This window comes from Ammospiza nelsoni, chromosome 8 (assembly GCF_027579445.1).
Source record: "Ammospiza nelsoni isolate bAmmNel1 chromosome 8, bAmmNel1.pri, whole genome shotgun sequence".
Lineage (NCBI taxonomy): Eukaryota > Metazoa > Chordata > Aves > Passeriformes > Passerellidae > Ammospiza > Ammospiza nelsoni.
Window position 1 is genome coordinate 39,488,063 of NC_080640.1, and position 70,521 is coordinate 39,558,583.

Here is a 70,521-nt window from a genome sequence, read left to right on the forward strand (position 1 = left end):
AATTCATGAGACATCCCATTAAAATGAGTATCCCAGCTAGCAGAGGGAATGGGGACTGAGGACGGTTAAGCAGTTTATCCAAAGCCACTTGTAAACTGCAGCAAAACTCAGATTTGTCACAGAATCACAGAATCTCTGGGTTGGGTTGGCGGAGACCTCCAAGATCAGCCCCAACACCTCAGCCAAACCCAGGCACCCAGTGCCACGTCCAGGCTTTGTTAAACACATCCCTGGGCAGGCCATTCCAGAACTCCATCACCCTTTCTGTAAAAATCTTTTCCTAACACCCAATCAAGACCTCCCTTCAGCGAAACACTGCTCACTCCTGTATGCCCTGATATTCCTGAAAGCAGGAATTTCAGAAAGCACCTCCCCTCCCACTTTGGGATTTGTGTTCAACATATTAGAAGTGGTGATGCCATTTTACTGCTGTTTTTTTCACCTTATTTTCCATGCAGGGTACTTTGCCTGAGACAAAAGACCTTAGCGTGACACACAGTGTGAGCAGAGCAAAGCCCCAGTTTCTGCCAGCCTCCAATTTATTTTGGTCATTGCTCTGAGAGCCCCACTGGTTTTGATAAAACACTGCTACAAGAGGGAATCTCGCACACAATTAATTAATGATTCATTTCTGTTTATTGGGCCCTTTTGTCAATTTAAACCTGTCACACCGGCCATAAATCCCCTCCAGTGCTAAGCAAGCTCTTTAATTAAATCTATTTTGCCATGAGAGCAATGTTTCAGATTGCAGATGATGAAAGAGTTTGGCCCACCCTGGTTTAAAACACCCTTTGGGTCTCAGATTCTCTGGGCACCCTGTGCCAGGGCCTCCCCATGCCCACAGGGAAGAATTTATTCCCAATATCCCATCTAAAAGCAAATTTTGAGATGGGAGACAGAACATTGCTCCCAGGCAAAGCAGCTTTCAGGTCAGGCATGTTTTGTTAAAAAGTTATTGACAAAATAAGAATTTCAGTAGTGATATGAGACCTCCCTCCAAATATGCAGAGTCCTGTACACGTGTGGGGTTAGCTGCCACCAAAAGCAGCACAGCTGTACAAGAGACAAAAAGGAGAGGGGCAAAAGAGCAAAAATCTGTTCCCAGTACACAGGTTTGCCCCTTGCACAGGGTGCAAACTGCTCTGAGCAAACACCTTGCCCAACACCCCTCAGTTAATCATTAAACACAAACCTAAAGGGTCCCATTTCAGATGGGGCAATTAAAGCTGTGCAGAAGGGGAACGCAAACAAATCTACAGAGGGAAAATTTTTTAAAAATTTAAAAAAAAAGAGAAGTATTTGCTTCCCTCTAATGTGCCTGCTGGAAAAACAAATCATCTCTGCAGAACCCACAGTTCCTTACAGTAGAAAACAAAATGTGCACAAGAGTATATACAAGGGCTGTATATCATGTTGCACAAAAAAAAAAAAAATTAAATAAATAAATGTGGAATTAGTTGCTTCAGAGGTGAAGAAAGCCATGAGGGAATAGCAGGGGGCTGAATTGCTGTCTGCCACGTACAGCAGCACAATAAAAACTGGTCAGCACTGGAAAACTGCCCATCATGTGCGTGGGCTGAACAGATGACGAGCTGCAGGACATGGGCACAAATCCATCTGGCCTGGAGAGGGAAAATGCCAGGGAGCAGCACTCAGCATCCATGAACACACAATTCCCTTGGCAAGGGCAGAAAATGCCTTAAAAGCGCTGGGAAATGTTGTGTGGGGCATTGCTCCTTCTTCTGCTCCATTTGCAGGGCTCTCAGCCAATATAACCTGGCCTAACCTGGACAGGCAGCCAGGGAGTAGAATTAGAGTAATAAAATTTGGACAATTGAGATTAGGACAATACCAGACAATAAAAACAAAGAGTTACAGACAGTCCAGGTACCTTTTCTGGGCAAAATAAGCCCAAAAAAGGCCCCACGTTAACAGAGGATTAACCCTTAAAAGCAGCAGCCTGTTGCATATTCATACACCTCATCCATGATGCATAAATTCCATTCAAGCACAGGATTCTGTCTGGGCACTGTCAGCTTCTTCCTCTGAATCCTGAGTCTCCACGGCTGAGTGAGGTGGGAAGAAGTTTGTTTCTTCTTATAATGGAGCAATAAATTTTCTTTCTCTGAAAGATTCGGGTGTCCTGTGGCTGCTGTCTGGTGCAAGTACCTCATTCCTTTCTTGAAAAAAAATCCCCCATACATAGCTGCTATTTTAACATTGTGTAATATCGTAAAACTATATTTAACACACTACTTAAGAGAATGAATACAGCGTAACTTTCAAACAAAACACACATAATATGCGTATACACATACATATATATGCATATACATATATATACACATATAATATATGTATACACATAGATATACCTATAATATATGTGTATATATATAATATATGTATATGCATATATATAATGTGTATATATATGTATTTATATATATGTGTGTATATATATAATATGTATATATATGTATTTTAATATATATGTATTTTATATATATGTATATATAGATGTATATATATAGATGTGTGTATATATATATATGTATATATATATATATATATATATATATATATATATATATATATAAAATATGTATAATTCATTTGAATGTGTGCGAAAAGCCCATCACAAAATACCCATTTTTCACATTAAGGGAGCGGCCCGCACAGAGGGGTGCGCGTCTCGGGGCCCAAACCCATGGCGGCTTTGGCGTGCGGGGCTCCCGGAGCCCCTGTCCGGCCATGCCCGGTGAGCGGGGCTGGGAAGGCTCGGCCGGCCGGGGGCGGACCCGGTGGCCTCGCCACGCCTCCGCCGCCCGCAGGAGCCGCACGGGATCCGGCACGGCGGGAGCGTCCATCACCGGGCGGGCACGGAGCAGCATCACCGTCATCATCACCACCATCACATCACCCAGGACCATGGTGAGTGGCTGCGGGGCCGCTCCGGAGGCAGCCGCAGGGTGCGAGGAGCGGCAGGAGGAAGGGGAAGGAGCGAGCGCTGCGGTTAATCAGTAACGCGCAGCTCCGCCGGCTCCTGCCGCTGCTTTTCCAAAGGCAGCGCTCGCTCTCCAGGCTCCCCGAGGGGGAGGGAAAGGATCCGCCAGGAATGACCCCCTCCCCGCATTCTGTAGGGCAAGGGCGACCCCCGCGTGTGCTCCATCTGCGCGGCCCCGTTGGAAATCGGATTTTCCACCGCAGCCAAAGACCCTCGTGGAACAGAGTATTCCAGGGCTGCCCCCCGTGCCTTTGCCTAGGTGGAAATTCTGCTTTTCATTAGGGAAAAATGGTTCTCTGGGAGGGTGGGCAGGCCCTGGCACAGGGTGCCCAGAGCAGCTGTGGCTGCTCCTGGAATCCTGGAAGTGCCCAAGGCCAGGTTGGACAGGGCTTGGTGCCACCTGGGATAGGGGAAGGTGTCCCTGCCCATGAACCGGATGATCTTTAAGGTCCCTTCCCACCCAAACCATTCCATGGTCCTTTAAAAGGGAAGATTTTAGAGCAAAGAGGGTTCAGATTCTCCCAATTGCCCTTGCTGGTTCCTTTCCCTCTGTTGCACAATGCATCTACTTGGTTTCCTGCTGGCAAAAAAAAACCCAAAAATTAAAATCCCAACTTTTTGGCGGTTGAGAGCCAGCAGAAGAAAACAAAGCTATTTCATTCCCCTAATGAGAAGAGTGTGTTTTTAGGGAGTGAGGGCACATGAAAGCATTAACACGCCATCCTAACAGAACCAGCAGGCTGGCCCATGTCCTGGAGTGGAGAAGGATGGATTGGAGCAGGAGGGCACGGGGTGCTCCAGGGTTTGCCCTCGGACACAGCCAGAAGAGTTGGCTCCGTGTGCCAAACCTCAGCCTGGCCATGCCTCCCGCTGGTGCTGGGAGGAGCTGGGCTGGAAAAAGCCCCGGGGCCACCCTCCCACAGAGCCACGACAGAGAAAAAGAACAATTACACCACGTCCTTTTGCTGCTGTGCCCGGGGAAGGCTGGTTTGGAACCCTGCATCCCTCTGCTCCAAGCTACAACTCCAGCTTTACCTTTCCTCCTTTTAGCACCGATACGGAGCAGGTTTCAGCCCCTGGTCCTAAATGCTGGTGCAGGAATCTCCTGCCCTGCTCCCTTCAGAGCCCCCGCGGGTGGCTTCCTGCCAGCAGAGCCATCCTCTGTCTTTCCCCACCTCACCCAGTTGCTAAGCTACCTGTGCCCGGCTTATCTCCCCATCAGCAGGGAAGGGCAACGGCTCCGCGTTTATTGAGCTCGGTCCTGTTTGCTCACTGCCTGCCCTGCCAGCACAGCGTTGACATTTGGGGGTGGGGACGGGGGTGACAGAGCCAGGGCCGCCAGGGGGTCATCCAAAATATGCAGAGGCAAGGAACACCCTTCCCCAAAAATCCTGCAGAGGCAAGGTACACCCTCCCCAAAAATCCTGCAGAGCCGCAATGCCCGGGGATGGGAAGCATCCCACCGCCAGTGACACTGGCACTCTCCATTCCATGCAGGGATACACAGACAGGCACCATAGGAATGGGGTGTCGTCATTCCAGTCTTCCCCAAAACATGCAAGAGCCACCCACAAAAACATCAGTTTCACAGCTGGTCCTTTGGGTTTGTGCAGCGTGTGAACAGGGAAAGCACAGGAGAGGATGATTTGCCTCAGTTGCCATTTCTGAGCATTGATGCCCAGGCAAAGCATCTCAAGGGGCTGCTGATCAAATACCCACCAAAAAACTGAGCCAGATTCGTCAAAACTCATATCCAACTTGCCACACTTGGCTCTACAGCACACAAAGGAAAATAAATTACAAGGATCTCTTTATCATCACTAGCTGGAAAGATCAACTCACCCAAACCAGGGCTCAAGGAGTGTTTGGACAATGCTTTCAGGCACGTGGTGAGATTCTTGGGGCTGTGCTGTGCAGGGCCAGGAGCTGGAGTTTGATGATCCTTGTGGGTCCCTTCCAACTCAGAACAATCTTTGATTCTGTGAAAGAATTTCAATTGCCAGAACGTGACATTTCAGAGAGCAGTGCCCCTTTGCACTCACTCCTGCCTTCCCCACTGAGCCAGAGCAGAGCTGGCTCAGGCAGCCCCCATCCCCAAGAGCTTCATTTCAGCTTCATCTCTGCCCATAAACACTCCTCAAAGCCAACAACTGCTGCCTCCCCACTACCACCCCTTAAAAAACAAGTACCAGCAGCTCTGCCCGAGGCACAGCTCAACCACAATCCCTCCCTCTGCCCTTTGTTCCTCACAGGCTGAAACAGCCTCTTAAAATCCATTGTAACATAAAGGAGAGGGGGGGAAAGGAGCTGAACTGCAGCTTAGTGTGACTCATCTCTGATCCACAGCACTTCTTTCTCCTCAAAAGCAGGCTCCCAATGAAAGAGAGAGAGAGGGAGAGAGAGAGAAAGGGAGAGAGAAAGGGAGACCCTCCTACTTCAGGAACCCTAAAGCAACTCTCAGATCTAGAAATGATCACAAGATCTTCTGCTTTTTAAGTTGTTGGTTGTTTTTCTTTTTTCCCTAGGGGATTATATGTATTTTGGGGTTTAACTTCACACAGGTATCATTTTTTAGCACCTCAGGCACCGTGGGAGGTGTTGCAGGTGAGAAGACAGAGGGGACCAGCGGGACTCTGTTGGTACATGCAGGATGTACTCCAGGCAGGGAGCAGAGGACATGGACGTTCCAACCCTCCCACCCACTCCACAGCTGCAACCCCACAACCCATGGGATGCCTCACTGCTCTCAACATCTGCTTCATCCCACTGCTGCCACGCTGACCTGCTCCTCTTCCCTCTCCAGGCAGGCAAAGCCCACAGGCTGAGCACGGAGGAGAGGGAGCAGCTGCTGCCCAACCTGAGAGCTGTGGGGTGGAACGAGGTGGAAGGCAGAGATGCCATCTTCAAAGAGTTCCACTTCAAGGACTTCAACCGGGTACGAGCACCAGGGACACGGAGCTCTGCACACTGAGAGGCCCCTCTGCAAAACTCAGCCAAAGAAAGCTCTCTGGGTCTCTCCTGAAATTGAATGGCTTGAGCAAAATACCCTTCCTAGGACACCAAAGGGACCAACCCCGCACAGAGTTTGTCTGGGAAACACTCCTCAGGAAGAGGAAAACAGATAGAAAACCCCCAGAGTAGCCCAGGCCTTGCATTTGGTTGGGTTATGTAGACACAGGCAGTGTAAAATTATTAGTAATGGGGTGAAAACTTTTGCAGGGTATATATTGCAGGGTAACATATTGGTTAACTTTTGAGAGTTAACTTTCCTTCTTACCTTGCAGGCCTTTGGCTTCATGACCAGAGTGGCTCTACAGGCAGAAAAACTGGATCACCATCCCGAGTGGTTCAATGTGTACAACAAGGTGAGGAACACGATGGTGGGGACAGAGCAGAGCCCTTCAGGGAGCAGCTCCCTTTTCTGAGGGACAAAACAGGAGCAGCAAGTGCTGTTCTCATCTCTCTTCCTTCGGATGCTATTCCCATATCACAGCCAGCCTTCAGCTACCACAGATCCTTTCCTGCTCCTTTTATCCCATCCAGCTGAGCAGTAGCTGCCAAAGGCTGGCACCAGCACTGCTTATTAAAATCTGTATCAAGTAGCAGCCACAGGAAAAGCTTCTGGGGAAAAGAGTGAGTTGGAAATGGGCACAGGTGGCTGCTGTGACCAAGGCAGGGGTGGCAGTGACAGTTTGTGGCCAGCATGAGCTGTAGGAAGGAGGAAAACCAGGCAAAGTGCCAGAGCGCCTCTGCCAGCCCAGGGACTTTGCTAACAAGTGTGGAGCTCCTGCCTCATCATATGCAGCACTGGGGAGAGCAGCTCTGCTGTTTCTGCCAACAACTCTGAGCCTGTCTGTCTGTCTGCCCTAGGTTCACATCACCCTGAGCACCCACGACTGCGGGGGTTTGTCGGAGCGGGACATCAACCTGGCCAGCTTCATCGAGCAGGTGGCAGCTTCCCTCTCCTGACCAGGGATCCCACTGACCAGCCAAAACCCCACTGTGCCACTGTGCCCTGCACCCAGAGCCTTTTCCCACTTCCAAGCCAGATCCTGGATCCAGAGAGCTCGGATGGATGGAGGCACTGCTCAGGGTGCATGTATCCATCTCTGATCTTGCAGGTTCCATCCTCAAACCCTTCCTTAGCCATGTGATCCCACGGCCCCAGCTGCTGAGCCTCTTACGAGCAGTCAGTCACATCACAGAGTCACAGGATGGCTTGGGTTGGAAGGGACCTTAAAGATCACCCAGTCCCACTCCCTGCCATGGGCAGGGACACCTTCCACCATCCCAGGCTGCCCCAAGCTCCATCCAGCCTGGCCTTGGACACTGCCAGGGATCCAGGGGCAGCCACAGCTTCTCTGGGCACCTGCCCACTCTCACAGGGAATAATTTCTTCCAAATATCCCATCTAAACCTATTCTGTGTGAATCCATTTCCCCTTGTCCTGTTACTGCCTGCTCTTGTAGAAAATCCTTCTCTGTGTTTCTTGTCAGTTCCTTCAGGCACTGGAAGGCTGCAGTGAGGTCACCCCAAAGCTTCTCTTGTCTGGGCTGAACAATCCCAGTTCTCTCAGCCTTTCCTCACAGCAGAGGTGCTCCATCCCCTCTGATCATCCCGGACTCGCTCCAACAGGTCCACGTCCTTCCAGAGTCAAGTTACACCAGTAAATCTGTCCAGAGCCTGCCCCCATCCTGCCCCTGTTGTTGCTCCTTACCTCCTAGAATGTGCTTAAACCCATTTTGTGACCCCTTTGGCTTCTCCGTAGCGAAGCAGCAAGGTGCTGTGCAGTTTGTCATTGCTGTAACCCCTCTCCAGCAGTATTACACCAGGCACGTGGTCTCACCCCCACTGGAGCCAGCCTTTCCTGGGATACCAACTGAAAGTGTTTACAATAAACATCTCATTTAACCTGGTGGCTCTTTGCAAAGAGGCCTCACTGACCAAATGACACCAACAGGTTTCCCTGGCTGCTCTCAAGGTGGTGATGCTGCCACAAAAAACCTTCACACAGAAGTGGCAGGTGCCTTCACCTCAGAGTGACTGGGCTCTGAAAGACCGAGAGAGGATCAAAGCCAGGGCAGGTAAAAACGGCTTGTGTAAAATCACAGCCAAGGCACAAATACAGGGAAAGGACAGCCAAAAGGCACAAGAGCAGCATGGCACCAGGGCAAGGGCTGCTTATGGTGGAATACTACCCAAAAATGGGGTTGCGGTGCAGGATCTTCACTGATACAATGATCTCACGTGAAACCAACAGCATTTGATTTCAGCACCACAGTCTGGGGAAAAGCACTACAAACACCCAGTTCAAGTCTCTTTTTGATTCTCTTTTTTAAACCCTTTTAAATTCTACAAAGTATTAATAGAAAATCCATAGCTCTTAACTTCCAGCATCCTTAAACATCACACACAAGATGCAGACATGGACAGCACTTTCATTTTGACAGAAGGACAGAGCAGCCCTCAGGCAGTTAGTGAGATTCATAAACCATCCTCCCTGCCACAGACCAGGCTGTGCATTAGCAAATTCCAGGAACAACAGGTCCACATTCATTCAAACAAGCACTGAAGCAGAAAAATAAGAGCTCAGTGAGCCTAGATAGCTAAATGCACCATTTTAATACAAACGAGGCCCATTTTCACCATCTCTCCAGCCATTTCAGCCTCCAGTTCAACCAGGGGCAAATCAGAGCAAAGCAGAAAACCGCCATCAGATCAACTCATCCCATTTGTCCATTAAAAAGTCCTCGTGGATTTATTGGGCAAGGTGTTATTGTGTTGTACGCAACCCTTCCGCTCCCCTCTCCCCCAAGTCATCAGAAAAGTGCAGATGAAATCCATGGCATGAAGACACACATCTCTTCTTGGTCCATCCCATTGGATATTCTTCATTCTAGTACCTAAGAACAGGTGAATCCCTTGGGAGTGCTTTGTACAAGCCACAAATTGAGTGTCCTGCTTGGAAAACCAGGAAATCCCGCAGGAATTAACACTGGCAAGGATCCCTCCAGGTCTAAAAGTACCGTCCAGTTTCAGATCATAATCCAGTTCATCAAATTCTTCTCCTTTTTTGTCTTTAAAACAATCACACAGCCTGTAAATCTGTTTTTCCAGGACCATTTGGCATGATAAAATAGATGCAGATTACATGTTAGGTGACAAGGATGAATAAAAACTACACACCAGGGAATTACAGTGGCCTACTCCTGACCACAGGATTACACTTACAGTACAGGACAAATACACATGGAACAATTAAACCCACAAATATTAATAAGCAAAGCCCAGAATAGAGTACATTGACTTACAAATAACATCTTCAAATACATCCAAAAGTGTGAAATGGAGCACTGATCTGTTAGATCCACCTACTTCCTGGGAGGAAAATGCAACCAGGGAAGGAAGAGAAGGGAGTTTTGCTCTCCTTCAGCCCACCCCAATCCACCCCTTCTTTCTTTTAAAGCAGAAACAAAAAAAGTACCTCCCTTTTTTTTTTTTTTTGTTTTGTTTCATTAAATCTCGGTTCCAAAGAGAACCATCACAGCAGCCAGACACTGAAGACTGTCTCCAAACTCAGAGATACAGTAATGGTCACATTGGCAAGACCTTGAGAGAATAAATAGGTCCAGTACAAACTACCAGAGCTGATATCACCATCAAGAGACTCTCAGGCAATTCAATGATTTCAAAAGGGCTCAGAGACTTGCATGAAGTCATCAAGCTCAGGGCAGATGGCCAACATGCTTGTGTCTCCTAGCACAGGGAATAAAGCTGTTGGAAAGCCAGGATCCTTCCCAGAGTGGCTGGGCTGGTTTGTGCAGGAGCTGGTCAGTGACCTTCTCATTCCTTACAATTCCTGTGCTTCAGGCTAACAGGCTGGAGCAGAGAGATGCCTTCAGGTGCTCTGCACAGGACTGTGCAGACACGGCATGAAGTCTTCACCCACGTGTGGGATTCTGCCTGGGAAACTCTGCTCCATGCAAAAAGCTGAGAGGAAACATGGGAAAGCCCTGCAGGAGTAACTCCAAGGCTACTTGAGAGATTCTGGCTTGTCCTTGAGGCCACAAGGCTGTGCTAGGAAAACTCTCTCACGCTAAAAACAGCGGGGAAAAATAGGAAGGCTGAGCCATGCCCAAGGCTGGAACAGCTCTGACTTGCTGCATCCTTTCCCCTGCTTCTCCCAGCATCTCTGTAATACTGTGAAGGGACTGGCTCATTACAACTACTACCTAACAGGCAAGGGTGCTTCTTCCTCTGAGGCCAGCCTGCCTTTGAGGTTTGTTTTCAGAATTAGTACCATAAAGAAACGACCAGAACGAAGGTCATGGTCAAACAGCTGAACCCTCCAACCCTCCCTGGCCTGCCACAAAAAAAAAGCCAGAGAAGCATCAAGGCACAATGGTGAATGCCCTTTTGAGAATGTGCCTTAAAAGAATCAGTGCAAAGAGCTGAGATTACTGCTATTACAAAAGTCACCTTTTTGATACTAAAAGACCATGGTTAAAAAACTATCTGCACACGACGTCCCTGGCTGTGACAGGGGCCAGGGCCCTGCCACAGCATCCTGAGGGGACAGTGTAAAACCTTCAGGTTCTGAACAGTGAAATGAGCTTCGCACCTCCCTCCAGATTTGTGCAAGGGAAAACAGCACTCCTGGGTGGTCAATGCATGTCTTCTACGAGAGGCAGGGGAGCAGAACAGCCACGATGTACCCAGGGGTTTCAGTACCTTCCAGTTCCTCTCCCTGCACCACCTGCTTGGTTTCTACTTCTGCTGTTGTTCAAGAGATTCCAGGAAAGGAGTTTGTGTTGTTTTTTTCTCCCCCTCGGCAGATATTGATTGCAGTCTCACTCAGATTTCAAAGGGAGGCCATGACTACCTTCCCTCTGCCAATTTATCAGCTCTGCATTACACAGGTATAAGGCTCCCAGCACGGTCTGTTAAATGCAGAAGCTTACAGCAATACTCAAGAGAAAACAATTTCCAATTTACTGTCTGCCATTAGCTTCCAGGAAGACTGGAGCCATGGAACACGATGTGAGAACTCAAATTTAACACTTGGCTGGACACTGGCTGAATACCAGGTCTGAGGAGGAGAAATAACACGGAATGAAGTGACACACAGAATACCTAAGGAATTCGGAGCTGTGGAATGGACATTCAATTCACCATCAACAGCCATGATGAAAACAGACAGGGGGGAGGGAGGAAAAGCCCTAAAACTGAAATTGGGCATGAAAACAATGCAGATTTCAGAAGAGACTAAGACAGGGAAGGAATTCTTCCAGATCAAGCCACTCTCAGACCTGCAATTGTAGGAACAAAGGAACTGCAATCTCTTTCCCTAGGAAACCTTTGGAGCTACCCCAGTGCTGGCTGGCAAGGCACAGATTGTTGCACTACAGTCAGTGGTGGCTAGGAGAGCCGTTCATGTGCTTTTCAGTGCTCAGAACATCCGTGCTGTAGAGGCCATCCAGGTAGGCCTGGGAAATCTCTGCCACCAGGCTCCTGTCTGGGACGGACTGCGCCATTCCATAGATGGCTCCCTGAGCAGAGAAGAGAGGCTGTTACACAGGAGAAACACCAAACACCCCCTCCTCACGGTGTGCTGGCTCCTCACCATGCCCGTGGTCTTGGCGTTGAGGTCCTTCATGATGTCCTGGATGCTGTCCCTGACATCCTTCAGGAACTGCTCGGCCACGCCGGGCTTGGTGTGCAGCTGCGTGATGCAGAGATGGATGCTGGCAGGCAGGCAGAGGGCAGACATTAACCACCTCCAGCACACACAGCTCCGTGCTTCCTGAGCCCTTCTGTGGCCACTGAGAACTGTGCATCTCCTTGAAACAGCACTCCCACTAAGGGCAATCCCTGCAAAATGCTTGCTAGAACCAGCTCCTTCTGCCTTCCTTCCTTCCTGACTTCACAATTAGGTTAAAGTTTCTCACTTCAATCCAGGTATCTCTGGTGAGAAAAACGCAGCTGCCTGCAAGCATGGGGACCCCGCCATCATCTCCCTCTCCCTCCTCTGCAGCTTCTAAGCCATCACCAGAAGGAAGCACCCACCTCTGAGCTACCACCTCAGGCTCCCTGGACTTCACTTCCCATGGCCACTCACAATTCTTTTCAGTGCAGTGCAGTTGCATCTGGGAGCACTGGCCCCTTCTGCCCACAAAAGTCCAATTTCCTACTTAAGGAAAGTCTCTGACAAAGATTAATTTTACATTGAAAATGATCAGCCATTCACTGTTGTTTTGATTTCCTTCATCTTCAGCAGGCAGAAGGAAGACAGTAAAAATCAATAAATCAATCTACAAGCCCTCAGTTAACTAAACATGAGATAGAGTCTTGGTTATTTACATTTTTCTGCTTGTATTAGATAGAGCTAAGAGAAAGTCCTCTGCCAGGCTCATTAAATTTACTATTATTTTATCTTCAATGCTGTATAATGGCAATTATGAAAGTGATTCCTGCTCTGTGGAGGAAAATTCTACATACAATTTATCAGCTATGGACAACAGTATTCAGCAAATCACGAGAGCTACGTGGCCTGAAGCTGAGCATCTTGCTAAATACATCACTCCCTGGTCTCCACACTCACCTTGGTGGGAACTGTAGGACATTCAAGTTCCATCCTTTTGCAGCTAAAAAATTAGATAATCGATAGATGTCGAAAGTGTCCGAGCCAATGGACAGGACAGACACCTCTGGCTTCCCAAAAATGAAGATGCTGTCAATTTTTCTCAACCTTGAAAAGAAGGAGGAGAAATGACTGACCAATGTTACAGGGTTCAGACATTCCGGAGCCTTAAAGGAAAAGCTACAAGAGGGAGCAGATGGCAGCACATTCCCACCCAAAAATCATGCACCCAGCCTGGGCCATTGGGGCTTGCCAGAGCACCTGGGTTACTACATACCCCCTAAGGTCAAGTAAACCCAGGAAGAAATGGAAAAGAGGGAAGACAGAAAAGCAAGGGAAGAGAGAAAATCATCTTCTCTTACACAGCCACCCAAGCACCCCAACAAGGAAGAGTATAACCCTTCTTTTGTCCTCCCTCCAGATTCCCCCTCAGCCATGGCTCAGGCAGAAGGGATTCTCAAAGCCAAGCTGAATGAAGGTGCCTGCACCCCTCAGCTATCTGGGCGCAAACAAATGTTCTAGAACTGCCCAGCAGGTACCAGGGAAAAACAAACCAAAAGCAGTTTGTGAGGAGGGGTCCAGCAGCACCCAAACCCTTACTCTGACTCCAGGAAACGAGCTGTTTTAATGATCCTCTTGGTAGCCTCAACGTAGCCCGACTCTCCGATGTGCAGCAGGGTTGCCCAGCATGCAGCTATGATCCCACCAGGCCTGGAGCCTGCCACCGAGGGGGAGGCATAAATTCCTCCCTGCCAGTCAGGGGCTATGAAGAACTGGTACTTCCTGTACTCCTTGTCACTGTAGAGCACCACCGAGGAGCCCTTGGGAGCGTAGCCATACTGCAAGGGGCACAGAAAGGGTTAGAACGCAGCAAGAGGGCACAGGAGTGCACCCAGGTCCGCACCAAGATCCCTTTTGTTGATGTGCTGGTGAGCAGAAGGCTCTGCAGAGGGCTTGGGACAGGCTGGATCCAAGGGCTGAGGTTCAGCAAGGCAAAGTGCAAGGTCCTGCCCTTGGGTCACAGCAAGCCCCTGCAGCTCCAGGCTGGAAAGCTGGAAAGGGCCTTGGGGTGCTGGTGACAGTGGCTGGACATGAGCCACCACGTGCCCATGTGGCAATGGCACCTGGCCTGGATCAGGAATAGTCTAACCAGCAGGATCAGGGCAGTGACTGTCCCTCTGCTGGGGACCCTTGAGGGCTGTGTCCCGTTCTGATCCTCCAGCCAGAGAGCCCTGGAGGGGCTGGAGTATGTCCAGGTAAGGGAATGGAGCTGGAGCCCCAGGAGGGGCTGAGGGAGCTGGGAAGGGGCTCAGCCTGCAGAAAAGGAGGCTCAGGGGGGCCCTTGGGGCTCTGCACAGCTCCTGACAGGAGGGGACAGCCAGGGGGGTCCGGCTCTGCTGAGAGAAAACAAGGGGCAGGACAAGAGGAAATAGCTTCAAGTTGCGCTAGGGGAGGTTAAGGTTGGAAATCAGGAGAAGTTTCTTTGTGGAAGGGGAAAAATGGGCTGTCAGGGTTGAAGGGGCTGCCCAGGAAGGTGGTGGAGTCTCCATGCCTGGAGGTGTTCATGGAATGGCTGGATGTGGCACTCAGTGCTCTGCTCTGGTTGATGAGGTGGGGACTTTGGCACACTGCACAAAGCACATGAACAGAGCAGCCCCCACCCCTGCACCTCAGTGCTCCTCCACACAGCAGGGAAGAAATGCCTGAAGGCCAGGATGGAAACATGATTCACAGCCCAAACATGAAGCCCCTTCTCCTCACCTTGTGGGTGTCAGCAGAAATGCTGGTCACACCTTCCACACGGAAGTCAAAGGGACGCTTGAGGGGGAACCCTGCCTTGTCCATGAAAGCAATAAGGAATCCACCCAGGCAGGCATCCACATGGAAGGGGATTTTATACTTCACTGCAAGCTGTGGGTGAACAAGAGATCAAATGATGTGGCTGGAGCACCCAAACTCCAGTCACCAAAACATATTTGGCATTGCACAGTCAAATGGTCACTGAACCCTTTGAGAACATCACACCCCTCTCAAGCAGTGGAGGACAGGAGATGTGGAAGGGCTGGCTGGCTGTGGGAAGCCTTTTCCTGCCTTCCACACACAGGAAAAACAATGTGGCATTTTGGTAGTTTGCTGTGTTTGCCAAAGGAATGTGACAACATTGTCTGAAAGGAGTATCTACAGTAAAATAAAAGGGTGTGAGCCAAATGAACAGAAGGTCAGAGGCCCCGGCTGGTCACATACAAAATAAATAACTGGAGTACAGAGAGGAAAGAAATAAATCAAGAGGTGTGTTCAGAAAATAAGATCCCAGGCCTTTGACTCTTTCTCCCTCCACACCAATTTTGCTACAACCAGCAAAGCCTTTTCACCAAGTGAGCCATTTAGGTGTTCTTTCCTTTCAGGTAGCAAAGCATGAGCACTTCTGGTTGGTCTCACAGTCACACATTGCCCCTCAGTCCCAAACTGCATCCCACGTACCCTGCTGCTGCTCAACAGCTCAATTTGAGGACAGTAATGCAATGCCCTTCCAGGCAGTGGGATCCCCCCAAATTCACTGCTCAGCATCCTGGAACCCCTCCACTCCTCCTGTGCTGGTTTTACTGCTGCAACACACAGGTTCCTGGAGGCAGGGGTATCCTACCTCTGCCACCTCTTCAATGGGGTCCATAATTCCATGTGGGAACTGGGGAGCAGAACAGACCAGCATGGCTGTGTTCCTCGAGATGGCTCTCCTCATTGCCTGAAGATTTAAAGAGAGAAGATGCTCACATTCCATTTACCAAGTGCCATCCTGCCAAAAAAGATAAAGAGTGAGAACATGCAGAGTTCAAGGCATACAAGAGTACAGAGAGGAAAGCAACAAGCTACAACCACTCATCCTCTGGGAAACACCATAATATTTTTGTTCACCCTCCTCTGAAATCTGGGGCTATTTAAGAAATACATAAATTATGTGAGTCTAAATGAATCCCACAGGAAAAAGGGTTATCCAGTTATTTCAAATACAACTTCATCTGCAATGACACTTCCTCATGCTGTTTTTCATTGTTTCCACAAACATTCCTCCTTCTTTATCCACTGACTCACTACCTGGACAGGCAGATTTCTTGCCTAGTTGCTGTGCAATGTTAATTTCCTCACAGAGAGAGACTGAAGTGATACCTGAACATCCACTTCCATAGCCTTGGTCAGTGGTATTTGGATCAGCTTCATCCCAAAGTAGTGTGCTGCCTTATCAAAGGCGGCGTGGGCACTCACAGGCACCAGCCTGGAAAAGGAACAGATCAAATGAATGCAACATTTGCTGTCTCACATCTCCAGTGGCAGTGGCTGAACAGCCTCAGTTAACCCTGTTTTCTGAGGCCTCACATCATTATCAGAGCCTTAAGTGCTAGAGAGGGAAGAAAAGAACCAGCAGTGTTTTATTTGCTTTAGCATTTTCCCCTTAAAGCAATTAACCAGAGAAATATTTCCCATGCACCATCTAGAAAAGCGACAGCACATTAGAGACAGCAAATCCTCTATTAGCAGTGTAATGATTAGCACAATTCCTCATTTGAGCTCCAACTCCAGCCTCAGAGTTTTCAGGCTAAGCCTTCTTTGATGTGAATAAATCAAACCCCTTGAATACTTCAAAGGGCCTGACAATCTGTGCTCAAGAGCAGAGCTGATCTAAGCAGCTGTCTGGAGCAGCAGACAGGTATTGCCAAAATACAAAATACAGCTGCCCCTGCAACATCTGTGCCCCCCAGGCTGCTTGATTTAGAACTTCCTATGCTTTTGAACTCTTCCTTCCTTCCACACAGAGATGGACAAGGAAGAGGTGGCAATGAGCTATGAAATGAAGGATTACTGAGGTCCAGCAGCATCTCAGCTCAAGGGGACAGTAAATCCCACCAGCCCCCCCAAAGGAAAAAGCTGTGGTGGCACAACTCACATTTCTGGCTGCTTGATGCCTCTCTCATAAGCCAGGTCTCTGTACGCCTTGCAGGCCATCAGGATGCTCTCAGTGCCCCCAGATGTCATCTGTAACCAGAAAAGAAGCAAACAGGAAAAATAACAATGGGTGTTACATGAGGGAAAAGCAAAACGGGGATGCAGGAACAGCATTTCTTGACTCTGCTTCAAAGTGCACAGGACAACTCAGGGTTTAAAGGGCAGCAGAAGGCACTGAACAGCACGAGGCAGCTTTCTGACACTTAGCTTGAAAATGCACATTTAAATGCTGAATCCTCTATTTAAAAGGGATGGGGGAACGGGAAAACAAACAAAAAGTATAGAATTCCAGAGCCCAGCAGGAGGGGACACACTGTACAGTCACCTCACCAAACTGCTGGTACTTAAGCTCTTGATTACCTGGGGATGTTTATCTGCATTACAGATTAATTGTGCCACGTACACAGAAACAAGGTTGACTCTGTGTTAAGTCAGCTGCAGTCCAGCAGGGTTTATTAGGTCTGGAGCAGTGCCACGCTGAGGCACAGCCAGCTCAGGGCTGGCACGACTCCTCAGCTACAAAACCTTCCCAGAACCTGGAACGCTGCAGCACTTGGACCTCTCCCACCTCTCCCGTCTGCTGAGGCCAGTCCAGGTCTGCTCAACACCAGAGCTCCTAAGGCCTCGGGGACACGAGGAACTTTACACCAGGAGGAATTTGTGCATTCCTCTCCCCAGCCAGCCCAGTCAGTACCCGTACCACCCACTGAGGCTGCTGTCCCAGCCCTCTCCACCCTGACCACAGCGTTTGCATCAGGAGGTGGAGGAGAGGAAGGCACACACAGGTTTACTGTTGCATACTTGAACTCAAGAGCTGCTGCAAATACACAAATTGAACCCTTCACAGGAAGGAATTCCTCAAGTGGAAGGTCTCCTGTAGGTCAGCTTCTGTGAGTTCTGGCATGCAGGGGACACTGGGTACAACCTTCCCCAGTAAAATTTTAACCTGGGAAAATGTGAGGTTGGCTTTTTAGGCAGCCTGAAGGCTGACTTACTGGGTGAGCCAAAAACTGAGGATATTGAGTACCTGGGACAGTTATACAGAGCTTCACATAAATGAGGAATCAAAACCTACTTATACTGCTTATGGGGGACTAATTTTGCTCCTCAGACCTGCTGAGCCAACTCCAACTTCCCCTTTTAAACCTCTTCCCCCTCAAAAATAAACACAAAAAGGAGCCAATCACATTTGTGTGCCTTATGACATTTGGGTTTTCCCTGCTGACATGGCTGCAAACCCTGAAAACACCAAGTGACTGTGTGACAATGACTAAACACAAAGTATAGAGATAAGGAACAAAGTTCACAGCCTGCCAAGATTTGTTCCTAACACAGTCCAAGCCAGCAGCAGCTGCTGCCACAGGCAGTGTAGAAGCAACTATCACACCACAGACAATTCCTGCTTTTTGGGGGAAGTTTAAAAGCAACAGCTGTCAGAGATAAAACCTTACAGAGCTTCTCACTGGGTAAAGACATCTCTGCATTAATTGTGGAGCAAATGGATGGCAGCAGGAACAATGTTTTAAAGGTTTTATGGGCTGTGACACTCACTTCTCAATGCCCTTTATGAATAAAGATCTGTCAGGTTGTGATTACCTTTGGGGAAAAAAAACCCAGCTGGTGATAGACTGCCTTCCTACTGGGTGGGAGAAGAGGAATGGGATTATTGCATACTTGCACCTATCCTTGCAACACTGCTTAGAATAATGATTGTGAAAACTTTGCTAGGAAGGACATGGGGATCTTGGGATTCATGTTACTGAACACCAGCTCCTTGTTGGGCAGCATTCCCTGTGCTCACCTAGATAATCTGCTCTTTAAAAAGCAGCCTCTGTACAGTCTTATTCCCATTTCAATCCTAACACCAGAACACCAACATCTTGCCTTCGTATGTAACAAGCCTTTCCCCAAAGTCTGGCTCTATCGTGGGAATGCTGACCCACACACAGTTTTTGGCAGGCCAGAGCCAGCACTTGTCAGCAGCCAGTCACATGCAGGGTAAGGAAAAGCATCCAGGATGGATCTTCTCCCAGGCACCCAGACTGGCAGATGACCACACAGAAAGCGTGTTCAGACAGCTGAAAATCCACCCAAAAAAGCTGAATTTCAGCCAGCTCAGCTTCCTAAATTGGCCCAAGTCAGCACACTGCGAGTCTGCAGCACAGAGAAGTGCCCAAGTCTGGAACAGCACCTTCAGCCCAGCACAGCTCCAACACCAAAATCCACATGGATGACACCTGTGCATGGAGGCTGCTCCTTTACAGGAGGCTTTGTCAGCTGAGCCACTGACAGCAAACTCGTTGTGCTGCAGCCAGAGCCTGAATCAGTGTCACAGGATCAGTTCCCCAGTGCCCGTGGTGATTCAGCACCCGCCCAGGGCTCACACACACACATTCTTCTCTCCCTTCAATGGAACACACAGGCTTTTCCCTGCCATGGGAAAAGGGGCTGGAAACAAGCATTGTTTAGGCAGCTCTGCAGCCCTGCACTATCTTCAAAGGCCAGGCAAAGTGTGGGGGAAAAAGGAAGGTAAACAGACATCTTGTGTTCTTGATTTATTTGTTGTTTTGCGAATGGGAGGGGAGAGGAGAGAGCGCAAGGAATAAATATCCCTCTTGCTGTCCAAACTCAGTGTATCATTTCCATTGCTCCCTCCCTCCAAATCCCAGTGCTCTGGAACCTCAACATTACAACAGCAATAGGAGATATGGCCTCGAGTGCAATATTCCTTTGGCCATGTGACTGTCAAACTGTCAGACATTAAAGAACCATTTTGGTTCATGGTCTCTGAAGTTTTGCTGCCATTTTCACCTAACAACATGACAATCAGACCCTGGAGACAAAGCTAACCAGAAGTTTCACCAAGCTGAACCACCCCATGAATTAAAAAAAAAAAAAAAAAAAAAAAAAAAAAGCAAACAACAATTTATTTCTGGGGTAACAGAGTAAAAAAAAAAAAAAAAAATCACACCACAATCCACTGCGTGGTCATAATGTTGTGGCAGCCTCCCATAAAACCCCTGGAAACCTGCAGGTTGTAAATTCCACAACTTGTGTCTCTCAAGGTGACCTGCTCATCACTACAGATAAAATCTGACAGATCTGCACAGTTTAAGCCCCCCTCAAGACATGTTACTCACATCTCCCTACTTCAAATGTGCAGCCAAAGTTTGTAAGCCACAGAATTTGGGGAGAAGAGACAAAATGGGTTTCTACAGGAAACTTATGCTTGCATCTGGTGATTTTGCCTTCTCTCTCCTGTCCTCAGCTGTAGAATAAGTGGAAGAAGAATTCCTAAAGAAATCCACATCAAACACTCAAATGTCTCACATGCACACAGAATTTTTCCCTACACTTCAAAGCTGCCCTTCCTTTTTAAAGTTCAAAAAGCCACTTTAAAACAAAAATACTGCAGCTAGCATAAAAGTGCTAATTTCTCCTCAAATTACAGGGGAAATCCACACAGCTAACACTGCAAAACAAAGCACCTTGTGAACATGAACACATCAGACAAGAACAAACTCCCCTGTTCCTCTTCTATGTGCTGAGCCTAATTAGTCCTTCCAAATCACTGCAGGAATGTGATTAGAATCTTCCAGGCACCCCAACTCACTGATCCCTGTCTCTTTGCTCTTGCATAACACAATTAAAGTAAGAACAATAGTAGTAATTAGTGAGAAATAGGAAGCATCAATCCACTGCTGAAAATGATTACTTTTAAAACTGCTTAAACACTTGAAGCATCTCCCAGAGCAATTTAAGGCAAAGGCATGTCTGAACCTTTAGCATTAAAACCTTTCTGCTTTACAGTCTCACCAGTTCTAGAAGTATAACTGCAGCACTGAGCCACCAGCTGCAGCAGGGCCTTTCCAAGACAGAAAGCAAGTCATCAGTTTGAAAAAAAATCCTCTTTTTAAATGAGTTTGCAACTGTCCAAGCCTCCAGAAATTTTTCTGAAATGTTAATTCAGTTTTGGGGAGAAGAAAAGAAGGTAAGAGAAGTCTTTGAGCCCAACTACTTAAAGAGCATGTGACCCACAGGTGATTGTTTCACTGGTTTCTGCTGTGAGTTGTTTTCACTCTTTGGCCAATCAGGGCCAAGCTGTGCTGGGACCCTGGAGAGAGTCACAAGTTTTCATTATTACCTTTTAGCATTCTGTCTGTATCCTTGCTGTATTCTTTAGTGTAGTTTAGTATAGTACTCTTTAATATAATAGAGTATCTTAAAATAATGAATTAGCCTTCTGAGAACATGGAGTCAGATACATCATTCCTTCCTGCCATGGGGCACCCTGCAAATACAAAACTCTGGATCCTTCACAGTCAGGAAGAGCAGTGGGAGGAAGACAAGAAGTCCACTGGAAACACTCACTCAGACATGGTAATGCAGGAGTGCAATTCATCTTCTGTTTCTGGCTGTTAAGCTTTCCAGCCCTCCCCTTCTCCCTGCCACTGGGACTGTGTTTCAGCAGCTAGGACAGAACCCCGCAGCAGGCTGTGCCCTTCCTTTGCTGTGTGGCACCATCCTCAGGAGGGAGAGGAGGACAGAAGGAAAAGCAGGATCACCCAGAACACATTCATGCAGGTCTCACTTGGGCTATGCAGTTTTTTACCTGTTCTGACCCTCTCTTAGGCAATCCCACTTTTCCATTTCAGCGGGAGAGCACCCAAGGCCAAGGCCGACACCTTCACATTGTGTTTTACATAACAAAACCCCAAGGTTCCCCATGCAGGCTTCAGCAACCAGAGTTCCCCAAGCACCCACCAGGGGCACAGAGCTCTCTGCCTGCTGTGCTGTGCCAGTTGATGTCCCCACTGCTCACAGAAACCAGCCCCAACAGCTTCATCCCAGCCCCTGCCCCACTCCAGGGATAATCTCAGCTCTGCAAGCCAGGAGGCGGCTGAGGTGAGGTGAAATGGTTTTTGAAAGCAAAGAGGCACGCTCCTCCTCTAAAGCTTGTGAAAAAGAGTATTTTATGATTGGCTTTTTGCAAATAGTCAAATGAATATTATATGTATTGTGTTAGAAAGTTATGCTGTATTAATTTTCTTAACTAGTGTGTTAAATATAGTTTTAGGTTATAACATACTGTTAAAATAGAAACTATGTATGTGGGATATTTTTTTAAGAAAGGAATGAGGTAGCAGCAACAAGACACCCAAATCTCTCAGAGAAAGAGAATTTATTGCTCCATTATTGAGTTCTTCCTGCCTCACTCAGCCCAGGAGACTCAGTCAGGATTCAGAGGAAGAAGCTGGCACTGCCCAGACAGAATCCTGTGTTTGAATGGAATTTATGCATCACGGATGAGGTGTAGGAATATGCAACAGGCTAAGGGTTTTTTAAAAACCCTTGTTTTTAAGGGTTAATCCTCTGTTAACGTTGAGTCCTTTTTTGGGCTTATTTTGCCCTGAACTGTCTGTAACGCTTTGTTCTTATTTTCTTGTATTGTCCAAAATCCTAATTGTCCAAATTTTGATTACTCTAATAATATTACTATTTTTATAACCCTTTTATTACTATTCATCTTCAAAAATTTTTAAAACAAGTGATTGGCATTTTTCCCAAGCTGAAGGTGGTACGAGGAGCACAGTCCTGAGAGGACAAGTCAGATCAGAGGGTGTCACCTCCTCTCAAACACAATCACATCTTGCACTCCCACACAGCTGAGCTCATCTTCAGTCCCCCTGGGAGTCTGATCCCAGCTACACCTTCTACAAAGCCACTCCAGGACTCAACTGCTCACCACAAGCAGGTCCCCAGCTGCCAGGGAGAGCCCACTCAAGGCCAGCTCAGCTCCTAAGCTCTTGTGTCAACACTGCCCTCCACCAGCTTAAGAACACACATTTGGACTCTTGCTGGGAATTTTATCAAGACTGTACAACTGGTTAGCACAGGAAGGCCACATGGAAATGCAGCTTTCCAGCTGGACAGCTGACAATCCATGCCATGCCTGCCTGTTGGTGAGCAGCCAGGCAGCCAGCTGGCCTTGCCCTCGAGCTCAGCAATCTGGCAGGCTCACACATCTCCAGTTCAGAGAGTGAAACTGAGGGGAGTTCTCAGAGTGACACCTGTCTGCTCACAGCTCCCCGCTGACACCCAGCCAGGCTTCTCCTTTCCAACTGCCACCAAGCCTGTGGCACTTAAGAGTGGGGGAAAAAAGCTGAAGTAAATGGTCATGTTCAGAAAACTGTTCCTCTGAGTGAAACTGTCTCTCTCAAGAAGAGGAATTAAGCAACCTCCACACAGCTGGCATGGAATACACCAGAATGAGCTCACCCGGAGAGCACAAGGTGCATTTGCACTTTAAGTCAAAAATACCCAAAATGTTCAGGAGGCAAAGACATTTCACTTACAGCACCACACGATTTGGGGCCCCCGTGGAAGAGCGTGCAGGCAATCCTCACTACTTCTGCTTCCATCTTCCTCAGACCAGGGAATATATCTGGATGGAGAGGATTACTCCAGGCAAACTCTTCATACACCTTCAGAAAACAGAGAGAGAAAGTCAGACTTGCAGATGAGGCTTTAAGAACTCCCCATGTGCACTCTAGAAGGAAATGAGCTGCATTTTACCCCAAGAATATTACAGGACTTAACTGCTCGTGCAAGTAAATGCCAAAAGCTGGGAAGCTGAGGAGTAAAATAAAGAAAAAAATAAACGTTTTTCTAAGGCATTCAGACCTCTGCAGTGGATTCTACAGTACAGCAATATCTCTTCTTGTAAGGACAGATCTAATAATTTTGCTGTTTTTAAATAACACAAGATACATCCTGCAATTGCTTTACACGAATCAGGAAAAAAAGAGGTGACTTAGCAGAACTTGTTCTCAAATTTGCTGTTAAGAGGGGGTTCTGAAGCAGGCAGTAAAGCACAAATGCCCACCCACAGCACAAGGAAAGTGGCTGTGGAAACCAGTATTTCTGCTCATTCCACAACTGTGGACTCAGAGGGTACAAGGCTGGAACAGGCCAGCCCCAACCTCCTGCAGTCCAGATCAAAAAGCAACTGCAGGGATGTTAAATGAAATACAGCAAAACAAACCATGAATAATCAGCACAAACAAAGGGAATGTTTCCACAAAGTGATCCAAGCCAAGACCCCTCCAGAAAGGCTGCTCTGAGCTTTGTTCCTCCAAAAGTGGCACAGAAAATGTCAACATGAGGAAGAAAACAGCAACAGGAGCCACCCAACAGAGCCTGCAACAAAAACTGTTCCCAGGAACAAGGCGGCCAGACTTCCCTTTCTAGCAAAACAACTCTGGAAGGAGATGTACTTGAAAACAAACCTTTAGGCTGTTCAGGTTATTTTGCAGCCTTCTCAAAGAGGGGAGTTCCTGAGCAGGCAAACAGACCTCACAGAAACACCACTGAAGCATGCCAGGGCTCCATTGTCCAAGTGCTCCACTGCACTTGGACACTGTGATTCAGTGCTCCACTGCTCAAAAAGCATTTCCCAAAACTTCTCTTTTGCTCAAACCAAGAGGAGTTCAGTTTTGCTCAAAACAGTGAAAAGTTTAGTTTTGCTCAAAACATTGAAAGCTCAAAACAGTGAAAGCTGTTCCAGTACCAGTCTCCAGTTCACCTGTAATTGCTAATTATTTTCTCACTCAACACCTCATCTGATTAGATCCCAGTTATCTCTACAAGGTAAGATAACTTGTAGAGTTATCTTTCACAGGGACAGTTACCTGGCCAGAGTCACACTGCCCAAACTGCCACTAATTCCCCTTCCCAGAATTAAGTTTTAGATCCTCCTTATTTACTGTGGGATGCTGGAACAGCTCTGAGGGGTTTCTGGTCACCCTGAAAACGCAAAGTTGGCCTGCTTGCACCTTACCTTGACCAGCAGGTGGGTCAGTTTCTCTTCACCGCTGTACACAGTCCCAGAGACTTTCCCATCCTGCCAGCGCACATCTCCTGCAAGGGAGGGAAGAGCACACTGCTCATAAACTCAGCCATGCCCAGCCAGGGTGGAAAAGCACATAGAAAATGCCCTCAGGTCCACAGAGAAGGACTCAGTTTTTGAGGTTTCCCTGAGTTTTGTGGCCCAGGGACGGCTGTGTGTACAGCTGAGCCACTGGCACTGTGTGAAGTTAGCAAACAGCAAGAAAATGATGACTAAAGAGTCAGCACATAACCAACATGTAGCTGGAGCAAGCAGTTATATTAATAAATAATCCACTTAATCCCCAGCAGCCTCCCCAAACTGCTGTTCAACCAACTGGACACTAAATTAAAGCCACTTTCAAAGAGCACCCACCACCACAGTAAGCTGAGAAGAGATGGAAAAGCCAAGTTTGTACTGCTCAAATCCACAGTGCTGGCACCTCAATTAAATTTCAATTAAGTTTCCAGGCAACTTCCAAAGGGGTGGGGGGGTGAAAATGGGAGGGAGGACTTTAGGGAAAAAAAAAAAAACCCAGTGAAGGAAGGAAACAAAAATTTAAGAGAAAACACAGACAGAAACAATATTAGCAATACACAGCAGCAGAAAAGAAGGAAGTTGTTCCAGGATACTGGAGCATGAAATTGTGTGTCTCTGAATTTGCAGCAGAAAATTCAAGGCATTTCTCAAATCTGGGACAGGAGCAGGGCAGTTGTATCTTCTGCCCTGGACAGGAAGTCACCCAGATTTGCTCATTGGGAGTAAGAAGCACACAAATCAGGGGGAACATGTTTACATGAGAGAGGCAGCTCAGATGAAGTGTCAGACACCCCTTGTGTGGACTCAAGCCAGGAGAACACCATCATCACTCTGCCTTAAAAGGCTTCTGCAAGGCACAAACCATTGTCTCTTAACTGAGGTCACAGTCTTGGAAATTCCCTAACAATCCTGCTTGGAAACTGCTTTTTTTGATTTTGAGTATCTTCTGGGGCTTCACATTTCTGTTAAAAGTCAAACATCAAGGCAGCTGCTCAGAAATGCAACCCAAAAAGAAAACCTCCTCCATAATTCTCCTCTCCCCATCAGCCTAGAATTTTTGTGGAAGGAACAGAATTTCAATGTAAAGCATTAGAACTCATAAATCTCAGTCACATCCAGAAGAAAAACAGACAAGAACTTGCAAGGGGACAAAATCTTTAAGCTGAAACCATGAACAGGAGTCTCGGGGACTCATTTAAGAGAGGAAGTGTCATGTGTGGTGCCTGCTGCAGTACAGACTCACCTTTTGAGCTGTACTCTTTCATCTTCTGCAGCACTTCAGGCTGGCTCATTCCCTGTTCCGGCAGTGCTTTGATATATTCCCTTTCATCTTTCAGGAAGGATAAACTGGAAGTGACATCATTCAAGGCCTCATCAATCTTCTTTTGAATCTAAAAAGAAAGAAAAAAGCCTATCAAACTATGGCACTGGTCAAATTCTAAATAACTGTTGAGTGTGTGCAGGACTGGAGCTGCTGCCTGTATCTGTGGTGCTGATGGAGCAGACAGGAACTGCTCCATCCCCTTTCCTTAGTGCTTGAGAAAATAAAACTCAAGGAAAAAAACCTGCATTTTTTATCCAGCAAACCTTTTCAAGTCACAGTTTTTAAATTGTAGAAGTCTTCAGGAGCATTGGTTTGGACTTTGCCTCCTCTCCCCCCACACACAGCTTAGAAACTCACAAAAATGGAGACACAATAAAGAAATCTCAATGAAGAATCAATAAAGAGAGATTTTCTTTCTTCCCACCCACACCCTGCACTCAGGAAACCCCAGACTTCTTCTCTCAACACATTCCAAAGTAAGGATTCTTCTTCCGGGCAACACAGGTGTTGGGGTATTGACTCTTGGACATTGGAATGCCTCAAAGTCAAGGCCCCTTGTGAGCACCTGATAAGTTATCAAGGAGCAGGAAGAGGACACAGATAGGAGACAGAGGAGTGCTCTGGCACAGGGGAGCAGGGTCAGCCCTGGGGAGGGAAGCCTGGACACAACAGGGACTGTATAAAGTGTCCTTTCTAACAGGCAGGCAAGAAACAAGCAGAGAATTTGCTTGACCAAGGACTACTCAGGTTAGGAGGTGAAAGCTGGGGCACTTAACAGGCCAGGGAGGGGATTCAGTCCCTTCCAGAGGGATGTGGGAGAAACTGGAGAACTCCTTCTGTCCCACATCAAAAGGAAAAAAATCCTCTGTGTCACAGTCATATTTTCTGAAAAATCTCTTAGCCCAGGATTTTTTCCTGGGAAGCAAAGAAGCCTCAGAGAAAAAGGAACACAAATTCTTATTTCATTTGCTTCTCTTGTGTTGTGCTCACATGTGGGATGTGTTTTGAGATTGTTTATCCAACAGGTGATTATTTCACTGGTTTCATGTGAATTCTTTTGTCTCTTTGGCCAATCGATGCCAAGCTGTGTGAGACTTTGGAAAGAGTCACAAGTTTTCATTATTATCTTTTCAGCCTTCTGTCTGTATCCTTTCTGTATTCTTTAGTATAGTTTAGTTTAGTATTCTTTACTATAACATAGTATCATAAAATAATAAATTAGCCTAAGAACATGGAGTCAGATTCACCATTCCTCCCTTCACCCACAAATACAATTCCTCTGTGCTCCTCCTTGGATAAAGCTGCCTGGAAGAGATGTGACCCCTGGAATCAGGGTGCAAACACACAGCACAGCAAGCAGCAGGAAGTACAATCAATGTGATGCCGTGGTTTACGAGGTGAAATAAACCCAGCTGTGCATTTCTTCAGCCCCAGTCCTCGGCCTGATAAAACATGCTGACAGTTGTGGTTCCAGGTTTTTTATGAGGGGAAAAAAAAGAAAGAAAACAACAAACACAATTTAAAAACCCCCAAACCCTATAAAAAAAAACCCTGAAAAAATAAAAAAAAAAACTAAAAAAAAAAAAAAAAAACTAAAAAAAACTCAAAAAAAACAAAAAAAACCAAACAAACAAACAAAAAAAAAAAAAAAAAAAAAAAAAAAACCAACTCAAAAGAAAACACTCCAAAAACTCAAAAACCACCCCAAAAACTCAAAAAAAAACCTGGAAAAAAAAAACCAAACTCACCACAAAAATACTCCAGAAAACCCGTCCAAAAAACCCAAAAACAAAGCAAAAGCCCAAACAAACAAAAACCAAAGAGCAGCTCCCAAACACTAGAGCTCCTGGGACATTTTAATGATCACACAAAGTGCTGATATCCTTCTGCTAACTTTTGCTAATAGTTACCTGAGCCTTGAACAAATCCTAGCCAGCTGCTGGAGTAAAAACACATTGCACAACAGTGTGGAATTGCTGTGAGTGTGACAATTGCTGTCTCACACTCCACACTGCTTCAGAAGAATAATTCCAGTTCAATCCTAAACCTTCTTGCAGAATTAAAATAATTTTCTTAAAATCTAAAATGTTACTGGCGAATTCACTCATTATTGAGTTTATGTTAATATAAATAGCTCAAAAGTTAAAAAGAGGTGGAACCCCCTTATTATGGGAGCAATGCTATGACATAAAAGGTGGGATAGAAATTACATCTGTCATTAAACCAGAGGCAGCAGAAGACATTCCAGATGTGTGTCCTGGCTCATTAGGATCACAGGGACATGACAACAAAGATGCACTGAACTGTATATTCTCCAAAAGAGCTGAAAAAAGACCTGGAATAGTCCTGTAATACTTGTTCAAATACTTACTATAGTCCCAACAAACGGCATTTTCCTCAGCAATTTAAAGAACTGTTTTTTAGTTCGGGATGTCAAACCTGGAAGACAAAAAGCAGAAAGGAACTTAAGGAACAAAAAAACAAAATAGAAATTTCTGATGCAGCTTACAATCCAGGCTCAGCATTCCTGATCCAAGCTGAAATAACACAGGGTGAGACAGATGAGTGAATCCAAGGGCAAGGTTTTCATGGATGGACCATGCCATGGAAACATCTGGACTGCAGGAATCAGTTACTTGTTTCTTACTTACATGGGAATTCACACCCACATGTGGATTTTACGGGGAAAAGAGGGATTTCAGGGTTTGCTAAAGGTAAGGAATTATTAACATTTCCTGCCTCTAAAAAGCAGAATAGTTACTTAAAAACAAAAGCACTGAGCAGTGTGAAACAGGCTCCCAGACCCAAGAGGGAACAGGGGCATGTGTGAGAATGGATTTGCCCTGTTGGATGCACTGGGAGGTGACTCAGGGAAAGGGGATGGACAGAGGGAAGAGCAGAAATTCCACAGAGATTCAAATGAGAGAAGCCACTGATGACAAGCATGGAAAACTCCTCGGGCAGTTCTAAAGGCAGGAATGAAATCAGGATGACACAGATGCTTTACAGCCACCAAAAATGCCTTCTCAGTCCTGTCTGCACACCAGCAGTTACAGGACAAACCAAAAAATAACCAAATAAAGCTTAAAAATCAACCATTTGAAGACTGAACTTTTATCTACACTTCATATACATTTCACTTCATATATACAATTTGGAAAGCTACCAAGGATACTAACTGGCACATTCTGTAATAAATACTTGTTAGTGCCCTGATAATTAAATTTCTGTTGCACATCTCAGTGTGCACACTGTTCCATCAATAATTTTCACAGCAAGAAAAGACTGCAAACTCCTGAAAAATTCTGACAATCTAATCAGATCTCCTAAGAGCCAGTCCATACTTAAACAAAATAGATTGGGCAACAGTACAAATACTAGCTAGGAAGATAACTGTCCTGAACAGAAGTTTCACAGCAATTTGTTCTTTACAGACATTCAGAAAGGGCTGCTTCAGAAACAGACACAGAAGGATAGGTTAAAAGCTTGACTGTTTTTAACAAGCTGCCACCAGAGTGCAACCCCAAGGCCTGTGGGAACTGAAATGCACCTCTGAAGGCATCACACCACCAGAGGAAACTGCAGTTCTGCAGAACTCAGCTCCACCGAAGAGCTGCCACTACCACAAACCGCTCAAAACAGGAAGATACTCCGGAAACACATCTTTAAAAAAAATTACTAATTTCTTCACACTGTCACACACAGTTACATCTCGAACATTTTGGGGATGAAATGTGCCCCCAGCATGGAATCAAGGCCACAGCTCCTCGCCCAGCAGGAAGGGAAACAAGCAGGAGTTATCCAGGCACTCCGCAGCAGTGACTGAGCTCGCAGGAACCCAGCTCTCCATAAATCCCCCCAGGGTTTGGGCAAGAAGAGTGTGCTGTGACAAGCACGTGGTTTAGGCAAAGGAAAAAGGGAGGGAAGGGAAAGGGAAGGACGCAGAAGCACATTCCATGCACCCTCTGACAGAACAGGGGAGCTTCATTTACCTGGCAGGCCTTGACCTTAATTCAGAAGAATTTGGTAAATATTAGGTGACAGCAGAAAGTCTTGTAAAAAATGCCAATCACTTGGGTTTTTAGAATTTTAAAAGTTTAATAGTAATAAAATGGTTATATAAATAGTAATATAATTAGGGTAATAATAATTTGGACAATTTGGATTAGGACAGTATGAGACAATAGAAACAAAGAGTTACAGATGTCTGGGTACCTTTTCTGGGCAAAAATAAGTCCATAAAAGGCCCCACGTTAACAGAGGATTAACCCTTAAAAGCAACAGCCTGTTGCATATTCCTACACCTCATCCATGATGCATAAATTCCATTCAAACACAGGATTCTGTCTGGGCAGTGTCAGCTTCTTCCTCTGAATCCTGACTGAGTCTTCAGGGCTGAGCAAGGTGGGAAGAAGTTCATTTCTTCTGATAACGGAGCAATAAATTCTCTTTCTCTGAAAGATTCAGGTGTCCTGTGGCTGCTATCTGGTGCGAGTCCTATCTTTAAAAAAAGTATCTCGCATAGCATAGTTTCTATTTTAACAGTATGTTATAACCTAAAACTGTATTTAACACACTACTTAAGAAAATTAACACACCATAACTTTCTAACACAATGCATATAATATTCATTTGAATATTTGTGAAAAGCCAATCATAAAATACAGATTTTTCACAGTCTGTTATACCAAGTTTGGCCTTGTTCCACCCTCCTTCCCTCCACTGCCCAGGAGCAGCTCAGGGCCACCTCCCCTCCCTCAGAGGTAAGGAAATGTCCCATACTTACTCTCAGGCTGGCAGAGGAAGCCATGCAGCCACACACTTGCAAGCGTGGAAGAAAAAGTCAGCCCAATGAGCTGCCAGGGCTCCAGCCCCTCACAGCGAGCATTCACAAAGCCTGTCACCTTCTCCCAATACATCTGCAGGATTTCCTTGTAGGGAGTAATGGCATCCTGTGCACAGTTAAGGAAAACACAAATGTAAACAGGTAGGGCATCAAAAATCCTACTGCTGATTAAAAAGAGGCTTTCTGGTATGCAGATCCCATGCTTTCCTCAATTCCTACAAAAATTCGTTTGAGTTCTAAAGTGTGTGTCCTAGAGATACATTTCAACTAAACTGGGCATCTTCTCCTTTTTCTTCAAGTAAGGAAATATTTCTGTTTGCCTTTCAAAGAAATCAAATTATTCCAGCCATTTTTTGGAGCAGTAGATGATCTGACCTTTCTAAATCAGTGCTATAGATCCTAGATACACTGCTTATTTCCTTCTAGAAATAATTTTAAGCAAGTGTGCTTCTGGCTATTTATTTCTGAAAACTGAAACTCTGTCAGTGAGGGATTCATTTTTTTGGAAGCTGTATTTTGGATCACTGTTTGTAGTACAAATTTAGAGAACAGATGTATAGTGTCAAGCAGTCTGCCCATGTGAGATTTGAGGTGACGATGAAGAAGAATAGGCGAGTGTCCCACTCTGTGAGGAATCAGAGGATTTTGGTATATGAGCTGCCCAAGGCCATTTGTGAGCTGTGGACCTCACTGAAGGACCTGTGACATAAAAAGCAGAGGTAGGAGATAGTTTTTATTCCCTTCCACTCAAGAGTCACAGATAAAAGCACACACACCTTCAGAGACATCAGACACTGAGAGAGAAGCACCAGGAGCAGATGAGTAATGCAAGGCTCTCTGCACAGTCCCAAGAACCACCACCAGATCCCACCACTGCCCAAGAGAAGGAACTGTGATAATTGTTTTCCAAGGAATTCTCAGGCGGTGAGTGAAGGCACCACCAAAACAGGTCCATTAAGTACCTCGGGCTGGATTTTCAATGAAGATGGAAGCACTCAGCAAGTCCTTAATTTAAAGATGTAATTAGCATGTTACACACCGAGGGGGAAGGGAGAGGAAAACACTGCTGCTGCCAAAATAACCCCCAGAAAACGGTGATGCAAGCACAATTACAGCGTCACAGCAGGAATTACTGTCGGGACACAGCCCAGGCTCCTAATCAATAGCTCCAAACCAGATACTCTTCAAGAGGGTCACAAAAACTGGATGTGCACGGGAGAGAAAGGACATTTCCCCCTGAACAGGGTCCTCCATCCAACCCTCTGGGAAAGGGTTTCTAGAGATAAAAAGAATGAGCAAGGACTGAGCCCTGTTCCAAATCCCTCTTCCCTTTTGACCAGCCCTGTTTAACTGGGGAGATTTCCAGCACTTGAGAGCTTCACCCTCTAAACAACAAGCAAAGTATGTTCAAAAGATTTGTAACTAAACCTGGGAAGGAATTAATCCTTGGCTCCTGTGCTGTTGGATTTCGGGGGGGAATAGAGCAGTTTTTTCAACAAGCACTAAATTAAAAAGTTCCCTTCTCAGGTCTCACTTCTGGGTCAAGCCAACAACTGAAGCATCATTTCATTAACTTTTATTTAGGGGGTAATGTGTCATTCCAATACAACTGGAGAGGCTACTAACAGTATTTTTAAAAAGCCAAGGTTTTTTCCAATAACCAAAGGAGGAAGGCAGGTTTCCTTACGAAAAAGCAACACTAACTAACACTCACTACATTGGAAAAGCAGTAAAATGCATATAACATGGCAGAGTTTGAAAGTATTTAAGCAACCGAAACCTATTTTTAATTAATAAATAAATTTAAATAAAATTAGTAATTAATTATTAATAATTAAAAATAAACAGACAAATAAATAAATTTTAAAACAGAATTAACAGCGTTTACCCTTAACAGAGGAGGGTTTTCATCCATGTCCCAGCACAGGCTGAAGGGACAGGGACAGAATTGGGCAAAAGCAGGCAGCGCTGAGCTCTGAGAAGGCAAATTAGCACCTATTCACTTAGCAAAGGGCAATTTAAAAATACATCAGAGCCGCTTCAGCCTCCAAAACAAGGCAGCCACACAAACCGCTGCAATTAGGCAATGTCCCAGCTAATGAATGCCCCGTCCTCCAAGCCACTCACCACAAAGCCGATTTAACCCCAGAATTCCACAAAAGCCACCTTTTCCAGCTAACCGGAGGTGCCACTTAAGTTCCAGTTTGCACAATCTTCACTGGCAGGGCCCTGGAAATGAGCGTTTAACCAGCAGCAATGACTTTGGTTCTTTGCCTGCCTGGGATGAAATTCCAGGATATCGTTCTGGTCTGGAGCTGCACTTAAAGGATGGAAATGGAGCCACTAATGGGATGTGCCTCAACAGCTGTTCTCAGCTCATGGCAGGAAAATGCTGCAGCATCAAATATAAAGCGGGCCGTGCCCTTTTTATTTTATTTTTTCCCCTGAAGATGGAGGACACTGTAAGCCCTGAGTCAAAATGGAACACGACCTTCTTGACAGAAGTCACTCCAGCCAATGGCCAAGCCAAAATAAATAAATCTGGCAAGAGATTGACCTCACCCTCGGGGAAAGCTCGGGACACAAGATCCCAGCTGTCCGCACATTTTGTTGTCACTGAAACCCCTGAGAAATTACATATAGGAACTCAATGGTAAATCCAAATTTTGAACAAATGAGAGAAGATTTTCACTATGTTCATAAGACATTGAAGAATTCTTCCCTTTTCTTGCTTTTAAAAAAATCCCAATCTGAAATCAATCCACAAGCGTTACAGTTTGACCAGATAAAGTTCTCTGTGTTTCCCACTTTCCTTCTTCACTCGCTTCATACTTAAATGAGTTTGAAGGATGAGGTTGATCCATTTAGGAGGATAACAAAAACTGGGATTTAAAAACGCAGTGAAAATTGGCATGGAAGATGAGTTAGCAGTGAATTACAATTTCTCAGCTCCCTGGCTCAGTTTTTCTCAAATGCTCCTTTCCCTGAAAGTATCCAGCACAACATGAGAGACCTTTACGTCCTGAATAATTCACTTAATCCCACAGAGGGCATTGAGAAGGTTGCACTCAAATGTCTTTATTACACCCAGGAACGCGCTGGGTTAAAAGGGAGCTTATAGAAAAGTGACTTTTTAGAGGAGCAGAACGACAGGACAGGAGTGTGTGGCTCCTCACTGACAGAGGGATGGATGCCAGGAATCCTTCCTTCCCTGTGGCTGCCCCTGGAGGTGCTGCTCAGAGTGAATAAACTCTTCCTGCTTCCCCAGCTGGGCTAAAGACAACAGGCCGACCCGATTTCAAACCTGTCTACAGGACAGGATTTCATGGAAGACAATAAACTGCTTATTTGTGAAGGCATCAAAAAAGAAAGGTTTCCCTTCCCATTAGAAGAGAGTGGATAAGCTGCTTTTATTTCTGAAAGAGAACCTTCCCCACATAAAAGCTTCCCAAGCCACAGGATTATTTCAAAGCAGTTTAAAAACCTGACTTATGAGCACACTAAAGTGCAGGGAGAAAAAAAAAACTCCACTGGAGGATTTGATTTTATTCTCAGAGCAGCAAGACAGACCCAGGTATCAGATAAAATACTAATTGCTATCATTAGGACTTGCAGTGCTCATTTGTACTGATATTAATGCACTCAGCTACCTAAGCAGTTTACATATTGAATTTTTAGCTGCACAGATTAGGAATACATCCTTAGTACTTTATTTCTAAAAGTCATTAGCTAGCTGAGCTGGTTCCAGGGACAGCACTTATGCCACTACAAAAGAGCACAAATTAACTGCAGTAATGCTCTTCTGTCTCAGATGATGGAAAAGGGAGGGGGGAGGAATGCCAGAGCTAATGAGAGCACATTTTGCAATTCTGCCAGAACAGCATTTCCTCAGCTGCGAGTTGTAGGACACAAAAAAAGCTTAAAAGAAAACAAAACAAAAATGAGAAACAGAATGGCAATAAACTGGAGAACCTCAGCCTTTCATTACAAGGGCCTTCTGTGGAAATTGAAATACTGTCTGAGCTTACCTGTGGGAAAAACAGGAAGAAAGATTTTACCAGCTGAACCTTCCTCCCGCCAAAAGAACCTTTAAAGTGGGTTTAAAATGGGGCCACAGAATAAAAGCAGCTTTTAAAGGCAAGCTTACGTTATGCAATACCATGAGGCTGACTGTCCAGGGAGGAAGTGCTAAGATCAATGAATCACAGAAAGGACTGGGCCAGAAAAAAACCTTAAAGCTCATCTTGTGCCAAACCCCTGCCACGAGCAGGGACTCCTTCCAGTATCCCAGGTGGCTCCAAGACCCACCCAAACCGGCCTGGGACAGTTCCAGAGATCCAGGGGCAGCCACAGCTTCTCTGGGCACCCTGTGTCTCCACCCTCTCAGGGAAGAATTTCCTCCTAATATCCAATCTAAACCTGCTCTCTGTCAGTTTATCCCACACCCTCAGCTTTCACCTGAATCCACACATATTCCCAAATTGGGGACCCTGTGACCACTTCCCCACACAGCCTAACCTGAGCATCTGTGTCTGCCACCAGCTTCCCTCATGTCCCCAGAGCTGAGAGGGAGGAGGTGGCACAGTGTCGCACAGTGACCCAGGCCAAGGGAGAACGCTCCAAGGGCCCGAGCAGGTCAGCTCCGATTACGGGAGCAGGCGGAACACCGGTGCTGCCACTGTAATTGAGGCCTCTGCCCCAACACAACGAGTTCTCCCCAGGAGAAGCTTCCTGACTGAAAACAAACCACACCACACCAGCAAGCACACAGCAGCCTCATTTATTCAGCTCCTAAGTGGAAGGAAGACTCCAATTAGCCCTGCCTTCGCTGACACCTCATTGCCTGCACGTGTGCTGGCCACAAATCTGACTGGAGTAACCAGCCTGGACTGGGAGCCACCAAATCCTGCTGGAGAGACAGCTATGGGATTGAGCAATAGCACAGAGCCACCGTGCTGTCCCATTCCTGCTGGAGAGTCTATAATGGGATTGAGCAATGGCACCGAGCCACCATGCTGCCCCATTCCTGCTGGAGAGTCTATAATGGGATTGAGCAATGGCACAGAGCCACCGTGCTGTCCCATTCCTGCTGGAGAGGCAGCCATGGGATTGAGCAATGGCAGCGCAGCCTCCTCAGAGAGCGCTGGGTGCTGCCTGTGCCTGCGGTGTTTTGGTTCGCACCCCGGCAATGACTCTGCTCCTGCTCCCTCCCTGCCAGCCCCAGCCTGACAAATACCTTTGCATAAGCAGCAGGCAGGGAATGTTTGTTAGTCAGCTCCTAATTGCAGCTCGAGGTTTGGGCCCGGTGCTGCCCAGCAGGACCAGAGGATGTGGGCAGACAGAGCAACACGGGATGTGTGATCGCTCAGAAATCAAAAATCATGAACTTTTGGGTGTATGGGCTGAAATGAAATTAAAAACACATTCAGGCCACACTCATCTTACCACAGCTCCCCAATTCCACCAGTTTCATCTGCATTGCATTTGTTTCCACCACTGCCATACTGAAACTTTTTCTTTTTCTAGAATGAGAGCAGCTGGGGGGAGGTTTGCCACGTATGGCATCTGCAAAATGATTGTATACATACTGTACCACCAGCCCTAAGAGCCCAAGGGGAGTGGCCACACAACGGCTAATTATAGCTTCAGCACAAAAACAAACAAGGCAGCAAGTCACAGTAAGTACAGCAGCATTCTAGCTTCCATTGCAGACATGGAACGTAAAACTACCAAAACAAAACGGGAAAAAACTGATTGGTGGCTCAGGAAAAAAGTACAATTTTACAGGAGCCCAAAAGACTCCAAAAATCAAATTCAAATTTCATTTAACCCAAAACACACACAAGGTGTCACATTCCCATTGCTCCCTTAGGCAAAGGAATGTATAGAAGATTCTACAAACACTCCGGGCAGCACAGACCCCACAAGAGACAGGATCCACCCAATGGTGAGCTCACCAGCTGTGGGTCACCAGCTCCAGGAACGTGCAAGGAAACATCCTCTGCTGCCACCCACAATAATTAGGGCAAAAGAAGTGCCCAGCTCCCTTCATGTGGGGCTTATCTAGACACATTTCATTCCTGCACACCTCAGATCCCAGAGAATAAAATGGGCATTTCTTGGCAATATTAGCGAGCACCTGAGTGCCACCGAGAGGTACCCCCAGCACTGAGCCTTGGCAGGAGCAGTGTGGAAGCAGAGCCCAGCGTGGCAATTGTTCTGGGAGCAGGCATCCATGGAAAAAGGCAGCAGCAGGGAGCCCTGGCACGGCTCCCCAGCAGGGTTATGCAAGCCTGGAACACACAAAGCCCGCACTATCAGCACAATCTGAATGCTGCCACTCTGCAGGAAGGGCCCTGCTCCTGGGCAGGTCCAACCATGGGGCAGAATCCTCAAAAATTATCAACACCCGCACACAGAGCCCTTCGACCCCTGCAATATCCATCACATGTCCTTCCTGATACGGCAGGGATAAATCCTGATGAGCAAGGAGAGGCAAAGGTGACAGAACACAATGATCCTGAGGGACTTCCGCACACAGATTCCTAGGAAATATATATTGTCCTAACACAGAAAGCTGTATCACAATCACCACAGCAAATAGACCAGGACACCTGCAGCTGGTAGAGGAGAAGATGGAGACAACTTTTTATCGCCAAAGTCGCGTATTTGGAAAAAAGAGACGAGCAGAACCCCAAAATCCTTACTCGGAAGTGGGGTGCTCCACTCTGAGCCACAGCCAGGCTGTGATTGCTGCCACGCCACACACAATAAACGCTGGGACTGGGGTTATCTCCACAGCACCCAGCACTGCTGCAGAAACCCCAGGCAGGAAGTGAATGAGGCAGCACCCCAGCAAACCCTCCCCTGCTCATTCAGATACAACTTCTCGGGGTAGAAAGAGTGTGGGAAACTCTGAGTAGGCTGGACATAAGCTGAACACAGAAAAACAAAGATTTTACCCTGTCTACATAATACAGAAAGAGGCTGGACACGAGCAGAACACGGAAAAAGAAAGATTTTACCCGTGTACGTCATAAAATTTCCAGTGCTTCACCCAGCCTCTTGCTAAGGTCACAGGAAGGATGCCAGAGTGAAACCACAGTTCAGGGAAAATGTTGTGTGTCAGTGTTTCTCCTCCTTCCCCGAGCACAAAGCCAACTTGCTAAGCTTTCCAGCAGCCGGGAATCCCGTGCAATAGCTACTGCCCAATCCAGCGAATACAAGAGCAGACCTGAGCAGGTCTTTCAGGTGAAATAAGCAGCAATTTCCTCCGCAAAGCTTTGGCACATCAGGGCCCCAGCAGCCCCAGGCCAGTCTGGACAAGCAGCCCAGGATTTACCCAGTGCCAAATTTTGGCAGCTGAAAGCAACCCCAGCACAAGCTGTGCTGGGCTGGGCTCTGAGTGCTGTCCCACGGCACTTGGGAATGCCGTAACCAAGCGGGACAAAGATAATGCTGCTTCATTTATCACTCAACAGCTGTGATTTCAATTCCCCTTGCTGACGGGGGAGGGAAAAAGCCCCAACCAAACAACCAAAAAATCCAGTGCCCCTTCCAGGTTTGAGGAATTGCAAGATTGACGCCAATGTGGGCTATAGTCCAAGCAATCCCGAAGTTTGCTTCCAGCTAAAAAAATAACAGCCAATTAGCAACCAGCGTCTCTAAAAAAACAACAATCAATCAGCAGACACGATTTCTCTCGGCCAGATCGGCACCTTCAGCAAAATCACGAGGAAAACATCACTGCGCCCCACCCAAGGGAAATTAACCAAGACAGGCGAAAACACCGCTCCTAACCCTCTCTGCCCCGAAACCAGGTAATTGTGGAAAAGCAGTGTGCGGATAAAAGGACATATTTAGGCTCAGGGAAAGGGTACGGGCCTCAGATGGCGGACAAAGTGAGGACCTGACCACAAACGCTGGGCCAGGCATCCCCTGAAGCGCGCCCGGGACCCCTCAGCCCGCACCCAGCCCCGCCGGACGAGGCCCGGGCCTCGCTGCCTCACACAGGCCACGCCGGGACGCCACTCCCGGCCCGCACCAGCCCCGCAGTCCCCGCTCACCATCGCTGCTGCGGCCGCCAACTCTGTCGTTCCGTCCGCCCTCCTTTTCTTCTTCCCCGCTCCTCCTCCTCCTCCTCCTCCCGCTCCCCGCGGGGTCCCGGCCCGCCCGGCCCGGCCCCGCTGGCCACGCCCCGCCCCGCTGGCCACGCCACGCTGGCCACGCCACGCCCCTCTGGCCCCGCCCACAGCGGCGGGAGGCCACGCCCGCATCGCATGACGGTCACGCCCCCGTAATTACAAGCCGCGCCCCCTCAGAGCGAGGCGGCGGCGGGAGAGCAGCGCCCTCACGTGGAGACAGGCGGTAAAACCTTAAATTTTTTGTTAAAATACCAAAGAATTTTTTGTTAAAATACAAAAAAACCTCAAATTTCTTTGTTAAAAAAAAAAAACAACAAAAGCAACACTCCACAAACAAACGACAACAAACAGTTTGTTAACCTGTCCTGGTTATTAATTATCTGGATATGGAACTCCTCTGCTTTGGATGCGGCCTGTGAGAGCTCAGGATGTCCACCTGGAGAGGAGAAGTCTCCCGGGAGATGAGACCTTAGAGATGCTGCAAATGCCTGAACAGGCTCCAGGCGAGCTGGAGAGAGATTTGGGACCAGGGGAAATGGTTAGGTGGGATGTTAGGAAGAAATCCTTCCCTGAGAGGGTGGAGATGCCCTGGCACAGTGTGAAATATGTTATTTTATTAGTGGCTTTTAGCAAATATTCAAATGAATATTCTATGTGTTGTGTTAGAAAGTTATGCTGTGTTAATTTTCTTAAGTAGTGTGTTAAATACAGTTTTAGCTTATAACATAATGTTAAAATAGAAACTATGCTATGTGAGATACTGTGTGTGATACCCACATCACACTGAGATAGCAGCCACAGGACACCCAAATCTTTCAGAAAAAGAATTTATTGCTCCATTATCAAGCTCTTCCCACCCTGCTCAGCCCTGAAGACTCAGTCAGGATTCAGAGGAAGAAGCTGACACTGCCCAGACAGAATCCTGTGTTTCAATGGAATTTATGCATCATGGATGAGGTGTATGAATATGCAACAGGCTGCTGCTTTTAAGGGTTAATCCTCTGTAAACGTGGGTCCTTTTTCAGGCTTATTTTGCCCAGAAAGAGGTACCCAGACTGTCTGTAACTCTTTGTCTTTATTGTATCATACTGTCCTAATCCAAATTGTCCAAATTTTTATTATTAATTTTTATTATATTGTTATTTTTATAACCATTTTATTACTGCTCAACTTTTAAAATCTTTACACTCCTAAAATTTTCTTATTAACCATTTTATTACTATTCAACTTTTAAAATTTTAACACTTTAACGTTTCCTGCACTCTTTTGAAGCAGACACAGCAGCACCATCTCCTGGCATTTGGAATTTGCTGTGTTACAGGTGGTGGCTGTTTGTCTGCTGCCACCTCTCACAAGGTGACACCTGCAGACACTGCTTTAATCTCAAGCACACATATTATATTAAAACTATACTAAAAGAATAGAAGAAAGGATTTCACCAGAAGGCTAGCTAAGAATAGAAAAAGAAAGAATGATAACAAAGGCTTGTGTGATGGAGAGTCCGAGCCAGCTGACTGTGATTGGCCATTAATTAGAAACAACCACATGAGCCCAATCCCAGATGCACCTGTTGCATTCCACAGCAGCAGATAACCATTGTTTGCATTTTGTTCCTGAGGCCTCCCAGCTTCTCAGGAGAAAAAACCCTAAGGAAAGGATTTTTCGGAAAATATCATCTGCCCAAGAGAACCCCAAAGGAGCTGGGCTTTCCCTCTGCAAAAACCTCTGCAAACTCCAGTGATCCCAGCCTTCAAGAAAAACAGCTTTAAAACCCATATTTATGCATTCTAAGTGATGTCCTGCCCTCGGGGAGGAAATATGAGAGGAAGTTTTGTTTGTTCCTCCAGCCCTGAAAAGAATCTCTGCAGGTGCATCACTGCTAATCTGCACAGATCAGCACCAAGGAAACAGAGATGTTGGTGTGTTTATCATGGCTAAAAGGCACAGGTATAAGGGAATATCTTGCTGTGAATACCTGGCTAGAGAGGACAAGCCACACGAGGGAGGGACAGGAGCCATTTGGGTGAGGGGACAGCAGTGGCACGAGAGCAAAGGGGGGCAGGCTGGCCCTGAACCCACTTCCATTTTATTTTGGTCAGTCACACAGCCCAGGTAGAAACTGGCTTTCCCACTATTCAGATGATTATTTGAAATATCAGAGTGGCTTGGCTCTCCTCACAGGTGTCGGGATTGGTGCTGAGGCTGTGCCAAGGTGGCTGCTGTCCCACAGAAGGGAGCTGCCCTTCCCAGCAGAGGCCAAGCATCCCCTGGCACTGCTAGAACTCTCACCCCTCCTTTAAAGCCCCTTGGAAGAGGGATGGAGAGAGAAAAAGCCAAGTTATTCATGGTTGTGCAGGGCTCCAAGGTCCTCTGGGGGGTTGGCATCGACCTGTGCATTGGTTATGTGTTTATGAGAGAGGAACTGTCACAGAGATCCAGCAGGACCAATCAGTTCATGTTCTGTTGCAAAAGTCAAGTCTGAAAACAGTCAAGTTTGAAAAAAAGGAGGGCTTTTTCCTCTTTCCAGAAAGAAACGGGAGGGAGAATTATAACTGCTGTCTGAATGGACTGCTCCAGGATCCCTGGGGCCATCTGGGAGTGCCCAGGGAGGGGGACCTGGAGGAGGTGGCTTTGGGATGGAGAGAGGGTAGTATTATAATAATAATAATAATAATAATAATAATAATAATAATAATAATAATAATAATAATAATAATAATAATAATAATAAGTAGTAGTAGTAGTAGTAGTAGTAGTAGTAGTAGTAGTAGTAGTAGTATCATAATTATTATCATTATCATTATTATAATTATTATTGTTTATATTTATATTTATATTTAATTTGTTGAATATTGTATTAATAGTAATATTAATTATATTCATATTCATATTCATATTTTAATATAGTATTACGATATTAGTACTATATTAATATATTGTACTATATCAATATATTAATCTTATCTTAATAATTATATTAAGATTAAATATTGATTAGTAATTAATATTAATGTCTATATTATTGAATATAATAATATTAATTATATAATATATCATAAGTAGTAATGATATATTACAATAATATTATAATATTAATATAATAATATTTATAGTATAATAATATATAATAATATATTATATTATTTTATTATTATAGAAATAATATATAGATTATATATAAATATCTATTTTAATATTTTATTTATATATCCTATTATTTTATGATCTATATTATATTAAAACTATACTAAAAAATAGAAAAAAGTATTTCATCAGAATAATAATTATTATTACATAATAATAAGTAGCTGGTTTTATTATTATTAATTATTTGTTTATTTATTTAATAATAATTCTTATTATATTAGAATTATTATTATATAAGAATTATAAGAATAAGAATTCTTATTATATAAGAATTATATGATATTTATTTAATAATAATTCTAATAATGATGATGATGATGATGATGATAATTATAGTAACAACCCCCCCTCTCCCAGCATCCTACCCTCAGGGTCCCCAGCCATGTCCCCAAACCCTTCCAAATCCTTCTGTGACCCCCAGAGGTGGGGAGAAACCCCCAGAAGCGGGGAGACCCTCTGGAAAAAAAGCGGGAATCCCCCAAAAGCCTCCTCAAACTGGGGATCCCCACCCCGAAAGCAAAGCAGCAGCGTTGTCCCACGTAACATCCCTCGGGAATGGGCTCCAGGGAGGGCAGCAGGTGGGAAAATCCTCGGGTTTGGCCCCGCCAGAGAGGTCTGGAAAAGAATTTTAATTAATTTTTCGACAGGTTCTGGAATTTTGGAAGGATTTTGGGGAGGGTTGGTATCTTCAAGTGAGAGCTGGGGGGCGCCAAGGTGAGATGGAGTCAGAGCTTGGGGCAATGGTGATAGAACGGGGTTAAATTCATTAAAATTTTGGGGATTTTAAGGGATCCACGGGACGGATCGATTGATACATTTCCAGATTTATCTGAAAAGGGATATTTCGTTTTGCAGAGCTCACGGCCCGGCTTTCCCAGCCCTGTGCGTGGAGCGGCACCACCTCCGAGAGGAGAGCAGCCCTGGGGCCTCACCTCTCCTACCCGCTAATTAGGCGCCGTTCATTAAGCTAATTAATCGCTGTTTGGTTGTCCTTGGTTCTCTGCACAGGCCAGCACGGGCTCGGAGGTCGCGGGTGCCGAAGGGGGGATAACGCCTCCTAAAATCGGGAATATCCGAGGATTGCTCCCAGACAAAACTGCCAGGACCGGCGGCTGTGGCTCTCCTTGGATTCCCTTTTCTAAAGTGCCCCCGACACGGGCGACACGACAGGGACACGGTGGGGAGCACAGGGGACATGAGCAGGGACACTGCGGACCATCAGTCTCACGTTCCGCCCCTCCAGCTGAATCTCGGATCATCCCTGTGCTAAAACACCCCTTAAAACATCACGTTTCTCCCTTTCTCCCTCCCTCTTCCCAATGTTCGCCCCAAAAGTGCAATTCTCCAAGTTATTATAAGGTTTTATTCGGTTTTTTAGTCGATTTCTTTCCTACATCGTCCGCCTCGGGGGCACTTCCATGGGCTGCGGCTCTGCCCATCCCCGGGGGATGCTGGCACCGCGGGAATCGGGATTTTTCCCGCATTAACGCCGGTTTTGGGGTGCAACGGAGGCTCAGATCTCGACCGATTCTTTCTGGCAGATCCACTGCAGCGTCGTGTCGCAGCTCTGAGGGCTGATCCCATTTCCCTTGAGCGTTCCGCAGGATCCAGGCGCCTTCCCGAGCTCCAGCTGGAACCTGCGGGTGAGGCAGGAAGGAGCCCGTGTCACCCTCGGGGGTCCCTCGGGAACAATGGGGTGGCCTTGGGGACAATGGGGTGCCCTGCCGACCCCCAGCGCTCACCGCTCCTGTTCGAGGTCGGAGCCGTTCTCCCACGTCCAGCCCGTGCCGGCCACAGGCACAGAGAGGCCGATCCAGAAGTGCCGGGTGGGATTCTGACGGCTTTCGTTTAGGAATTCCTGACCCGGGAAAGGAGAAGTGATGATGGCGCTGTTGAGGTCACCCCAAAATGGGGACCAAAATCGGAGGATCGGAGCCCCACCCATGTCCCTCTCACTCTGCCACAGGCACTGGGGTGGGGGCTTGGACACAGAGAGGGGGCTGAGCTCAGGATTTTGGGAAGCCCCTCACCCTTGCATGGGTGGGCTGAACTCGGGATTTTGGCAAGTCCCTCACCCTTCCATGCCTGGGCCGAGTTCAGGATTTTGGGAAGCCCCTCCAGCCCCTCCGGCAGCACCAGCCCCCTGGGTACAGTCACATCCAGCACCCCCATCATTCCCTTCCTTCACCAGCTCATCCTGATCCCAGGGCATCAGCAGCTCGGAGCCCCGATCCCTGCAGTCCGCCCGGCTCCTGTTCCAGGGGTTCATGCCGTCGGAAATCCAGTAGCACTTGGCCCCGAGCAGCCTCCAGCCCACGGCGCACAGCCGGCACCCCTCGCTCTCTGCGGGCACACGGGCGGGTCCCGGCGGCTGAGGGCATCTCCGGCCTCTCTTTACCGGGGGGAGGCCCCAAGGAGCCCCCCGGGGGTTGTGTTACCTCGGGGCGGGCACAGGACCCTCCGCATCTCCCTGAGCACGCCGTCCCAGCCCGAACGGGCAGTTCCCAGAGAGGCGTTCCCGTAGCCTGCGGTCCCCTCCGACGGCCACTGCTGTGCCACACACCAGGAGACTGCGAGAGGGGGATGCCGAGCCCGGTCAGGGAAATCGGGGCTGGGCTGGGCTGGGAAGGGGCGTCCGGAGCCCTCTGCCACCCCCAAACTCACGGCAGAGCAGGAGGAACAGCGCCAGGCCGGCCGTCAGGGCCACGAGGAGGCGGCGGGGACAGCAGGGGGATGCTGCGGGGACCCTCTGGGATCCTTGATAGCCAGATCCGGCTGCTGGGGAAGGGATATGGGAAAAAGAGCGCAGGAGCGCCTGTCGCCTCCCCGAACCCCCAGAGACCAAGGCAGGAAGCCCTGGGGCAAAGCAACTCAGCGAGACTCCCCCTGCACAGGTGAACGAGGAGTTGGGTGACCCCAAAATCCCCTCTGCTCCATCTTTTGGGGACAGACAACCACAGCATCAAGAAACGCCCCCCCTCGAGCCGTGCCTCAGTTTCCCCACCCTGGGCAGCTCTTGGTGACTCCTGGGTGCCTTCAGTCCGCACCCACCCCCCTCCAGTTCCTCTCCCCCAAAGATCGGGGGGACCCAGCGGACACAACCCCCCAGTACCTGCACCCTGCCGGGCCGGGCATCTCCCCGCAGAGCCCCGCTTGTCCCCCCGCTCTAAGATCACGTAGCCGTTCTCGTCCTCCATGCCACGGCAGAGCCCGGGGGACACAGGATGGGGACACGGGGGTGGTGGCACTGGCTTGGGGGACGCGGGGGAGGCGACAGGAAGCCACAGCATCTCTGCCCGCTGCCGCTGGCCCGGTGTGGTGCGAGCTGGCGGCGGGGCCGGAGCTTCCTGCCCCCGCCACAGCACGACAGCGACCGGGGGGACTCACCCCGGGGAGGGGACCGAGGGGCTGGGGACAGTGGGAGCTTGTCTCCAGAGAAGGAAAACCGGCATACGGGGCTGCTGCCCATGGGGAAAAGGACAAGGAGCTACTGCGAGAGAAAAAAAAACCCTGAGCCCCCTAATATGGTAAAAAATAAAAGACCAAGATGCTGGTCCTGATCTCTAAGAGATCGGCCTGTAGCCCCCATCCCCCGGGCCACTGCGGAGGTCGCTGCCGGCTGGGCTCAGTTTATCCCTGGGGATGGATGGCAAAAGCTCCAGGCGCCGAGCGATGCCCCGGCAGTGCCTGTGCCGCGCCCGCCGGATCCAGCAGCGCTGGAAGCTCTTCCAGGGACACGGGGCAGCGGCCAGGGCTGGTGCAGGACCTTTGTGACACTTTACACCATTCTCTGTGTAATGACAGTCTTTCTTTCAGCGCCACCGCCACCCCGACTGTCTCTCCGTGCGGCTCTTTCAGTGACACGGAGACCCTCGCTAGGCGCGGCTCTTCTATCGCACTTCATTCTATTCTATTCTATTTCATTTCCTTCCCTCCCGGTGGGTTCCTCACTCCTGGCCATGGGCCGGCTCTCCCCGCTGCCCTCCGCAGCTCGGACACGCAGCCGGCCCAAACCCCGGCTTCCCAACGGGATTCGCCCGCCCGGAGCTTGTCCCGCTCCTTCCCGGCACTAAATGGAGCTTCCCGCCAGTGAGGAGGGGGAAGTGCCCCCAGTCCCTCCCCAGCGCCTCCAAAAATGGGGGGTTACAAGGACAAAAGGGGATTAACTTGAGGGGAAGCAACGCCTTTTCCATAATTGTCTGTTTGAATTGGGGAGGATCCCCCTTCACCTCCGATTTCCACGGTCTCAGTTGAAGGAAAATACAGTTTCTTCATGATTTTCAGTATTTCGGTTGACTGGGAATCAGTTTTCCACTGTTTTCGTGTTTAAATGGAAGGAAAATACCTTTATGGTGCTGTTTGAATTGAGGGAAAGAGCCCCACTTTCATCATCTCAAGGTTCAAACTGAGGGGAAACACCACTGTCCCTGATTTTAAAGGGCTTCCCTTGAGAGGAACCTCTTGATGTGCCACTGTGAGATCCCACTGCAATATGCAGATCACTTCCAGAATGACACGTGAAGGGCCCCCCTCTTCCAGCCACCCCCCCATTCTTTTTAGCAAAAAGCCTTCCCAGGACCCTGAGCTGCATCAGCACCCCTTTAGGAAACAATTAAACTCAGCAATCAGAAGGTTCATGCACTAATAAAAATACGGTATGGTTAGTGGGCCAAGGGGTTTGGAGATGGATTTCCTCAGCCCTTTCCCTTTTTTTCTGGGGGTAGCAGTGCTCCCTGTCCCCTCCAGCCTGGCCCTTTAAGTAACTTGAGCCTCCAGGCTGCAAATCCCAGTCTCCAGCTAAAAGGATGGAAAAGCTGTTTCCCCCTTCCCCCTTCTGGGTCTTTTCTTTTGAAAGCAACTGTTTTCTATCCTGTGGTGGGAAGAGAGAGATCTCCAAAAGACAGAGCAGCTTTCTGAGCATTCCCCTCCCATATCAGGACAAACTGACAACTCCTCCTCTCAATGCTTCTGGCTGCTCTTTTTCTTCCAGCTTTCCTCCCCTCCTGGCGGCTGATTTCCAAACCCTCCGTGGCTGCTGGGGGTTGGTACACAGGTTTAATTATTTCCCTTTCCTTGAGTAAGACGGGGACAGGGAGAAGGTCGGGCCCCATTGCCCGGCACTGCTGGTCTTGGCACTTTTGCTGTGAGGTTCCTCTCTCCCGCCCCCCTCCCTTCCCTGCCTCCTGCCCGGCCCCTGGAGCCCACCATGGACCCACGGGCAGTCTGGGGATGCATTTGTCTGCTTTGCTTTTCCCTCCCGAGAGCAGCAAAGGTAAGAGAGGCTTCGGGCTGGTTTAGGTCCCGGGACTCGATGGGGTCCGGCTGCGGGGAGAGGTGAGATGCTCTCCCAACATTTACCCTCCCAGGCTTCAGCCAAGCAGGGAACAGGGACCGGCAAACTGCCAGGGCATTTGGGGAGGGACGGCTCATTACCAGGAGGAACCACAGGACAGCACCTGAGCTCCAATCAAGGTGTGAGGATGTGATCTCCACCAGCAGATGGCAGAGAAGGAGCTGACTGACAAAACCCTGGGAGGGGCTGAGGGTATAAAAGGCAGAACATCCATTTTGTAAACGAGCTGTGGCTGACAATCCCAGAGACCCCCAGAGCTGTAATTTTTCCTTATTCAGTCCATTGTTGTATTTTTTTGTTAAGGTTTAATAATCCTTCAAAAATCTTGAAATGAGGGTCGTTTCTCACATCTTCCAAGGACAGTCCAGTTCGTGATGATTTCCAGGAGCCCAGGGCGCTTTGGATTTCCCATTTGAGCTTGCTGTATAATGTTGTAAATAACAAATATACCTAATGGCTTTCACATTTATGTATTAACTTTTGTTTTGCAAGTTATTATTGATCACAAAAATCCTTATACAGTACAAATTGTAATTGCTGCTTTTGACATAGTATCTATGACACCTCTATTTGTAAAATCTATAGGGTGCATACATAAACTGACAGGTCATACTATCTTAGACCATAGCATAATAGAGACTGTGAAATGTTGGAATGATTTTCTCATGTAACTAACTCAGAAAATGGTGTAAAATAAATGATTCCCCACATTTAGGGACTTTCTTATCAAAAAGACAAAAAACCAGGGCACCAAAAAAAAATAATTTATTGACTGTTGTTATCAGGGAGTGAAAATACAAGATAGAACCACAATAAAAAAAACCAACATATTATTTTATACAACAATAGAGCATGAACACAAATCAAAGGTTAAAATGAAACAAAAGAACATGGTAAACCACAGGAATGTTTGAACATCTATATATTCTTATAAATATCCACATAGCTCTAAAATGTAACAGTACATAAAGAACACAGTTTAAGTTAACCGTGTGCTAATAGCCAAGCACCCCAAGGCAGGATTTTAATGCTTAAAAAACTTTTTATAAAAAGTGTAAATACTGAGCCCTATTTCTCACACATAATGAGGGTACTGCACTCACTGCAGGCAGCATCAGTGGCAGGATGGATTGCAGAGACTTTTCCTTTGCAGCCCCAGCCCAGCGTTGGCATTGAGGTGACCCTGAGAGGAAGTGCAAGGCACAGGGTGCAGCTCAGGAAGGACAGCGCTATGCTGGGCTCAGCGATGAAGCTGAGCTCCCTGGCATTGCCCAGTGTGGAGAAGGTCCTTTGTGCAGCTGCTGTTACGGGGGAGCGTGGGCCTTGCTGCAGAGATACGGCCACTCACTGGAGCAGTTCCCAGTCATCAATCTCTTGTCAGCCAGGTACACACACTCAGAATCGCCGAGGACAGGAACCCTGCAGGGAGGAGCAGAGGCAGCACTGGCTGCCAGGGGAAGCCCTTGTGCCCCTGTGCCCCCAGGCCCTGCCTGGCTCCCCGGCACTCACCGGGAGCTGTAGCTGCTGTTGTCCAACCACTGCAGGCGCTCGCCCCATCTGCGCAGCCCAAGCCAGTAACTGAAATTCCCACAGAGGCGGGAGAGCAAATCCTGCCCAGGAGAGAGGAGTGGGAGCTGCCCTGACCCCTCGGGGGCACACGTGCCCGGGGCTGCCCCTGCACGCCGGGGCTCCTTCCCTGCAAGGCCCCGGCCCAGGAGCACTCCCAGGCTGCCCTCAGCCCCACCTACAGCCCACACACCATGGTGTCCTCATCCTTGACAATGGCCAGGGAGGCGTTGAGCTCGGAGCACCGTTCCTGACCCTGATCCCACGTGCTGTAATCCTTTGGGAAATAGTAGCAGACCCCATTGTACCCAACCCAGTCAAAGGGACAGCCCAGAACACACTGTGGAGTCGCAGGTGTGACTGGAACCTGTGGTGCTGCAGGGAGAAGAGGAGAAGGTCTGAGGATTCCCCTGCGCAGGCAGCCCGCTCTGCCCTGAGGGGCTGGGCCCAGGCTGCTGCCCCTCCCTTACCTGCCAGCACAGCCAAGGCCACCCTCAAAGCCAGCACCAGCACCAGGAGCAGCAGAATCAGCACTGCCGTGCCCACGGGACGGGACCTGAACCATTCACCTGGAGCAGGAAAGAGCTGCTGGCTGCCAGAAGCAGAGCCGGCCCTGCAATCTGCTCAGCCCATGGCCAGGGAGCAGAGCAGGGAGTCCTGAGGCAGTGTGGGCCTCCCTCAGCTGGCAGCCAGAGAGCCAAGAGCCTGGCCACAGGCAGGGACACAGCTGCAGGCACAGCCAGGAGAACTGCACAGCCTTGGGGGCAGCTGGGGCTCTTGCTTCCAGCCACTGATGGGGCCCAGCAGAGCATGAGGCCTCTTCCAGACATCAGGAAACATCCACACACCTGCCAGCCCTGGCCTTGAGAGGGGACACAGGCCCCTGCCTAGAGGCCACAGGGGTGGCCCTGTACTCACCCAGGAATCTTCTGAGGTTCCTTTTGTGTTCATTGCCGGTTGCTGCTGTGCCCTGGGGAGCCAGGGGCTCCCTCACACTCCCATCCCAGGTGGGAAATCCATTCTCCACATCTGCACTCACTGCACGCTCACAAGTGGCATCCCCCTGCTGATGCCAAGAGGCTTCTTGGGCCCCACGCAAGTGGGGAACTGCAGCTGCTGGTCCCTCCTGGAGATGCCAGGGCTCTTTTGCCGCTCCAGGAATGGAGTGGAATTCACTCTCCTCCTGGTCACAGCCGGCATCTCTCTGCCCAGAACAAACAGCACCTTGCTCCTGACAGATCCTTTCGGAGCTTGGCCTCGGGAACAGCTTTACGGCCGCGCTGATGGCACCCTAAAAGGAACACGGTGAGAGGTCACTGCTGGTGCCGGCCCTGCGGGACACCGAGGCTCTGGCACGGACACCTCCCGCCCGAGCAGCGGCCCCCAGCCCGGTGCCGCACGGGCGGGAAGGGTCCCGGGCACGGAGCAGCCGCCTCCGTCCTAGCGAGAGCAGCCGCGATGAGCCATCGCTGCCGCGGCACCGGCTCCATCCCGGCCATCCGGGCAAGGAGGAGAGCGCGGGCAGCCGCTCCCTCGGCGATCCCAGCGCAGGGGCACACGGGGGAAGCCGGCACCAGGAACTCGCCAGAACCCCCCGGCCCTCACCGCGGCCCCCTCCGCCCGCAGCGAGCCCCGAGCTGGGGCAGCACCGACCGCGGTCCCACCTGGGCTGGAGCCGCCGCCTCGCTGGGCCCCGGTGCCGCCGCCGCTCCGCTCCCGGCCAGACACAGTGGGCACAGGTTAGAGCCGTAGGTGTGGGAGACCTTTCTGGCCGCTTTTACCAATCAGCGTGCCGGGGAAAGCGGTGAGGAGCTCGCCTGCCGGGCCCCTAAGAGAGGAGATCGCATGTAATGACCCGGCCTTTAGGGGATTACATTTAATATCTGCGAACGCGATTGCTAGGGGATGAAATGCCTGTAAATATCTGGCGGGCTGCCCGCTGGGAGATGAGATTGGCCCTCAGTATCTGCCCGGCTGGTTGGCCCGAAGATGCAATCGGACTCCAGGAGTTGACGGCTGCGGCGAGCCCGAGGGGGGCGGCCGACAGGGTGGTTTTTTTCCTGTCCCGAAAAAACTACGCTAAGAAAAAGGGCTCAACGCCGGAGAAGCTGCTGAAGAACCCCAGTCCCCGGGAAGCTGCTCCTGGGGCAGGCGGCTGCTGCAGCCAGGGCAGGGCAAGACACATCGGAACGCTGGTGGTGCTTGGAGTCTGTCGGCCTTTGCACTGCAGGCAGATCAAATGAATCCCAATTGTCGGCGATTTCCACCACCTGCTATTTTTCTCCTCTTTTCCTGCATGGATTTGACAGTTCCTTTGTTTCTTCCCACACAGCTGGAAAGCAAAATGCCCGCCTACCCCATGGCAATCCCAGCCTCCTGCCACCGCTCCAGCCTTGTCCCTCTTTCTCTCCCCTTTACTTTGCAGCACTTTCTCCTTCCTCCTCTCCCTGCCAGCTGGCAGCAAAGACATTTCACCCACTGGCACCAGCTGCCTCCTGTCCCTCGCTCTCATTTTGCCCATTCAGAATTCCTGGAGACGCCTGCCCGCGGAGCCGGAGCCGCTGTGGGGACGGGCAATGCTGCAGTGAATGGTGGAAGGGATTCTCGGAGTGACCTGGGCCAGGCCAGGTGATCGGTGCCACCAAAACCGCTCTGTGCCTCCCTCTCCTCTTCCCCCCGGCCCGGCCGCCTCATGGCGGCCCCTCACCCGGCCTGCGAGCTGCCGGCTGCTGCTCGCCCAGGGCAGCTGCGGCTCGGAGTCCGCCTGCCGAGGGGCAAGAAGCAGCAGCCCCGGGCTGCTCGCCATTGTGCCCCGCATTCCCTGCCCCGGCGCCTTGGAGCCCGGGACATCAAGCGCCGGCACAGTCGCTGTGGGTCCCTGCCTGGGCACACGGAGCAGCTCCAGGCCCACAGGGCAGCGCCGAGAAGCCTTGGCCCTGGAGCAGGCAGGATGCTCTGCCCGCACTCGGCGCCTGGAGCGCTTGGGGCTCTGAGGCACGTTCAAGTTCATCCCATGCCAGCCCCGAGCCGGGCACAGACACCTCCCGCCCAAGCAGAGGCCCCCAGCCCGGTGCCGCACGGGCGGGAAGGGTCCCGGGCACGGAGCAGCCGCCTCCGTCCTAGCGAGAGCAGCCGGGATGAGCCATCGCTGCCGCGGCACCGGCTCGTCCCCGGCCATGTCAGCGCAGGGGGGACACGGGGGAAGCCGACACAAGGAACTCGCCAGAGCCCCTCTGGCCCTCACCGCGGACCCCCTCTGCCGGCAGCGAGCCCCGAGCTGGGGCACAACCGACAGCGAGTCCCACCCGGGCTGAAGCTGCCTTGGAGCTGCTCCGCCGCCTCGCCACTGCCTCTGTTCTCTGGGCACTCGAGCTGGTGCCGAGGTCGGTGTGAAAGCGCTTTTGACCCTTGTGACCAGTCACCGTGCTGGAAAGCAGCCAGGGACGGTTGCCAGACGTGCTCAGGAGCAGCGGGGGTGGGGGGGAGAAAGGGCAGGAAATCACCCGAGTGGTTTGCATTTCTCGTGCCAAAGTGACTCCCAACTCATATTGGGAACCAGAGGCAGGGGCATTTTCAGAAGCACAAGCCGCGCGAGGGGAGCAGTCAGGTCACTCCTATCGTGCAAAAACCTTGCTAGGAAAAAGGGAACCATGTTGGCGCTGGTCGAGAGCAGCAGCCCCTGGGAAGCTGCTTCTGGGGCTCTCAATAGTGAATTACGGCCGGGATTCTCGGAGTGACCTGGGCCAGGCCAGGTGATCGGTGCCACCAAAACCGCTCTGTGCCTCTCCTCTTCCCCCCGGCCCGGCCGCCCCATGGCGGACCCTCATCCGACCTGCGAGCTGCCGGCTGCTGCTCGCCCAGGGCAGCTGCGGCTCGGAGTCCGCCTGCCGAGGGGCAAGAAGCAGCAGCCCCGGGCTGCTCACTATTGTGCCCCCGCATGCCCTGCCCCGGCGCCCCGGAGCCCGGGACATCAAGCGCCGGCACAGTCGCTGTGGGTCCCTGCCTGTGAACACGGGGGAAGCCGGCACAAGGAACTCGCCAGAATCCCCCGGCCCTCACCGCGGCCCCTCCGCCCTCAGCGAGCCCCGAGCTGGGGCAGCACCGCCCGCGGGTCCCACCTGGGCTGCCGCCGCCGCTCCGCTCCCGGCCAGACCCACCGGGCACGGCCGGTGCCGCCGTAGGTTAGAGCCGATGTGGATGTGGGAGGGATTTTGGCCGGTTCGACCAAACAGCGCGCAGGGAAGCTGCCAATGGGAGCGCGGCGAGGGACGGGGGAGGGAGCCGGTTTGGGATCGATATACAGAAAGCCTTGTAAAGGAGCCAAAGCAGTCGGAAAAAGCAAAGCATCCTGCATGCCTGTTCGAGATCCAAGGCATTCCGGGCGTGCTGCCAGGGCTCATGAGTTACAGCTGGTGAGTGAGTTTTCCAGGAGAGAGACTTTGCTAGATTTGTTGTTTATGAATAGGTATGAGCTGGTGGGAGATGTGCTGGTTGGAGGCCTTTTGAGGCACGGTGATGATGAAATCATAGTTGTGAAAAATGCGTGTATTTTATGATTGGCTTTTTGCAAATATGAAAATGAATATTATATGTGTTGTGTTAGAAAGTAATGCTGTATTAATTCTCTTAAGTACTATGTTAAATATAGTTTTAGGTTATAAAAATTGTTAAAATAGAAACGATGGGATACATGTTTAAAAGAAAGGACTCGCAGCGAGATAGCAGCCACAGGACACCTAAATCTTTCAGACAAGAAGAATTTATTGCCCTCTTATCAGAAGAAATTAACCTCTTCCTGCCTCGAAGGCGTTGTTAGGATTTGGAGGAAGAAGTTGACAATGACCAGACAAAATCCTGTGTTTGAATGGAATTTATGGATCATGTATGAAGTGTATGAATATGAAACAGGCTATTGCTTTTAAGGGTTAATCCTTTGTTAACAGGTGTCCTATTTTCGGGCTCATGCTGCCCAGAAAAAGGTAGCCAGACGTCTTTGTCTTTACTGTCTCATCTTTTCCTAATTCAATTTGTCCAAATTATTATTACTCTAATTGTATTACTATTTTTATAACAATTTTATTACTATTAAACTTTTAAAGTTTTAAAAACAAGTGATTGCCGTTTTTCACAATAGTGTTCTTGATATTTGGTGATATCGGGAGGAATGTCAACAAGACTTTTACGCTGGACTTCAGGAGGGCAGACTTTGGCCTATTTAGGAGACTTATTAGGAGTTCCTTGGGAAGCAGCCCTTAAAAACAAAATAGTTCAGGAAGGGTGGGCATGCTTCAAATCAGAGATCTTGAGGGCACAGAAACAGACTGTCCCTGTGTGCCCAAAGAGGAGTCAAGGAGGCAAACGTCCAGCCTGGATGAGCAATGACGTTTTGGAGGAACTCAGGAACAAGAGGATGTATCATCTTTGGAAGCAGAGTCAGGTTTCTCAGGAAGTATTTAAGGGGGCTGCTAGAGTAAATAGGAAAAAAATTAGGGAGGCCAAAGCTCAGTTTGAACTTAAGGTGCCAAATTTTGTAAAGGATTACAAATATGGTAAAAGGAAGGGTAAGACCAAGTTTTATTCTCTTTTGGGTGCAGGAGGGAACTCAGTAACTGCAGATGCGGAGAAGGCAGAGGTGCTCAATGCCTTCTTTGCCTCAGCCTTTAGTGGGAACACAGCTTGTCCTCAGGACAAGTGTCCTCCTGGGCTGGTGGATGGTGCCAGGGAGCAGAATGGGCCCCCTGTTACCCAGGAGGAGGCAGTCAGAGAACTGCTGAGCTGCTTGGATGTTCATAAATCTGTGGGCCCAGATGGGATCCACCCCAGGGGGATGAGGGAGCTGGCAGATGAGCTTGGGAAGCTGCTCTCCATCATTTACCAACAGCCCTGGCTCACTGGGGAGGATCCAGATGGCTGGAAGCTGGCCAGTGTGACACCCAGGGTGAGAAAGGGTGTTTATTTATTTATTTGAGGACCCCCGACACAAGGTTGTTCAGAAGCCTAGCAGAGGCATTGCCATGTCTTAGAGCACACAAGGTCATCCACTGCACTCACAGCAATGCCATTTAACTTTGCCTTTCTCTAACCCAGGTCCCACCCTTAATAAAGGCCACAGCCTTGGAATCAGGATGAAGCTGGAGCCTGAATGAGCCAGGCACACACAGGAAAGGGCAAGTAGCTGACTGGCTGGGATTTGGCCCACATAACTCTGGACTCATACTTTGGTTTTGGTTTTCTTTATTGTAGCTGACACAGAAGCTAACAGGCCATCACAGGGCCCTCCGAGGCAGACTCATTTCAGGTGGAACGTGGATCCACATCACCGATCATCCAAAAGATAAGTCGGGGGCCACGGCCTGGAGATGGTGGAGTAGCAGATTGGGAGTTCTTGGGACAGATTTAAAAATTACCAGAGGGAAAAGCAATCTTCTCCAAGGGCCTCTTAGGACAGCTAAAGGGAGAGGCTCTACTTTTGATGGCAGCTTTCAGGCGGGCAGTGCAGAACAGCTCTGGTTTGTGTCCTGTTGTCCGGTGTGCTGTGTTCCCTAGTGTGTCTTTGGGGTCCCTTTTGCCTTCTCCCCTCGAGGCCCTCACCACAAGCATGATGTGTCGTGTTTCATGTCCCCCTGTTTGTCACGTTCTGTGTCACGGGTGCGTGCACACGTTTGTGCCGGAGCTGTTCTGCCCTGCCGCATGGCCTGCTGCAGTAGGACAAACCATGGGGAGTGGGAATTTGTAATGTGGGCTGTAGTTGGGCTCTAGATGCTATTCCTAGATTGACATAAGGTGTTTGCAGCTTGTGATTTATCCTGCAGGTGTTTGACATATGTTCTAACTTTCTTTCAGGTGCAGATGCATTGCATCCATGGCAGAGGGTCAGGGTTAGGAGGTGCTGGGCCTTCTTAGGAGCGCGGTGAGTAGCAGAGTGGTGGGGTTTTGACCGATGCGGTGCCAAGATCAGGCACTGATGTTTGGTTTTGTTTAATACAGCTGTCTGAGAGACACCAGTGCGGTGACAGCAGGACCTTCCCAGGTGACAAGTTGGCCTTTCTTTGCACCTGACACAGACTGGCATCCCCAGATGTCTGAGAGATAAGTAGAGGGCTGTGACCCACAGAGAGGATGAAAGCGCGGTGCTGGTTTGGGGATTACCGGGAGGGGTTTTTGAGTCCAATTTGGAGGTGTGGGGTGTTCATGAAGTGGCCCCTTAGGCCCCATGAAAGCCAAATCTCAGTTTTGATCACAGTGCTGAGGTGTGCAGGGCAGAGCAGTCCCGGTGTGTCTCGGGTCACTTGTCTGTTGTGCATTATGTGTTGTGTTTTTGTATGCCATGTCTTTTACTTTAGGCAGGCCTGTCAGGAACCTTGGCATCATTGGTAGCATCTGTGATCTGTGCATTCCTTGGGCTGGCACGCAGGCCATAGAACTTTTGACTCGGGAGCTCAGACAGGCATCAGACTCTCTTCTGTCTTTGGAAGCATTCCCTGTGGTCTCTTTTTAGGTCTTGTTCTGAGCTGTATGGACAGCTATGCTCCACCTGGATCCATTGTGGTGGATTAGGACTTGTAGTAATACGAGGTTAGGTAGAGGATTGTGACCGTAGGATTCCTAGGCATCCATCTTTGCAGTTCTTGGAATAAATCATTCAGTTATGATCTTCTTCCTTCAGGGTTCTCTGAGCCTCATCAGCTCACCATCGGTCTCAGGTCGGTCATCTCGTTTTGCATTCTCTCAGTCCTTACAGCCATTTTCCTTGCCTAGAGATTTCTGTCTGTGTTGTGTCCCCCTTGTCTGTCCTGTCCTGTCCTGCCTGTCCTGTGTCACGGGTGTCTGCACACATTTGTGCCAGAGCTGCTCTGCCCTGCCGCATAGCCTGGTGCAATAGGAGAGGGCCCGGGGGATTTGGAATGTGTAATGTGGGGTGTAGTTGGACTCTAGATGGGATTTGTAGATGGACACAGGATATCTGGAGCTCTTCAGTTATCATGCAACAGTCTCACTGTTGTCCTAACTTTTTTTTCAGATGCACCTCCTAAGATGACTGCAGTAGTTCTGTAGGTTCCATCTTCTGAAAGGGAATAGGGCTCAAGAATTAATCTTCCAGAGAATTTTTGCAAGTCCTGGCTTGTGTTGTATCTGCCTATGGTGGCCTATGTTGTATGTACCTATACATCTGTCTTCTATTGGATTTTGGGTAGAAAATTTATCAGTCCAGAGTGGAGACAAGTCCTAGCTGTCAGATAGCCACTCGTTGACCCTTCCTGTTGTCTCACAGGTCCCCGAGGCTGCTGATTTCCCCAGGATCTGCCTTTTTACCTCAAGAGCGGCAGCCACAAGATGTGTCACAGCACGTTCTTCAGCATCTCGAGTAAGGGCCGCAGTGAGCGTGTAAGTGGCAAGATTGTGTGAGCGTGTGTGAGAGCACGTGGCTGTGTCTGTCTGTGTCTGCTCGTCTCTGCGTGTGTGAGTGCATGCTGACTGGATTTAACCTTGTGTGTGTGACTTTTGCTTTCCAGGTTTGGCGACTCCTTGTTAAATTTAGAATAAAAAATCCCCAGCCGGGTTGTATTGCATGAACTGACATGGTATCTACCTATGTTGGCTTAAAACCCAGAAAAACAGACGAAGATGAGCAGGAAAAAAACAGAAAAAAAGCCCATGATGGACAAGAAAAAAACCCAGAAAAAGCCCAGGATGGGCAAGAAAGAAACGAGAAAAAAAAACCAGAAAATAATCCCAGATGGGCAAGAAAAAAACCTAGAAAAAACCCCAGAAAATAACCCAAGATGGGCAAGAAAAAAAAAACAGAAAAAACCCCAAGGAAAAAACCCTGAGATGGGCAAGAAAAAAAACAGAAAAAAGTCTGAAGATGGGCAAGAAAAAACCCGGAAAAAAACCCCAAGATGGACAAGAAATAACCCAGGAAAAAATTCCAAGAAGGGCAAGAAAAGGCCCCGAAAACACCCAGAAAAAAATTGCAACCAAAGTATAAATATAGAAATGTTTTTCAAGTATATGCAGATATATAAAGAATTGTTAAATTGTTTAAAATATGAAATGACATAAATAGAATATATATACAGTATTACTTGTATTATGGATCGTATTGATTTATGTTTATTTCCTAGAATACACTACAATATTTATATCAATTTTACATCTATCATATCTATCGTTTGTTATATGTTGCACCACATTGATGTACTCTTGGTTTTTCTAAGTAGTTTAAAATAAAGGGGAGTTTTTTTTTATTTGGCAAAATCAGGTGTTTTAGTATAAAAATTATAAATACAAATAATATAAAGGTAGAAATCCAAGAATAGAAATAGATCATAAATAGCTAAAGGTTAATATAAAAATTAAAAATATAAGAAAAAATAAGTTGTAGCAGTAGATATGGTACATAATTAAAAAATAATTTATCTCTATTATTTGAATAGGACACATATTATGATGATTAATTAATGATTAATATAATACTTAAATATGAACTATAAATATAAATGTGAATATAGTCCTGCGAGCTATGAATATATAAAAATATTTCAATATAGTTTAAAAGAATAGAGCTTTTTTGTATTTATTTAGTTAGGATGGGATTTTTATTTTAAATAATGAAAGCATGATGGAAATGTAATTTTAAACATAGAAATATACAATCGATGTGGAAAGATATTTATAAAAGCACAAAATATAAGTAAATATAAATAATAGAAATAGACAGAATATATTATATAAATTACATGCTACATCAATGTCCACTATAGATATGCACGTGAATATAAATACGAAAAATAGAAATAAAAAATGTATTTAAACATGGCTTTAAATCAAGGGGGCTTGTTTGGTTCTGGTGGGGTAAGAGGCAGGTTTTTGGCATTTATTTCAGAGCAGTTTTTGGCGGGGGTCGGCCCTGTTGTTTTTTGCCACCTTGCCTGCCCGCAGCCCCGAGGCGCGCTGCGCCCCCGGCTGGGGCGGGCGGCAGTGCTGCCGCCTTGTGGGCACAGCGCGGTACTGCAGCTCTGTTGCTACCAGCAGCCGCGAGGCCACCATCTTGGGAGTGGCGAGTCGGGGGTGTCACGGACTTTTCCTTGACCTTCTAAACATGGCAGAGAGGAGGGCGGGGAAGTCGAGGGCCCGCGTCGGTCTAATCGGCTGCCTGCATGAAACACCGACGCCATGGCGTCCCCGATAGATTTTTATGTGGCATTTTAAGTGTATAAGACACGGACTATGTGGTCAGCGCCGCCGTGGGCGGGTGTATTTAGGCGGGTTGCTGAAAGGCATCTGCGTTAACCCCTATTTCTTCCGAGGGTCCTCCTCGGCCGCCATTTTGGGAAGGGCGCGTCGCAAATGTCGCGGACTTTCTTTGACCTTCTCAAGATGGCGGCGAAATGGGCGGGGAAATCGCACGCCCCGATAAATCTCCTCCCCCTGTGGCCACAGAGCGGGATCGCACCCCCCCGAGCCAGCGCCCTGCCCCTCGCCGCTGAGTGCCGGGGGCGGGGCAAGGACGCGGCTGCCGAGCGAGGGAAGGGCGAGGGGCGGGAGCCAGCGGCGGTCGGGCCGGGGTCTGTAAATGGCGGGGGCGGGTGAAGGACATTCGGTCATGCAAAGGGATGCGATGGCCGAGAACGGCGGGGGCGGGGGCGGGGGCGGGGGCGGGGGCGGGAGCGGGGGCGGGGGCGGGGGCGGGGGCGGGGGCGGGGGCGGGGGCGGCCGGGCGGGGCCGGTTTCGGCGGGCGGCGGAGGTGCGGTCGCAGCGCTCCGCGGGCCGGGGCAGCGGGCGGGGGCGGGCGAGCGGCGTCGGAACAGGGCGGCAGCCCCCGAGCCCGCGCTCGCCCCGCTCCAGGCGCTGGGAGCGACCGCGGGCCGGACAATCCCGGCGGGGCGGCCCCGGGGCGGCGGGCAGGCGGCGGAGCGGGGCCGTGGCGCTCCCCGCCCTCGCTGCCGCCAGCTTTGGAAGGTCGGGCCGGGCGCCCGCCCCGTCCCGCCGCCTCCCGGTCTCTGTAAACTCCTCTCTGGCTTCGTAGGTCCGTGCTGGAGAGTGGGACAAAGGGCCCTGCTGGTTGCCGTGTCCTCGGGGGGCAGAGAGTTCTGACCTTGGCCGCAGGGGCTGCTGTGTGTTGGAACAATGGGGATGCGCTGTTATGTATGTAGTGACATTTATGTATTTTTATTTATGTACATTTTATGTATTTAGTGACATTTAGAGATTTATTCCCCTGCTTCAGGTAAGCGTGCATCATTGCCGGCTTGGGATTGAGTGAAATGGCTGAGGGAACCAGCTCTGGGGAGGGAGGCAGGGAAATCCTCTCTTTACCTTTACCCATTCTTCCGACAAACTCATCACGGCAGGACAGCCTGAAGACTGAAAGTGTAAGAAGATATGGAGGGAAACAGAGAATCTGGCAGGAGCATCGAACGCACAAGTGCACGAATTTTGCTTTTTTCTTGGATTTAAACTCAGAAGTTGTGAGGAATTTGGGAGTGAGAAGGGATATTTCAGAAGGAGAAGAAGAAAAAGAAGTTGTTGTTACAGTCTTGGCAAAAGCTTTTGTTCTAGCTAATAAAAGAAGTTAGTTTAAATAAAAAAAGAAAAACGTGGAGTATTTTTTTTCCTTCAGTATTATAATCATTGGTGGCATATGGTGTGTTGTTTTATTTCTTGGTATTATTAACTCTGTGTAAGTTGTTTTTTGAGTGAAGCTGACTTTCTGGATGGGTTGGTTTGTGTTTGAGGCAGGAATAATTTCAATAGGATTCTTTCATAGATTTCTGATGGGTATTACTGGGATTTTGGTTTTGTCTGTTGTATGTATAAACATAGAGCTTTGGTAGGGCCAGCGGGGCTGCTGGAGTTTTGGGTGTGAATTTATTAGATGGCTTTTGTTAGATGCAGTTTTTAATTTTTTAAATGTTTTTCAATGTAGTGGTCGTAAGGTGGTTTTTAAGAATTCATTGTGTTGTTTTCTGTTGTTTGTAGTTGGTGTATGATAAGGGATGTGGTGTGACTTCTTGAACGCTATGGTTTTGGTGTTCCTAAGTTGTGATTTCTTTCTGGTTCGATAGTTTTTTTTGTTTTTATTTTTTGGGACAGGGGCATTTATATGGTGGGTTTTTATAGGCAATACGTTTTTTAATTTGGGTAGTGATATTTTTTAGTATTTTAATAGTTTAGATTTTTTTATTTTCATGGTTTTAATTATTTTTTTAAATTTTTTCAAATAACTTGTATAGATTATAGGTTGTTATTTGTGCATTAGCATAAAGGTAGAGCTTTGGGGACTTTTTCTAGTAATGTTCAGGGTCAGTTGTACAGTTTTGAGTCTAGTGAGTTGGTTTGATTTAATTTTTAATGGGTGTTTGTTTCTATTAGCAGTTGTGTCATTTTCAAGGTGTATTTGAGTTTTTTTGGGGTTTTTGAGATACTGGTTTAGGAGGAAGTTTATGATGAGCATGTGCGGAGGTTTTGGGCTACTTTATAGTGGGATTTAAAATTGATTTACAGGTAGGTTTGAGTTTTTATTAGGGTTCAGTGACGTTGTGGGATGTTTGTTCCGTTCGTGATAGAAACAGGTTTGGTTTGATGTGCTGCGACGGGACGGGCGTGTGCTGCGTGCCGGCGCTGACAAAGGTACGGTATCGTTGTGGCTCCGGTGCGTCGGGTTAGTGAACTTCTATGGTTTAATATAGGGATGAAAATAGAAATAAATATACATTTAAAAATAAATATAACATTAGAGTGGTAAACATAAATATAGATAACAGATACATACATAAAACTATAATACATGGTATATAATTGGAACATATTATCATATCGGTAAATGATAGTCTATTTTATATATGTATATATAAATATATATATATATACAAAGATATATAAATATAGATTGTAAATATAAAATTATTTAAATAGAGTAAAAGTAAATTGGGGGGTTTTATTAGGTTATAGGCTGGGGTTTTTAAATAAATGATAGAAATGAAATATAAATTCAGATATACAAATATATATAGAAATACAAATATCTATACATATTTAATTTAAATAAATATAAGTAAAAAAAATTTATATAATACAGAAACTATATATCTATGATTCTATTAGAAGGTATTCTCTCTAATATATATAATATCTATGAATAAAATAAATAAAAATATCCATATAAATATCATTCTAATTTTGAAAAATAAATTTACTTCCTGCATTTTAAATCTGGTTCAAATAAAGGGCTGTCCTTGGTTTTTATTTGGTTAGAGGCAGGAGTTTTATTTTAAATAATATAAGTAATATAGAAATGTGGATCTTAAGATAGAAATATATAATAAATATATAAAGAGAAATTGCTAAACTATAAATTTAAATATATGTAAGTAATATGAAGAGGTGTAGTATAGAATATAAATATCATTATGTGGCAATATAAATTATAAATGGGAATATAAATATGAAAATATGTAAATATAGTTTAAGAGAAAGGGAATGTTTTGGCTTTCATTTAAGTAGAGGCAGGGTTTTTATTTTGAACATTATAAGTGTTCCAGAAGTAAAAATCTTGACACAGAAATATTTAATCAATATAAAAAATATGAATAAAAATATGAATAAAAATATAAATGCCTACTCGTATCGGATGTAATATAGAATATAAACTTATTTATAGATTGACATTGGTAAAGATAAATGTATAAGTAAGCAATATATATTAATATACATTATAAATACAAATATGAATATAAAAATTGAACATGAGGATAAAATCTATTTAAATATTGTTTAAAACAAAGGGTGGGGTTTTTTTTTATTCTTCTTGGTTAGAGGCAGGGTTTTTATTTTAAATAATATGAATGTAGATATTATTGTTATATATTTCTAAATATTGAGATATACAATCAAAATATAAATATATATATAAACACAAAATATAAATAAATACAAATAATAGGAAGAGATGTAATGAAGAATTCAAATAACAGTATACATAAGTATACGTTTCAAATGTAAATGTGAATATGAACCTGAAAAATAGAATTTAAAAAAATATTTAAGTACAGTTTTGAAGAAAGGGGTTCTTTTTGGCTTTAATGTGGATGGACGCAAAGGTTTGATTTTAAATAATCCAAGTGTTACAGAAGTAAAAATCGTAACAGAAATATATACTTACTATGTAAAAATAATTATAAAAATATACAAATAAATTTAAGTTGTAGGGATATATGCAATATGGAATAGAAATGTATTTATAAAAAGAAATGTATAAATGGACAGTGTATATCAATATACATTGTAAATAGAAATGTGACTATTAATATGAAAAAATATTTTAAAAAATATTTAAATATTTCTTAAAAGAAATTGGTTTTGTTTTGTTTTGTTTTTTTTTGTTTTTGTTTTTTCTTTTTGTGTTTTGTTTTGTTTTGTCTTTTATCCGATTAGATTAGAGGCAGACGGTTTTTTTTCCCTCTTCCCGGTTGTTTTGGGGCATTTATTTCAGAGCAGTTTTTGGCGGGGGTCGCCCCTGTTGTTTTTTGCCACCTTCGCTGCCCGCAGCCCCGAGGCGCGCTGCGCCCCCGGCTGGGGCGGGCGGCAGTGCTGCCGCCTTGTGGGCAGAGCGCGGTACTGCAGGTCTGCAGCGAGGGGCCGCCACCTTGGGAGTGGCGCGTGGCCGATGTCGCGGACTTTTCGTTGACCTTCTCGAGATGGCGGCGAAAAGGGCGGGAAAGTGGAGGAGCGGGTGGGTGTCATCTGGACTGCCTGCACGGAATACCGACGTCATGGCGGCCCCGACGGATTTTTCTGTGGCGTTTCATGTGTACCCGAGACATGCTGTGGGCTCAGGGGCGCCGGGGGCGGGCGTATTTTGGCGGGTTTGTGACAGGCATGTGGGTAAACGCCTCGCTGTGCCGGGGTCCTGTCAAGTCCGCTTTCCCGCCCTGAGGGAGCCGGGCCGAATAGTTCCGAAGAGCCGAGTGTGGCCGAAAAGAGCCGAGTTTCCCCGAGGAGCCCAGTGCGGCCGAAAATAGCCGAGTTGACGCCAAGAGCCGATGATAGCCGACTGGAACCGAGAGCCGAGTGTAGCCGACTTGAGCCGCATTTAGACAATGTGCCGAATACGACCGAGTTTAGCCCAACCGTGTGGAGTTCAGCCGAAGAGCCGAACTGAAACGACTTTAGACCAAGAGCCGAACCGAGCCGAATTCAGCCGAGTTTCATTAAACAGAACCGAACGCCGCCGCAGCGCTCTGCCTGCAGTGCGCCTGTGCAGACGGCAGGGGGCGCTGTGCCTGCAGTGCGCCGATGTACACGGCAGGGGGCGCTGTATAAAGTATCAAATATCAACTATCTATAAGAAGGAATAAAAGCTCTGTGTCACGTGCAGCAGTAGAAAATTTCAGGCTCCCAGGGAATAAATGGTTTTCTTTAAATCATTTTCGTTTTGGGGGTTTTTTTACTCCCAGGTAGCCTGACAGTTACTACTGCTGCTTTTTTATTCTAAAGCTAGAAAGGAAAACCAAGATTAGACATACAGGGAAAGAAAGAAAGACAGAAAAGGAAAAAAAGAAAATAAGGAAAGGAACTGAAAGGAAGAAAGAAGGAAGGACAGGGAGGAAGGAAGGCAGGCAGACAAAAAAAAACAAAAACCAGGAGGGCAAGGAGAAACCTAGGGAAAAAAAAAAAAAAAAGAAAAAGGAAAGAAAAAAAAAAAAAACAACAAAAAACAAACCCACCGAAAAAAACTCGAGATGGGCGAGAAACCCCCCCCCCAAAAGAAAAAAGAAAAACCAAGTTGGGCAAGAAAAATCCCAGATATACCACAGAAAAAGAAACAGGGGAAACCAACAAAAAAGAAAACAACAACAAGATGGGCAAGAAAAAACGCAGAAAAAAAAAACCAAAACAGAATGGGCAAGGAAAAGCCCAGAAAAAAAACAAAAACAAACAAAAAAAAACTAATAAGGGCAAGGAAATAAAAACAGAAAAAATAACCAAGATGGGCAAGAAATAACCCAGGAAAAAAAAAAAAAAAACCAGAATGGGCAAGAAAAGCCCAGAAAAAAACCCAGAAAAGAACCCAAAATGGGCAAGAAGAAACAAAGAAAAAACCCCAAGAAATGCCAGAAAAAAAATCAAGGTAAAAGGGAATAAAAGCCCCAAGAAACAAGGCAAGAAAAAGAGGCAATAAAGGCCACAAAAAATTCAAGAAAAAAACCAAGTAATGCCAGAAAAAGGTACGGAAATGGTTCTGCCAGGTGCGATCAAGGTGAGCGGGTTCAGTTTCAGGTCCAGGAGATGAACAAGTCTCAGATTAGCTTGGGGCACTGCTCTGCAATGCAGCCGTGACATGATTTATAGTTAAATATAGTTTAAATAAATTGGGGATTTTTTGGCTTTTATTGGGGTATAGGCTGGAGATTTCATAACAAGTATAAAAATAGAAATCCAATTCTATCCTATATATGTCGATATCGATAAATATTTAGTATACGTAAATATAAGTAAAAGAAATATATTGTGTAAAAAGAATATATCTATTATTATATAAAAAGGTATTCTCTCCAATCTATATAATACCTATAAATATAATACATGAAAATTACAAATGTAAATGTGAATAGAATTACGACAAACAAAATTATTTTAGAAATTTTAACTGTTGTTTAACTAAAGGGGTGTCTTTGGTTTTTCTTTGGTTAGAGGCAGGGGTTTTATTTTTAATAATATAAGTACGATAGAAATGTAAATCGGCATGCCGAAATATATAATAAATATATAAAGATGTAATACTAAACTATGAATTTAAAAAGAAATAGAAAAAGAAATTTATGTAAGTAACATGAAGAGATATAATATACAATATAATTCATATTATACAGTAATATTAATTATATATATAAATGCGAATAGAAATATGAAAAATATATGGTGGGGGCTCGGAGCAGCCCAGGTGTGAGTGTGAGGATGGTGGGGGCTCGGAGCAGCCCAGGTGTGAGTGTGAGGATGGTGGGGGCTCGGAGCAGCCCAGGTGTGAGTGCGAGGATGATGGGGGGCCGGCTCCTGCCGGGGCCAGGCTGCTTTAGGGGGAGGCTTTGCCTCGGCTCCCTTTTGCACGGAGCTGCTGAGTGGAGGGGTTTATGGGGCGCTGCCGGCGCTGTCTCCTGGAAGGGCTGCGGGAGCTTCTCACAGGGTCGGGGGGACACCTGGATCCGCGCCTGGATCCGCGGAGCATCGCTTAAAGGAGGCGCCGAGGGACGAATCTTTGTGCCGGGGAGCAGCAGTCGACCAGGTGAGCCCGTGTGGGTTTGGAGCGGGGAATTTGCTCCTTCCCCTTTGCAATTTCATCTTGCCAGTCCCTCCCCGGTTCCCCAGGAACAAAAATGGAGTTTATGAGGACAAAAGGGATTAAGGAGAAGGAAGCAGCTCCTCTTCTTTTATTGTCTGCGTTTGAACTGAGGGGATCCCTCTTGACTTGTGGTTTTAAGGGTGTTGATTGCGGGAAAAGCTGCCTTTTCCAGGCTGTTAGGGGTATCCCGGGGGTGACAGGGAATCCCTGCGTTCTATTCTAAGGGGAATGGGAAAAGTATTCTTGTGGTATTATGGGTTTGATTTGAAGGCAGCCCACCCCATTTGCATCACCCTCGGGTTTAAATGGAGGGGGCAGCCCTGGTGTCCCTCCTTTTGAAGGGTTTGAATGGAGGTCGAAATCGCCCTTTGCCATCAGTCGAAGGCTTTCATTTGGGGAGCGCCCCTTCTTTTCTGCTCTCCTAGGGGGTGAAATTGGAGGGGAGAACACATTTCTTTGCCCTTGTTGAAGTGAGGTGAGCCCGCCTGCGGCGTCGGTTTCGGGGTTGCGTTGCGGGGAGCCGCAGCTCCGGCAGCGTTTGCAGGCCTGCAATGGGGCTGTGCCGCTGCATCGGAGGGCGCTCCTCGTGCCCGCGGCCCGGCCCGGAACGTTCCCGCTCGGGAGCGCTGCCGGCACGGCCCGGGCAGCTGCCGGGGCGCACGGGGGATTCGGCGCGGCCGGGCCGGCCGAGGGCGGCGGTGGCGGAGCCGCGCCGGTGCGAGCCGAGGGGAGCCGGGCCGGGCCGGCCGAGGGCGGCGGAGGCGGCGCGGGCGCTGCTGCGCCGGCCCGGGCGGTGCCGGCCGCTCCGTCCGCTCCGGGCGCGGGGCCGGGGCGCCGCCGGTAGCCCCGGGCCCGGTGCCGGCCCCGCCGGGCAGGGGCAGCGGGCGGGGCTCCCCGGGACGGCGCCGGCCCCGCGTGCCGGAGCAGCCGCCGCAGGAGCCGCTTCCCTGCCGGGAGCCGCGCTCCGTCCGGGGCCGGCAGCGAGCGCAGGGTTCGGCCGCTCAAAGCTCGGCGGTGCCGCGGCTCGGAGGCGCTTTGGAGGCGTTGATTGCGTGGCTGTGTTCGGTTTGCAGCGGGTGTACGCTAAGGGTTACGGTGTTCTTCCCGAGCGGCACGGTTCTCGGTGCCGGTAGCGATGGTAAAGGTTTGTTTCGGATCGGGTTTTGTAGTCGGATTTTTTTTTTTTTCCTGGGTATTATGTTTAGAAGGGCGCGCAATGGTTTTTACGGGTCGTAGCGCGAAGCAGCGGTTCGCATTTTAATTCTGTTGCGGCGGCTTTTGTTAGCGTGAGTGTGTAGTGTTTGTTTTGGGGGGCTTGGGGTAGCGTCGTGTCGTTCATAGCCGCGGGTTTTTAATCTCGGTAATTGCATGTGTGTTTATCGTCTTCCAGGGCTTTTATTTGTTTGGTTTGTTGGATTGTAGTGTATGTTTTATGGTTACGGGTAATTTGGGGGACATTGTTTATGGTTACGTTTGTCTTTAGTCTTTGTGTTTGTTTCTAGGTGGTATTTTTATTTTGATAGCTTGAGGCACTATGGGTTTATTCAGTTGGGAATAATTTTTTTGTTGCAGATTTAAGTTTATCTGTTTTTTGGTATTATTCTTGTTGTTGGTTTCTTTATTTTCTTTTGTTGTTGTTGTTGTCTTTTAATGTATTTGAGTATTGTTTATCAGGGTTTTTTTTGGGAACATGGGTATTTATATGGTGGGTTTTTAAAGTATTTATTTATTTGGGTAGTTAATTTCTTAGTTTTTAGTGGTTGAGATGTTTTTCCGTTTTGTTAATTAGTTCAGCTTTTACAGTTATTTTTACAGAGGATTGTTTATTCTTTGAGTTAGTGTAGAGGTAGTTTTTTTTTTTTAATTTTAGTAACGTTGAGGGTGAGTGGCACTGTCTTGAGTTTATTAGATTGGTTTCACTTTTTTTTAGTACTTTTTGTAATTTGCTGTGTGTGTTTCTATAGGATTTTCTTTTATTTTGGTTCCATTTTTGTGTCGTGATGAGAATTGATATTGTAAAGAGTGTTCTTTGTTTTTTCTCTGACGCTTGTTTGGCTGTTGGAGATTTCTTGATTTTTTTGGAAGATATTGGTGGGAATTTGGTGCTGTTTGTTCTGTCATTTCATTTAGGAATTGGATTTTAAATATACAATTATGACTCTAACTGTATTGAAACAAAAGAAATAGATGTGTAGCAATGGGAATGAGCCAATTTTATTTTTATATATTGGGTCAATTTTTAAAATTTAACATGTAACTTAAGTCATTATATGTTACAATAAGTTATTCTAATTTTAATAGAGTATTGTGTATGTTTATAGATATATGAATAGAGAATATAAATGTAAATACGACCCAAACAAAAATACAATAATATAAATGTATTGCAACTATATGCAGATATATAAAAATTTTAATAATAAATTGTAAATGTAAAATAACATAAATTGATACAATATGTAATACAAGTAATACTGTATATATGTTATTAAAAATATTATAGGAAATGGATATAAAATGGATATAAATACGGATGTGATCTATCTATCTATCTATCTATATCTATCATTTGTTGTATATTATGATAAATATAAATATTTTAAAAAATTTAGGTAGTTTAAAATAATGAATGGTTTTGCTTTTTCTTTGCCAAAGCAGGGGTGTTAGTATAAAAATTGCAAATACGAATAATATAAAGGCAGAAATATAAGTATAGAAATAAATAGTAAACACATTAAAGATTTATATAAAAATTAGAAATATAAGGAAAAAGAAGTTGTAGCAGTAGATATGGTAAATAATTTAAAAAATAATTCCCGTATAGTTTTGAATAAGGTGCCTATTATATATAGTTATTAATGTAATGCATCAATATAAACTATAAATATAAATTTGAATATAGTCATGCAAGCTATAAATATAAAAATATTTCAATATAGTGTAAAAGAAAGGGTTTTTTTGTATGTATTGAGTTAGAAAGGGATTTTAATTTTAAATAATAAAAGTGTTCTAGAAATAGAATTTTAAAAATATAAATATAGAATCAATACATAAAGATATTTATAAAACCACAAAAGATAAATAAATATTATTAGTAGGAATAGACATAATATAGTGTAAGGAATAGACATAATATAGTGTATAAATGACATACTGCATCCATGTCCACTGTAAATATGCATGTGAATATAAATACGAAAAATAGAAATATCAAATGTATTTAAATCTAATTTAAATCAACGGGGCTTGTTTGGGTCATGTCGGGTAAGAGGCGGGTTTTTGGCATTTATTTCAGAGCAGTTTTCGGCGGGGGTCGCCCCTGTTGTTTTTTGCTGCCTTCGCTGCCCGCAGCCCCGAGGCGCGCTGCGCCCCCGGCTGGGGCGGGCGGCAGTGCTGCCGCCTTGTGGGCAGAGCGCGGTACTGCAGCCCTGCGCCGAGAGGGCTGCCATCTTGGGAGCGGCGAGTCGCGGGTGTCGCGGACTTTTCGTTGACCTTCTCGAGATGGGGGCAGAAATGGCGCGTAAATTGAAGGCCCCAGTCCGTCGTCTATCAGGGCTGCCTGCGTGTAAGACCGAAGCCGGCGCGGCCCCAGTGGGATTTTTTGTGGCGTTTTAGATGTACCCGAAAGGCGCTGTGGTCTCAGCGGCGCCGCGGGCGAGCGTATTTTGGCGGGTTTGTGACAGGCATGTGGGTAAACGGGTCTCTGTGCCGGGGTCCTGTCACGGCCGCTTTCCCGCCCTGAGGGAGCCGAGCCGGGCCGAATAGTTCCGAAGAGCCGAAGAGCCGAGTGTGGCCGAAAAGAGCCGAGTTTCCCCGAGGAGCCCAGTGGAGCCGAAAACAGCCGAGTTTCACCGAAGAGCCGAGTGTGGCCGAAAACAGCCGAGTTGACGTCAAGAGCCGATGATAGCCGAGTGTAGCCGACACTGGGCGCATTTAGACAATGTGCCGAATATGACCGAGTTTAGCCCAATCGTGCCGAGTTCGGCCGAAGAGCCGAACTGAAACGAGTTTAGACCAAGAGCCGAACCGAGCCGAATTCAGCCGAGTTTCATTCAACAGAACCAAACGCCCCCGCAGCGCTCTGCCTGCGGTGCGCCTGTGCACACGGCAGGGGGCGCTGTATAAAGTAAGTATCAAATATCAACTATCTATAAGAAGGGATTAAAAGCTCTATGTCACGTGCAGCAGTAGAAAATTTCAGGCTCCCAGGGAATAAGTAGTTTTCT

The 70,521-nt window shown here is 47.5% G+C and overlaps 2 protein-coding genes and 1 long non-coding RNA gene across 4 annotated transcripts; 2 read left to right on the plus strand and 1 right to left on the minus strand.

Moving 5' to 3' along the window:
- The first annotated feature begins 2,855 nt into the window (after positions 1-2,855).
- Positions 2,856-7,923, plus strand: PCBD1 (pterin-4 alpha-carbinolamine dehydratase 1). The gene is made up of 4 exons (XM_059477052.1): positions 2,856-2,934; positions 5,811-5,942; positions 6,292-6,372; positions 6,878-7,923. Exons 1-4 carry the CDS (start codon positions 2,932-2,934, stop codon positions 6,974-6,976), a joined length of 315 nt encoding a protein of 104 aa, XP_059333035.1. The 5' UTR covers positions 2,856-2,931; the 3' UTR covers positions 6,977-7,923.
- A 399-nt stretch (positions 7,924-8,322) lies between these two features.
- On the minus strand, positions 8,323-38,976 carry SGPL1 (sphingosine-1-phosphate lyase 1). 2 transcript variants are annotated; one of them, XM_059476860.1, is made up of 14 exons: positions 38,810-38,976; positions 30,684-30,849; positions 28,269-28,336; positions 25,817-25,964; positions 24,487-24,566; positions 23,003-23,131; positions 16,588-16,676; positions 15,813-15,918; positions 15,292-15,390; positions 14,409-14,558; positions 13,248-13,486; positions 12,609-12,755; positions 11,631-11,751; positions 8,323-11,556 (listed from the first exon to the last, which is right to left on the minus strand). In XM_059476860.1, exons 1-14 carry the CDS (start codon positions 38,810-38,812, stop codon positions 11,416-11,418), a joined length of 1,686 nt encoding a protein of 561 aa, XP_059332843.1. In that variant the 5' UTR covers positions 38,813-38,976; the 3' UTR covers positions 8,323-11,415. The 2 variants fall into 2 exon arrangements, with proteins under 2 accessions (XP_059332843.1, XP_059332844.1); XM_059476861.1 differs by lacking the exon at positions 38,810-38,976 and adding an exon at positions 37,769-37,805.
- Positions 38,977-59,472: 20,496 nt separating this feature from the next.
- Positions 59,473-60,547, plus strand: LOC132076394 (uncharacterized). The gene is made up of 3 exons (XR_009418903.1): positions 59,473-59,521; positions 59,984-60,102; positions 60,185-60,547. It is a non-coding gene; the product is annotated as an uncharacterized LOC132076394 (long non-coding RNA).
- The last annotated feature ends 9,974 nt before the right edge of the window (positions 60,548-70,521 follow it).

Excerpts from the sequence above, each read along its gene's own strand:
- PCBD1 (XM_059477052.1), top strand. Across the intron at positions 5,943-6,291 it reads ACTTCAAGGACTTCAACCGG|GCCTTTGGCTTCATGACCAG; the intron begins GTACGAGCACCA and ends CTTACCTTGCAG. Across the intron at positions 6,373-6,877 it reads GGTTCAATGTGTACAACAAG|GTTCACATCACCCTGAGCAC; the intron begins GTGAGGAACACG and ends TGTCTGCCCTAG.
- SGPL1 (XM_059476860.1), bottom strand. Across the intron at positions 12,756-13,247 it reads GCTCGTTTCCTGGAGTCAGA|GTTGAGAAAAATTGACAGCA; the intron begins GTAAGGGTTTGG and ends CTTCTTTTCAAG. Across the intron at positions 11,557-11,630 it reads ACGCCAAGACCACGGGCATG|GGAGCCATCTATGGAATGGC; the intron begins GTGAGGAGCCAG and ends TTCTCTGCTCAG.